We start from the raw sequence: 62,784 nt of genomic DNA on the forward strand, positions 1-62,784 counted from the left end.
TACAAGAGCTTTGTGATGAACTTCAATATGCAGGGGATGGAAAAGACCATTCCTGAGGTATATTCAATGCTGAAATCAGCAGAGGTAGAAGTCAAAAAGGAACATCAAGTGTTGATGGTGAATAAAACCACTAAGTTCAAGAAAGGCAAGTGTAAGAAGAACTTCAAGAAGGAAGGCAAGGGAGTTGCCGCGCCTGGTAAGCAAGCTGCCGGGAAGAAGCCAAAGAATGGATCCAAGCCCGAGACTGAGTGCTTTTATTGCAAGGGAAGTGGTCACTGGAAGCGGAACTGCCCCAAATACTTAGCGGACAAGAAGGCCGGCATCACGAAAGGTACATGTGATATACATGTAATTGATGTGTACCTTACCAGTACTCGTAGTAGCTCCTGGGTATTTGATACCGATGTGGTTGCTCACATTTGTAACTCAAAGCAGGAGCTGCGGAATAAGCGGAGACTGGCGAAGGACGAGGTGACGATGCGCGTCGAGAATGGTTCCAAGGTCGATGTGATCGCCGTCGGCACGCTACCTCTACATTTACCTACGGGATTAGTTTTAAACCTCAATAATTGTTATTTAGTGCCAGCTTTGAGCATGAACATTGTATCAGGATCTCGTTTAATACGAGATGGCTACTCATTTAAATCCGAGAATAATGGTTATTCTATTTATATGAGAGATATGTTTTATGGTCATGCTCCGATGGTGAATGGTTTGTTCTTAATGAATCTCGAGCGTAATGCTACACATATTCATAGTGTGAATACCAAAAGATGTAAGGTTGATAATGATAGTCCCACATACTTGTGGCACTGCCGCCTTGGTCACATAGGTGTCAAACGCATGAAGAAGCTCCATGCAGATGGACTTTTAGAGTCTCTTGATTACGAATCATTTGACACCTGCGAACCATGCCTCATGGGTAAAATGACCAAGACTCCGTTCTCAGGAACAATGGAGCGAGCAACCAACTTATTGGAAATCATACATACTGATGTGTGCGGTCCAATGAGTGTTGAGGCTCGCGGTGGCTATCGTTATGTTCTCACCCTCACTGATGACTTGAGTAGATATGGGTATGTCTACTTAATGAAACACAAGTCTGAGACCTTTGAAAAGTTCAAGGAATTTCAGAGTGAGGTTGAGAATCAACGTGACAGGAAAATCAAGTTCTTGCAATCAGATCGTGGGGGAGAATACTTGAGTCACGAATTTGGCACACACTTAAGAAAATGTGGAATAGTTTCACAACTAACGCCGCCTGGAACACCTCAGCGTAATGGTGTGTCCAAACATCGTAATCGCACTCTATTAGATATGGTGCGATCTATGATGTCTCTTACCGATTTACCGCTATCATTTTGGGGCTATGCTTTAGAGACTGCCGCATTCACTTTAAATAGGGCTCCGTCAAAATCCGTTGAGACGACACCGTATGAATTATGGTTTGGGAAGAAACTTAAGCTGTCATTTATAAAAGTTTGGGGATGCGATGCTTATGTCAAGAAACTTCAACCTGAAAAGCTCGAACCCAAGTCGAAAAAATGCATCTTCATAGGGTACCCTAAAGATACTATTGGGTATACCTTCTACCTCAGATCCGAAGGCAAGATCTTTGTTGCCAAGAATGGGTCCTTTCTAGAGAAAGAGTTTCTCTTGAAAGAAATAAGTGGGAGGAAGGTAGAACTTGATGAAGTATTACCTCTTGAACCGGTAAGTGGCGCAGCTCAAGAAAATGTTCCTGAGGTGCCTGCACTGACTAGAGAGGAAGTTGATGATGATGATCATGAAACTTCAGATCAAGTTGCTACTGAACTTCGTAGGTCCACAAGGACACGTTCCGCACCAGAGTGGTACGGCAACCCTGTCTTGGAAATCATGTTGTTATACAATGGTGAACCTTCGAACTATGAAGAAGCGATGGTGGGCCCGGATTCCGACAAATGGCTGGAAGCCATGAAATCCGAGATAGGATCCATGTATGAAAACGAAGTATGGACTTTGACTGACTTGCCCGTTGATCGGCGAGCCATAGAAAATAAATGGATCTTTAAGGAGAAGACAGACGCGGATGGTAATGTGACCATCTATAAAGCTCGGCTTGTCGCTAAGGGTTATCGACAAGTTCAAGGGGTTGACTATGATGAGACTTTCTCACCCGTAGCGAAGCTGAAGTCCGTCCGAATCATGTTAGCAATTGCCGCATTCTATGATTATGAGATATGGCAAATGGACGTCAAAACGGCATTCCTTAATGGTTTCCATAAGGAAGAATTGTATATGATGCAGCCGGAAGGTTTTGTCGATCCTAAGAATGCTGACAAGGTGTGCAAGCTCCAACGCTCGATTTATGGGCTGGTGCAAGCATCTCGGAGTTGGAACATTCGTTTTGATGAGATGATCAAAACATTTGGGTTTATGCAGACTTATGGAGAAGCCTGCATTTACAAGAAAGTGAGTGGAACTCTATAGCATTTCTCATATTGTATGTGGATGACATACTGTTGATGGGAAATGATATAGAATTCTTGGAAAGCATAAAGGCCTACTTGAACAAGTGTTTTTCAATGAATGACCTTGGAGAAGCTGCTTATATATTAGGCATCAAGATCTATAGAGATAGATCGAGACGCCTCATTGGTCTTTCACAGAGTACGTACCTTGACAAGATATTGAAGAAGTTAAAAATGGATCAGTCAAAGAAGGGGTTCTTGCCTGTATTGCAAGGTACGAGATTGAGCACGGCTCAATGCTCGACCACGGCAAAAGATAGAGAAAAGATGAGTGTCGCCCCCTATGCCTCGGCCATAGGGTCTATCATGTATGCTATGCTGTGTACCAGACCTGATGTAAACCTTGCCGTAAGTTTGGTAGGAAGGTACCAAAGTAATCCCGGCATGGAACACTGGACAGCGGTCAAGAATATCCTGAAGTACCTGAAAAGGACTAAGGAAATGTTTCTCGTTTATGGAGGTGATGAAGAGCTCGTCGTAAAGGGTTACATCGATGCTAGCTTCGACAAAGATCTGGATGACTCTAAGTCACAAACCGGATACGTGTATATTTTGGATAGTGGGGCAGTAAGCTGGTGCAGTTGCAAGAAAAGCGTTGTGGCGGGATCTACATGTGAAGCGGAGTACATGGCAGCCTCGGAGGCAGCACAAGAAGCAGTCTGGGTGAAGGAGTTCATTACCGACCTAGGAGTCATACCCAATGCGTCGGGCCCGATGACTCTCTTCTGTGACAACACTGGAGCTATTGCCCTTGCCAAGGAGCCCAGGTTTCACAGGAAGACCAGGCATATCAAGCGTCGCTTCAACTCCATTCGTGAAAGTGTTCAAAATGGAGACATAGAGATTTGTAAAGTACATACGGACGTGAATGTAGCAGATCCGTTGACTAAACCTCTCCCTAGAGCAAAACATGATCAACACCAGAACTGCATGGGTGTGCGATTCATCACAATGTAACTAGAATATTGACTCTAGTGCAAGTGGGAGACTGTTGGAAATATGCCCTAGTGGCAATAATAAAATGGTTATTATTATATTTCTTTGTTCATGATAATTGTCTATTGTTCATGCTATAATTGTGTTATCCGGAAATCGTAATACATGTGTGAATACATAGACCACAACACGTCCCTAGTGAGCCTCTAGTTGACTAGCTCGTTGATCAAAAGATAGTCATGGTTTCCTGACTATGGACATTGGATGTCAATGATAACGGGATCACATCATTAGGAGAATGATGTGATGGACAAGACCCAATCCTAAGCTTAGCTCAAAGATCGTGTAGTTCGTTTGCTGTAGCTTTTCTAAATGTCAAGTATCATTTCCTTAGACCATGAGATTGTGCAACTCCCGGATACCGTAGGAATGCCTTGGGTGTGCCAAACATCACAACGTAACTGGGTGACTATAAAGGTACATTACAGGTATCTCCGAAAGTGTCTGTTGGGTTGGCACGAATCGAGACTGGGATTTGTCACTCCGTATGACGGAGAGGTATCTCTGGGCCCACTCGGTAATGCATCATCATAATGAGCTCAATGTGATCAAGTGGTTGATCACGGGATCATGCATTACGTTACGAGTAAAGTGACTTGCCGGTAATGAGACTGAACAAGGTATTGGGATACCGACGATCGAGTCTCGGGCAAGTAACGTACCGATTGACAAAGGGAATTGTATATGGATTGATTGAATCCTCGACATCGTGGTTCATCCGATGAGATCATCATGGAGGATGTGGGAGCCAAGATGGGTATCCATATCCCGTTGTTGGTTATTGACCGGAGAGGCGTCTCGGTCATGTCTGCATGTCTCCCGAACCCGTAGGGTCTACACACTTAAGGTTCGGTGACGCTAGGGTTGTAGAGATATTAGCACACGGTAACCTGAAAGTTGTTTGGAGTCCCGGATGAGATCCCGGACGTCACGAGGAGTTCCAGAATGGTCCGGAGGTAAATATTTATATATAGGAAGTCCAGTTTCGGCCATCGGGAAGGTTTCGGGGTCACCGGTATTGTACCGGGACCACCGAAAGGGTCCCGGGGGTCCACCGGGTGGGGCCACCTATCCCGGAGGGCCCCATGGGCTGAAGTGGGAGGGGAACCAGCCCCTAGTAGGCTGGTGCGCCCCCCTTGGGCCTCCCCCTGCGCCTAGGGCTAGAAACCCTAGGGGTGGGGGCGCCACCCTTGCCTTGGGGGGCAAGGCACCCCCTTGGCCGCCCCCCCCCTAGGCACCCTATATATGGTGGGGGAGGGAAGGCAGCCTCACCCAAGCCCCTGGCCTCTCCCTCTCCCTCCCGTGACACTCCTCCGTCTCCCAGCGCTTGGCGAAGCCCTGCCGAGATGACCGTTGCTTCCACCACCACGCCGTCGTGCTGCTGGATCTTCATCAACCTCTCCTTCCCCCTTGCTGGATCAAGTTAGAGGAGACGTCTTCCCAACCGTACGTGTGTTGAACGCGGAGGTGTTGTCCGTTCGGCACTTGGTCATCGGTGATTTGAATCACGTCGAGTATGACTCCATCAACCCCGTTCTCTTGAACGCTTCCGCTCGTGATCTACAAGGGTATGTAGATGCACTTCTCTTTCCCTCGTTGCTAGATGACTCCATAGATTGATCTTGGTGATGCGTAGAATTTTTTTAAAATTCTGCTACGTTCCCCAACAAGATTACGTTATGCCCTAACCCTAACCATATCGGTCCTACCGAGTTGCATCTTAGTCCCACCGAAAATCATAACGGTCAGTAAGTTTGCTGAATCGGTCTGACCGAGTTTATCCATTCGGTCCCACCGAGTTTGGCAAATTGTGTGTAACGGTTAGATCTTGTGTGGAGGCTATATATACCCCTCCACCCACTCTTCATTCGTGGAGAGAGCCATCAGAACATACCTACACTTCCAATACACATTTTCTGAGAGAGAACCACCTACACTTGTGTTGAGGTCAAGATATTCCATTCCAAACATATGAATCTTGATCTCTAGCCTTCCCCAAGTTGCTTTCCACTCAAATCTTCTTTCCACCAAATCCAAATCATGTGAGAAAGAGTTGAGTGTTGGGGAGACTATCATTTGAAGCACAAGAGCAAGGAGTTCATCATCAACACACCATTTTTACTTCTTGGAGAGTGGTGTCTCCTAGATTGGCTAGGTGTCACTTGGGAGCCTCCGACAAGATTGTGAAGTTGAACCAAGGAGTTTGTAAGGGCAAGGAGATCGCCTACTTCGTGAAGATCTACCGCTAGTGAGGCAAGTCCTTCGTGGGCGACGGTCGTGATGGAATAGACAAGGTTGCTTCTTCGTGGACCCTTCGTGGGTGGAGCCCTCTGTGGACTCGCGCAACCGTTACCCTCCGTGGGTTGAAGTCTCCATCAACGTGGATGTATGATAGCACCACCTATCGGAACCACGACAAAAACATCCGTGTCTCCAATTGCGTTTGAATCCTCCAAACCCTTCTCTTTACATTCTTGCAAATTGCATGCTTTACTTTCCGCTGCTCATATCTCTTTTGCATGCTTGCTTGAATTGTGTGGAGATTGCTTGACTTGTGCTAAGATAGCTAAAATCTACCAAGAACTAAAATTGGGAAAAGGCTAGATTTTTATTTGGTCAAGTAGTCTAATCACCCCCCCCCCCTTTAGACATACTTTCGATCCTACAACTGGTATCAGAGCTTTGGTCTCCATTTGCTTTAATTTCCATAGCTTTTGGCGATCATAGCCTTGGTTTCACAACCTAGGAGAGTATGGCGTCTAGCGAGGGAAATTATCACCGTAGAGGTCCTTACTTTGATGGCACTAATTTTGCTAGTTGGAAGCATAAGATGAAAATGCATATTCTTGGACATAACCCCGTCGTTTGGGCTATTGTGTGTATTGGCTTGCAAGGTGAATTCTTTGACGGGAAAGAACCGAACTGTGAAGCCACCGCGGAAGAGTTAAAAATGCTGCAATACAACGCTCAAGCTTGTGATATCCTCTTCAACGGATTATACCCCAAAGAATTCAACAAAATTAGCCGTCTTGAGAATGCAAAGGAAATTTGGGATACTTTGATTGATATGCAAGAAGGTACCGACTCCGTCAAGGAATCCAAATTGGATGTGCTTCAAAGTCAACTTGACAAGTTCAAAATGAAGGATGGTGAAGGTGTTGCTGAAATGTACTCTAGGCTTGCTCTTATCACAAATGAGATTGCCGTCTTAGGGAGTGAAGAGATGACCGGTAGATTCATCATCAAGAAGATCCTAAAAGCCTTGGATGGAAAATATGATACCGTGTGCATATTGATCCAAATGATGCCCAATTACAAAGATCTCAAGCCAACGGAAGTCATCAGAAGAATTGTTGCTCATGAGATGTCACTCAAGGATAAAGAGGAACTTCACAACAAATCAAGTGGTGCTTACAAAGCCTCATGTGAAGCCCCCACATCATCGAGTGAGAAACAAACCTTCAATGAATAATTGAGCTTAATGGTGAAGAACTTCAACAAGTTCTACAAGAGTAGAAGCAAAGAGAGAAGCTCCAAGTCAAGGTCCTACAATGACAAAAGATCTTCTAGTCGAGAGCGAAACTGCTACAATTGTGGAAGTCCCAGACACTATTCCAATGAGTGTACGGCCCCCTACAAGAGAAGAGAATATTCTCCCAAGAGAAGAAGTAGAAGAGAAGAATCACCATCTAGAGAAAGAAGGAGTAGAGATGATCGTTATGAACGAAGACCCTCACGGAGAAGAAAGGATTCGGAAAGAAAGGACAAGTCATCAAGGAGCTACACAAAACGAAGACGTCAAGCTCATGTTGGTGAATGGGTATCCGGCTCCGACTCCGACAACCACTCCGAGAGAAGCTATGACTCCGACTCCGAATATACTCAAGATGAAGGTGTTGCCGGTCTAGCACTTGTGACAACCAACTCCTACGACATATTTAACTCACCAAATGAAGGAGTTGGAACATGCTTCATGGCTAAAGGCCCAAAGGTATCACACCCCGAGTATGTTGATTTCAATAGTGATGAAGATGACTTGTTAGGTGATGATGATTTACTTGTTGACAACTCTAGTGATGAATACTGTGATGAAACTTCAATTAATCATGCTAATCAAGATAAAACGAATGATAATGATAAGGAGAAGATTAAGTCTCTAACTAAAGAACTAAACACTCTTAAGTTAGCTCATGAAACTATCTTAGGAGATCATCGAGAACTTTTAAGGACTCATGAGAAATTACGCTTTGAAAAGCTCAACCTTGAGCAAGAGCATGAGTTCTTAAAAGCAATCAATGATGATCTTCGTAAGAAAAGTTCTTCTTACATTGCCAAGTGTTTACTCTTATCCACTTACATGCCTCAAGTCAAGTCTAGTAACAAGAACAAGTAAGATTCTTCCTCTAGTAGTAACAATAATCATGCTAAATCCAATATTGTTGCTTCTAGTAGTTCTCTTGATTCCACTAATGATTCTCTTAGCCAAGTTACACTTGAGCAAGAAAATAGCTTATTGAAGGGAATTATAGAGAAAGGTGTTTACAAGAGCCTTGCCGGAAGTAAGCAATTCGAGGAAATTGTACGCAAGCAAGGAAGGCACTGGAAGAATCAAGGTGTTGGTTTTGAATGAAAGTTCAATGCCAATGGAGTTGAGTGGGAAGAAGATCAATACCCCAAGACGAAGTTTGTTCCTCAACAAGAGAATTATGATCCTACTTCTTTCAAAGGGACACAAGCTCAAGATGATCTTCCACCACAAGACCACAAGCAAAAAGGCAAGGACAAGCTTCAAGAGGAAATTGATGCATTTGAAGAAGCTCCTAAGGCCTTGGTCGAGTGGGTTCCCAAGACTACTTCAAGTTCCACTTCATCAAGTACAACTACAACACCGAGGATTCCCATCAAGATGGTGTGGATCCCGAAGAAGAACTAGAGAGTTCTTGAGGGTGACTCCGCCAACATACTTCACTCTTATCATCTTGGCAAGAACAAGTGCAATCAACTTCCACATCTTGCACTAGTTTAAGGAGTCACAAACCCTCTTGTTGGTAAGACAAGGGACATGGTAACCTAAAAGCTTTCATAGACATCATCTTGTGTGTGCATCACTCTATGTCTATGGATATCCTTGTTTGTTCCTTGTGGGACTAACCCGTGTAGGTATTGAAAGTGCAACTCACTCCAATGGATAGCTTCAAATGATCTACATCAACATTGAGCATCCACATCTTCAACATCTACATGAAGTCATCATCGACAAAACCCAAGGTTAGTTCATCCCTCTTAGGGGGGATCTCACATCTAGGGGAGCTTTACTCTAAGAATTGAGCTAAAGCAACTCTAATGGTGTGAACACAACAATGCATTATGTAAAAGTGGTAACCCCACTTGTGCCTAAACGATGAGTATGACCTATGACCAAATGTTCTCATTTGACTCCTAAGTCAATATACTCATATATAGATGACCTAGTCATCGCAAATTGTTTGATAGATGCTAGAATTGGTTGTGCATGCTTTGCCACATATTTCAATTGCCATTTTATTGTGTGAGCATGTTGATTGCATATTTCACTCATTCGAGGACATCCACTTGTTGTTTTGATTGATTGTTTTTCTTTTCTTTTGCTAAGTGGATGGACAAGAATGCCTAAGAACCCTCTCTAGCTATCTATGATTTTCTTGTCTCAAACTCTATTCATGCTACATCACAAAATTTGATCAAGTCAGATTCGAACCACTCTGTGTGAGGAGCACTCGGAGTCCCCGATTCGTCATAGACTTAAACTTCCAAAACTTCTTTGTGCTTTTCGGTCTGACCGATTCCTCCATTTCGGTCATACCGAGATCACTAAGTCGATCTAGGTTTTCAATCTCAGTGCAACCAATTTGAACCTTTCGGTCACACCGAGTTTCAGTAACTGCTTGCAGTTATGAATCTCGGTGCCACCGAGTTGTTCCACTCGGTCACACCGACAGGGTCGGGCTATATATACTCACGGGCAAAATTTTGGAAATTTCCCTGAAACACCTTCGCCCGCGCATAGCTCACTCTACCTCCAGGGTCTCCGGATCGTCTTCCTCGTCGCCAGCCGCCTCCTGCCGCTGGTCTCCTCCGCTGTCAACGGGAATCATCCCCGCCGTTGCCGCCGTAGCGAGTTCATCGCCGAACTAGGGTATGAACTCGATCACTGTGCTATCCCTATCTGATTCCTAGCACATTATGTTTGCCATGAATCTTGCCACGATTGAAACGATCTTATCCAGTCAAAACACTCCGTAGATTAGAGTTGAATTGAAAATTTAGGGTTAGGTTTCCGCCGAAACCATCTCGGACCCACCGAGTTGTGGAACTCGGTACCACCGATTCGGCTCAGGCCATTGCACATGTAATTTTCGGTCTGACCGAGAATTGCAAATCGATGTGACCGAGTTCAGGACTTTGTGAAACCCTAGCAGTCTCGGTGCCACCGAACTATGACTCGGTCTGACCGAGTTCACTAGTTTAGGTTCCAACAGCTGCTTCGGTATCACCGAGTTTACAAATCGGTTGATCCGAAATGCTTTCTGTGGAAAACTAAAACTAAGTTTTTGACTCATTCTTTTGCAAAAACCTCTGCATTTTGTGATGCTCATCCACTCTATCTCATCTATATCTATTCACAGGGTCTGCCATCAGTGTTTGCAATATGTCTGATCAGAGTGACAGCTAGAAAAGGTCAGAGGAGCAGGTTCACTTGAGTGAGGGCACTAGTCCCTCTAGCAGTTCAGATGATGGTAGCAGGAGCACTCCCAACAACTTGCCCAAAGCTGCCACCAGAACAAGGAAGAAGAAAACTTCAGAGTCTGAGGATGAAGACTATGTGGCAGTTGAGGATGAGGCCACTTCCAAGAAGAAAGTGGTTAAGAAGGAATATAGCACTGCTGCTGCCACCAAGCCAGGCATGAAGCAAAAGGTTCCTGCAAAGAGAATTCCAATGTCTAAGGCCAGAGCATCTACTCAAGTCCCTTTGCGATCTGAACCCAAAGAGGCTGATGCAGAAGGGAAGAAGAGGATCAAAAATACCACTGCTAGAGTGATTGGGAGATCCTCAATCATGAGAGATTCTGAAGAGGAAGAGGAAGAAGAGGTTGCTGCACCAGCACCCAAGGCACAAAAGTTGATGGGTGATGCTATAAAGTCAGGGGAGGCAACATCAAAGCCCAAAGAAGCACCCAAAGCAGCCTCCCAGCCCAAGAGTGCACCTAAGAGGAATACCAGGGGTATACCAGCTGCTGAGAAGAACAAGGCCCCAGTGCCTGAAGTTGCTGCTGATGAAGATGATGAAGGACAAGTCCTGAGGAAGCTCAAACCCAAGATTTCAGACCACAATGATGCTCATCCTGTGGCTGAGAATATGAAGATCAGGAGAGACTCAGGACTGAGGAAATGGAGAGAGACAGACCCATATGCTACAAGAAGAAGAACTGATGTTGATTACAGGTTCCACACAAAGGAATAGCAAGATTTCTATGAGACAGTGCTGCTGGACAAGAAGCCTATAGTGTGTGAAATGAGGTGGGTCGACTGGAAGTATATCAAGGAAAATGAGGAACAATATCCTGGTGTGTTTGACAGCGTCAGTGCTTGTGGAGTTGCAGACTTTGTTGGGCAGAAACTCACAAAGTGGAATGAGGAGCTCATAATGCAATTCTACTCCACAGCACACTTCTATCTAGATGGCAGGATAGTATGGATGTCTGAAGGTACAAGGTACCACTCAACTATTGAGGAATGGGAAAATCTGATCAATGCTCCTAAGGAAGAAGAAGATGACTTGGATGTCTATGCCAAGAAGAAGATGGATCACAACTCTATGGCAAACATGTACAAGGAGATTCCTGAAGATGATCTTGAGACTCACCAGTTTGGGTCAGTAAAACACTTGCTGTCAGGGCTGCCTACAATCAATTGGATCCTTAGGCACACTCTTGCCCAAGTATGGTGATCACAGAATGATCAGAGGCCATGCAATTAACTTGCTACATATATTTGATGTGCCACAGAAGTTCAAGGTCATGAGCCTTATAGTTGAGACTATCAAGAGGACTGTAGCAGACCAGAAAAGAAGTTGTGGATATGCCCCACAAATCCAGGAGTTGATAAACTCAAAGATGGGCACAGGCACATACCTGTTGGATAAGGAACACTTGCCTATCTACCCAGACTTCGAGGACAATCAAGTTCTGATGAATGAGAATGAACCATCATCAATACAAGCTCAAGAGAAGAAGGAGAAAGCAAAGAAAGAGAAGTCTGCCAAGATGCCAACTCAAGAGGAGGCATCTGAGTACTTTTTGAAAAGCAAGCAGGACCAGCTTGGTTATTTGATAGCATCAACTCTGAGGATTGAGAAGGGGTTGGCCACCCTGACTCAAAACTAGGAGAGCTTGGAAAGAATCGTGGAGCAAAAATTCTACGATTTAGATGTCAAAGTAACTGAGATTCAGTCAGTTGTGGAGCAGCTACAAGATGATATGCAGGAGAGGAAGGGCAGAACAACCACTGATGCATTTGCCAGAGTGCCTCGAGCTCAGAGATCAACTGCAGTGCCAGTAACAGACACCAGAGCCACTTCATCTACACTAGCTACAGCTTCAGTGCCACCAGCTCCAGCACCTACCCCAGCAGCTCCATCTACTTCGACTGAAGCCTTCGTTCTTGGAGTTCTCCGGACACCACCACCTGAAGACCAAGCCTGAGAGACGTTTTGGTGCTATGCATTTCTATGAACTTTTTGGTAACTTGTTGCCAAAGGGGGAGAAACATGTATAGATCATAGGCTTCAAGAGAGAGCGTTGCTTTTTACTCTCTCTTGTCTTCTTGGTTGAACTTTGTTTGTCTTTTGATTGCTTGAGATACTATGTTATTATCTGTGAGACATTGATGATCATGTGGTTGATCATAAGCTACACTTATGCTTGTTAGATGATATTATCTTACTTATCCTTATATGATCATTCACTTTGCCTGGTGATGAGTGCGTGTATTCAATCTTTATTATTTTGAGCGCTCCACCAAGATGTATGTGACATGGAAGAGTTACCCATGATCCTAACTCATTGTGCATTTGCAGTCCAAAGCAAATCTTAAGATATGCACAAATTTAGTGGGAACTCTTGCTTTTCACATACTTCTCAAAGCGACAATATCTTTCACTCTTATTATCATTTGTCGAAGCTTTGATCTATATGTTGTCATCAATTACCAAAAACGGGGAGATTGAAAGTGCAACTATCCCTGGGTGGTTTTGGTAATTCCTAACAACATATAGCTCATTGAGCTAACATTATTCCAAGATTAATATTTCAGGAAAAGCTCAATGAATGGCATGGCATGGATGAGGAAAGTGGATCCCTCAAAATTCTAAGGACAAAAAGTTTGGCTCAAGCTTGAAGCTCAAGACTCTACATTTTATATTTTAGTGATCCAAGCCAATACTATCAAGGAGGGATGAGGTGTTGCTTAATGGCTTGCTTGCTCAAAATGCGTAGTGATATGCTCCAAAATCCTCAACTACCTTCCCACATCCACATATGACCTAAACCAAAAGTCAAACTCGGCCCCACCGATTCTTTCTATCCGGTGCCACCGAGTTTCAAATGTCATAGCCACTGCCACAAACCCTAGGCAAATCGATCTCACCGATAGGGATCTCGGTCTCACCGAGATGGGATTGTAATCTCTCGGTTTCCCTTCATAACGTTTCGGTCTTACCGAGATGAGCGATCGGTCCCACCGAGATTGCAATGTAAACTCTCTGTTTCCCTTTTGTAACACATCGGTCTCACCGAGATGAGCGAATCGATCCTACCGAGTTTACCTAACCAACTCTCTAGTTAGCTTATTACCAAAATCGGTCCTACCGAGTTTGTGTAATCGGTCACACCGAGATTACGTTATGCCCTAACCCTAACCATATTGGTCCTACCGAGTTGCGTCTCAGTCCCACCGAAAATCCTAACGGTCACTAGGTTTGCTGAATCGGTCCGGCCGAGTTTAACCATTCGGTCCCACCGAGTTTGGCAAATTGTGTGTAACGGTTAGATCTTGTGTGGAGGCTATATATACCCCTCCACCCTCTCTTCATTCGTGGAGAGAGCCATCAGAACATACCTACACTTCCAATACACATTTTCTGAGAGAGAACCACCTACACTTGTGTTGAGGTCAAGATATTCCATTCCAAACATATGAATCTTGATCTCTAGCCTTCCCCAAGTTGCTTTCCACTCAAATCTTCTTTCCACCAAATCCAAATCCTGTGAGAGAGAGTTGAGTGTTGGGGAGACTATCATTTGAAGCACAAGAGCAAGGAGTTCATAATCAACACACCATTTGTTACTTGTTGGAGAGTGGTGTCTCCTAGATTGGCTAGGTGTCACTTGGGAGCCTCCGACAAGATTGTGGAGTTGAACCAAGGAGTTTGTAAGGGCAAGGAGATCGCCTACTTCGTGAAGATCTACCGCTAGTGAGGCAAGTCCTTCATGGACGATGGCCATGATGGAATAGACAAGGTTGCTTCTTCGTAGACCCTTCGTGGGTAGAGCCCTCCATGGACTCGCGCAACCGTTACCCTCCATGGGTTGAAGTCTCCATCAACGTGGATGTACGATAGCACCACCTATCGGAACCAAGACAAAAATATCCGTGTCTCCAATTGTGTTTGAATCCTCCAAACCCTTCTTTTTACATTCTTGCAAGTTGTGTGCTTTACTTTCCGCTGCTCGTATACTCTTTTGCATGCTTGCTTGAATTGTGTGGAGATTGCTTGACTTGTGCTAAGATAGCTAAAATCTGCCAAGAACTAAAATTGGAAAAAGGCTAGATTTTTATTTGGTTAAGTAGTCTAATCACCCCCCCCCTCTAGACATACTTTCGATCCTAAACATGATCTTGCCCTTGGTCATTTTCTTGAGGATGAGGGCCTTCATGTTGTTCTTCAGAAGCGTGTGGGCCTTGGGTTGGTGATGTCTCCACTTGAGTGGAGCATTGTCCTTCTCCTTCGGCCACAAGGGGTTCCTCAATGGGTAGGATAAAAGCCAACACCCATTCTTCTTATGGCTTGAGGAGGAATTTCATCACCTACATCACAAGTGCCACTTTGCTCCACTTGGGAGCCGTTATTCTCATCAAACTCCATGTTACATGTCTCCTCAATAAGTCCCGTGGATTTATTGAAGACACGGTAAGCATGAGAGTTTGTGGCATAACCAACAAATATGCCCTCATAAGCTCTAGCCTCAAATTTAGACAACCGAACACCTTTCTTGAGAATGAAACACTTACACCCGAACATCCTAAAGTACTTGAGGTTGGGCTTGTTACCGATGAGTATCTCATATGGAGTCTTGTTCAAGCCCTTGCGGAGGTAGAGACGATTGGATGCATGACACGCGGTGTTGATGGCTTCGGCCCAAAAGTTGTACGGAGACTTGAACTTCGCCATCATGGTCCTTGCCGCATCCATCAACGTCCGGTTCTTCCTCTCCGCAACACCGTTTTGTTGAGGGGTGTAAGGTGCGGAATATTGATGCTTGATCCCCTCATCACTAAGAAACTCATCCAAGGTGTAATTCTTGAACTCGGTGTCGTTGTCACTTCTTATTGTCAAGATCTTTGCATTGTGTTGACGTTGTGCTTCGTTTGCAAAGTCAATGACGGTTTGTTGGGTCTCGCTCTTCCTCTTGAAGAAATACACCCAAGTGTTTCTTGAGTAGTCATCCACAATCACCAAGCAATACTTCCTACCCCCAAGACTATTGAAGGATGGAGGCCCAAAGAGATCCATGTGAAGGAGCTCCAAAGGCCTCTTTGAGTAAATGATAGTCGTGGGAGGGTGAGCCTTCTCATGTAGCTTTCCTTCGATACAAGCACTGCAAGCACGATCTTTAGCAAAACTAACATTCGTTAGTCCACGGACATGGTCCCCCTTGAGAAGATTTTGCAAAGATCTCATATTGACATGGGCTAGACGGTGATGCCAAAGCCATCCCACATCAACTTTAGCCATTAGGCATGTCGCGGTCTTAGTGGGTCGCTCCGAAAAGTTAATCACATATAGACCATTCTCGACATGCCCAACAAAGGCTACTTTAAGAGTCTTGCTCCACAAGAGGGCCATGGTATCGATATCAAAGAAAGTGGCAAAGCCCATGATTGCAAGTTGACGAACGGAAAGTAAATTGTATACAAGGGACTCAACAAGCATGACCTTCTTAATTGTGAGATCATGAGAGATGATCACCTTGCCAAGTCCCAATACCTTAGAGGATGAGGCGTCACCCCACTCAACATTGGTGGGCATAGATGGAATCTTGTGCACGTCCACCACCAAGTCCTTGCTTCCGGTCATATGATTTGTAGCTCCGCTATCGAGCAACCATGATCCCCCACCGGAAGCAAACACCTACAAGAGATTAATGCTTGGTTTTAGGTACCCATTTTGTAATGGGTCCTTTGATGTTAGTAACAAGGGTCTTTGGAACCCAAATAGACCATTCAATGTATTCATGAGGAGAACCAACGAATTTGGCATAGACATGCCCATCACTAGCACGGCATAACACATAGGAAGGATTAAAGTCGCCGGCTTTGATGCAAGGAGTGGCATTGCCCCTTTTGACAACGCCACCCTTCGCATTGTTCTTCTTCTTCTCCTCGGAGGCACCCTCTCCCTCCTTCACAAAGGTTTGCATGAGAGGAGGAGGTCGTTTGGTCTTGTCATTCTTCTTCTTGTTCTTGGACTCAGGCACGTACCCAACCCCTTCCTTGGCCACTACTCCCTTTTGGTTGATCAAAAGGTCGTTGAGGTTCTTCTTGCCTTGTATGCAAGTCGCAAGACCTCTATCAAGTTGCCCCTTTAGCTTAGCGTTCTCCTCAACGAGATGCACATACTCACAACACGGGTTAGTAGCATTTGCATTATCAATTAACATCATACGAGGAAAAGTGGCTTTTTCCTTGGTTAGCTTTACTTGAAGTTGATCATGAGACTCTTTGAGGCTAGCATGAGCACCCTTCAAGACCTTGTGAGCCTTGTCAAGTAGATCAAACTCCTCTTTGAGTCTAGCAAGATCAACCTCAAGTTCGGCCTTCTCGGAGTTTAGCACATGAGAAACAATGAGGACATGATCATAATCTTTCTTTAACTTAGCATGATCAACGTTGTGTGACTCCTCAAGAGCCAAACGAAGACCACACTCTTCCTCAAGAGCATTGGAAAGATCCAAAATCTCATCGGCATAGTCACGACTATGCCCTTCCATCTTAGTGATGGTATCTTCGTGAGCCTCGATCATGTCATTGGCTTCACCAAGTTGTTCCAAGAGAGCAACAAAGTGCTTCTTGGATTTTCCCTTAAGTTTGCCCATAAAGGCCTCAAACTCATTTGCCTCCACATTAGCTCCCTCAAGTTCATTAATGTTATCCGTCAGAGAAGGATGATTAATGATGGTAGTTTTGATGTTGGGGGTTACCTTATTGGTGGCTTTAGCCATGAGACACTTGGCGGTGATGCTCTCATTGGGTGAGTCGAAGAGAGACACCCGTGGAGTCGTCGCAATGGCAACGGAGGCCATGGCAACCGACTCATCACCTTCATCATCGTCATCATCCTCATTGTACTCTTCTTGTACCACCAATGCCTTGGGAGGAGTCTTCTTGGTGAAGTTGCTCTTGTTGGGGAACGACTTGGCCTTGTCCTTTCGGATGAGCTTGCCACCATTGTCTTCCCTCTTCTCATACGGGCACTCCGCAACAAAATGACTCACGTTGCCACAATTGTAGCAAGTCCTTACACGTTGCTTGCTCTTCGTGCCACTTGAGTTGTTTTTGCTAAAGTTTGGCCTCGACTTTTTCTTGCTCCAAAATTGCCTTGAAGCAAGAGCCATGTGTTCATGATACGATACTTTGTATCTTCGGGGTTGCTCTCCTCTTCTTCCTCTTCTTATTCTTCAATGGTGAGCTTGGCCTTCAATGCAAGGTTGGGCTTCTTTGCCCTTTGAGAACGAAGCACCGAATTGTCGGTGGTCTTGTCCAAAATGTTCATGGCCACAAACTCATCCAACACTTCGCTTGAGGTCAAAGTGTGGAAGTCCGGTCTTTGACGAATGATGGAGGACATGGCCTTGTGGTAGGGCATCATTGCCTTGAGGAATTTGCGCTTGATCCAATTGTCATCCGTGTCCTTGCTCCCGTGATCTCGTAGTGAGACCGCGAGTTTGTTTACTCTCCGATAAAGCTCACGAGGTTCTTCATCTTCTTTCATTGCAAACTCATCGGCCTCATCTTGCACCACTTCATAGTTGGAGCGTTGAATGCTTGTGCTTCCCCGGTAGAGAGAGACAACACAATGCCATGCGTCTTTGGCCAAGGCAAAGGGCCGAAGATGAGGTAGGTCTTCGGGTAGGATTGCATCTTGAATGATGAAGAGAGCATTCTCATTGAATTGATTATCCGCGGCTTCTCGAGGAGTGAAGTTGCTTGGATCAATGATTCTCCAAAGATTAGTGTTCACATGATTTAAATGACATTTAAAGCGGTAAACCCAAGAATCAAAGTACTCATTTTTCACAATCTTAGGGGGAGGACCGGCATGATTCAAATGAGTGGAAGGAACCGGTCCACCATAAACAAGTGGTAGTTCCACATGAGCAAAGATGCCGGTGCCATTTTTACCACTAGAAGAAGGAGCATTTTCACTACTAGCTTCCCCCTTGTCGGAGATAGCATCCGTCACCTTGTCGGTGGGATCATCCACTTTCAACGGTGCGGTGGATAGTTTAAGCCCCTCGAGGAATTTAGTAAACATGGTTTCGACCTCGGTCGTCATGGAGGTTTTCAATATGTCCAAGGCCACATTGAACTCCTCGTGAGAACCAAGGTTCCCCCATCGCCCGTAGACGAGGTCGGATTCACACTGGAGTGCTCCTCCACACCGTCTACGATATCAACCATACTCTTCGGACGGTAAAGTCCTTAATAAAGAGACGAGGCTCTGATATCAATTGAAAGGATCGATATGGTTGACTAGAGGGGGGTGAATAGGCAACTAACAATTTTTAGCTTTTCTTTAACAATTTAAACTTTGCATCAAAGTAGGTTGTCTAGATATGCAACTAGGTGAGAAACCTATATGATGCGACAAGGATAGGAACACAAGCAAGCAAGTGATATGATACAAATAAGCTTGCTCAAGTAAAGGCACGAGATAACCAAGAGTGGAGACGAGGATGTGTTGCCGAAGTTCCTTCCCTTTGAGAGAAAGTACGTCTCCGTTGGAGCGGTGTGGAGGCACAATGCTCCCCAAGAAGCCACTAGGGCCACCGTATTCTCCTCACGCCCTCACACAATGCGAGATGCCGTGATTCCACTATTGGTGCGCTTGGAGGCGGCGACCGAACCTTTACAAACAAGGTTGGGGCAATCTCCACAACTCAATTGGAGGCTCCCAACGACACCACGAAGCTTCACCACAATGGACTATGGCTCCGCGGTGACCTCAACCGTCTAGGATGCTCAAACACCCAAGAGTAACAAGATCCGCAAGGGATTAGTGGGAGGAATCAAATTTCTCTTGGTGGAAGTGTGGATCGAGGCCTTCTCAACCACTCCCGAACAAATCAACAAGTTTGATTGGCTAGGGAGTGAGATCAGGCGAAAATGGAGCTTAGAGCAACAATGGAGCTTAGGGTTGGAAGAGATGAGTCAACGGGGAAGAAGGGGGGCCCTTATATAGTGTAGGACAAAGATCCAACCGTTACCCACCTACCAGCCCGCGGCCAGTGGTACTACCGCTCCAGGCCAGCGGTACTACCGCAGGGCCGCGCGGTACTATCGCTTGCTTCCAAGCGGTACTACCACACGGTCATGCGGTACTACCGTACAGGCCCGCGGTACTGCCGCAACCCCAGTAACAGCAAGGTCGGATCTGACGCGCAGGAGCTGAGGGTGGTACTTCCACGAGCGCGGTACTACCGCGCCGCCATGCGGTACTACCGCAAGGCAGAAATCCCTTAGCCAGGGGGGAGGAAACATCCGTGCCTACTTCCGCAAAGAAACGGAAGAAGCAAAAACCCGACATAGTAGTACTGCCGAGGGCGATACTACTGCCTGACAACATAGCACGGTACTACCGCGGTGCGAAAGCGGTACTACCGTGGTAGGTGCGGATGTAAAAAATTACATCCGCCCCTACTACCGCGAAGGAGCGGTACTAGCCTGGTGGGCAGTGGTAGTGCAGCTCTAGGGGAGCGGTACTACCATGGGCACCTGCGGTACTACCGCGCCACTGCACGGTAGTACCACTAGTGCCTACGGTACTACCGCTCTCCTGGGAGCAGTACTACCGCGACCCAACTCAGCAGCCAGAACCAGGGAGGCGAGACAGCGGAGGAAGCTCCAAGGGAAAGGAGGGGACAAGAAAGAGACGTGTACGTGATGATTCCACCCAAACCTTTCCGACACGGACCCCCTCTTAATAGTACGGCTTTCCTACGACTCAAATCCACCAAAAAGAAACGTAGAAAAGACGCCGTCTTCAACAGTCTTTGAGGGGCACCCAACCGTCTTGTGCCTAGCGATGAAATGTCTGGGATACTCAAGGCACACGATTAGTCCGCAAACGTGTTGTCATCAATCACCAAAACACCTTAGGGATAAATATGCCCTTACAGAATGTTTTTAATGGGCTACACGGTTGGATGGGAAACCTCCAATACAATGGGCGTGGCGTGTGTGCCTAGCTTATAGATTGGGCATTGCTGGCTTAGCGACGTCAAGGTTGGTCGACCACGGGACACTGACAGAGTTTGGGGGCATGCAGTGGGGACAAACGACATTGCCAATTCAATATGATGAGAAAAATCGGAAGACCTTGCTCGAGAGTAATTAAGCGTTGTATTCAGCAAATGACACAAACACCGACATGACAATATTTGCATCAAGATTACACAACATGATTCCAACTTAAAACTAGGCCCCTACTAGACATATTCAGCTAGCTAATATGAACACCACTCAAACTATTGACATCAGGGCTGCCAGCACTAGCACATGGACCAACATGTTGATCATAGCAGCCACGAGGTTGAGCCTGGCCAAGTCCTACACCAGGCATGTGTTTCCATGGGAATGGGGTGCTACCTTACTCTTGTTGGTGACAATGTCTGGATTCATCGAGTTGGATTGCGGAGCAGGGAGTTGGGGGTGAGGCCGGTCACCAACAGTCCATCACCATGAAGGAGATTTTTCGCATATGTCTCCTGCCACCAGTGACTGGCTGCCACTCATAGAAATTGCACTTCCTGACCAGCAGATTAGGGTTAATGATTAGCGCCGCATGATGTATGGAAGAACTTAAATCACAATGTCATCTGTAGAATCTTCCCCCAGCCCTAGATCCATTGATGTTGCACACAAACAAGAGCATCTTGTCGCTGCAAAATGGGCATGGAATCATCAAGAGTGTTTCATGAACCTTGCGCAACTGAAATCATGAAGGGAAAGACGCCATGAAGAGATTGAGCTCAGTTGCTTGGTGGGCTCGGGGCGACGAAAGCAACAGGTTGGACCGTCGTCTTGGGAGGGGGCATTGAGATGGCTAGCCAGATGGCTTACAATATACACCTCTGGCTGCAGATGTCTTAGTTAGTAAATGAAGGTATAGATGTGTGCTAAACCGCACAGGAGCGCCTTCCTCCACCTGGATCAAAGTCGTGTAGACGTCCAGCCAAACAATAATTGATAGTCAGTGGTGGGGTAGTCTAATGTTCCAAAATTTGGAGAGTGCCATGAATATGTTTGAGAATACAAGGAAGGGCGCATATCACGAGAGGAATGAATGGTACAAATATTAGGAGCATTTGGACCCTAGAGCCTAAACAAATTTCCGGTTCATACTCATCCTCCTCCTCCCCTTAACCTCCTCCTCCTTGTGACAAGATAAATGCTTGATGACATTCTACATTATGTGAAAAGTGCAAAAACCATGTGTTGTGCCATAAGAACTACATCCTAACCACATTCCCCGCCGCAACATATTTGTCTGTATGTACAGTTCTTGGATGATTTTGATTATGTGCTAATAGAAATGTTCCAAAAGGCCATCTGAAAGACGCATATATTTCACTATATAAATACAAGTACCACAAATAACAGTTTGTATGAATTGATTGAACCAAACGGATACACTGCACGGCTTATGTTCATGGTTGGTTCCAAAAGTAGAATCAAAAGTAACCACATCACCAAAATGAACATAGTCAATTACTATTTTTGCATCAATTTATTTTTTTGTGGTTTATTATTGGCCAATTGTATAGCATATTGGAACGATAGGTTCTCAGCAATTTTATCCTAAAATTATTTCAACATACTCCTGGCTTCACCATACATTAGTTCCCTTTGGGGTTTGGTACATAGGTAATGGTTGTAGCACACTAGTGTGCAGCTTTTAGACCAATGCACGAATCATCTGCAATTTCGATCTCAAAAGCTTCAATTTCTGATATCTTTTAATGTGATGGCATAAGGTCAAATATTTCTTGCAACTGCATGATGCATGATGTGGTTGTTCTCCAGAACAAGATCAGTTACTTCATAATTCAGTTGAGCCTCCATTTCTCCTTTCGGAGCGATGTTCTATCATGTATTGTTTGTTTGCATCTCCCACGCGTAATGGTAGTACCATCTCTGCTAAGGTTGTGTTTGATTTGGCTTTGGTTTGGCTTGCTCTGCTTATAAGCCAAAAGCTAACCAAACTGCATAAGCACTAAACATGCTTTTGTGTAATCTGGTTGCTCATCTAGTTCGATATATATTATGGTGAAAACTCATATAATATGTTACTTTGACTTACATTTCCCTTTTATATTGAATCTTAATCTAGTAAAAAAAACATAACAACTAGAGTCATGGTAAAACCTTGGTGTTCAAAATATGACCGTAATAATTCTCTTTTGGCGAAGAGCGCGTACATCTATTAATTAAACCAAGGTATGAACAATCTTGGAAAATAAAAAATAACTTTTTTTAGAAACACATGTAAGTTTATTCATAGTCATAACAATTACAGGTACACTGATTTGGACCTAAGATCCAAAAAATACAAAGTAACTATTATGACAAAGAATTGCAATGATATCTCTTGAAAACACCTTCTCCGAGGTATCAATCTCTGCTCGAAGAAATAATTCAAAGATTTTGGTAAAGAGGCTGCAATTGGATTGGAGCAACGGTGTTGTCACTTCTTTTTACCCGCACGAACATTGCTAATAATGATTTTTGAAAGCGCCTTGAGTCGCCCGTCCAACAAGATGGGAAGTCTTAATCGATGAACGTACTTGGGCCAGGGATGATTCCCTAAAGTGCAGGCCGTCGAATCACTATATCTTGAATTCAGACTCACTGAAGGGGCGAGCGAGCTGGGCTGTCCCACGAGCGCGGGAGGCTTTGGCCTCTTTTCCTTGTTTTTTTATGTTTTATGTTTTCTTTTTTGCTTTTATTTTGTACTTGTTTATATACTTTAAAGTATATAAGAATTTAGAATGAATAATAAAAAGAAACAATGAAAAATAAAAAATAAACTAAAGTGAAAATAAAATGAAAAAGTGAAGAAACAAATGAAAAAACCTTGAGAAGAAATAAAAATAAAAGAAAACAAAAAATAACAGAGGAAAACCAGCTTGACTCGCTTCAAGTAAGAAAAAAACAGAAATAAAACAGACCGTGTCGCCTCAAGTATAACGCGCCATAAATTTCACTATGGTGTCGATTAAAGGTTTCACCTTCACAAAGAATCAGACCAACAAAAAAAGCTTGACACAGCAACATAATCAGATCTACGAAGACAGAAAACTCTCTAACCTTGTGGCACTGTCAAAAAAAGAGAGAATTTATTCTCATAAAACTATATTGTCTATGTTCTTCATCAACGTATAAAAAGAATTAACTGTAGTGCCAATCGTGGTCTTCTACTCGACTGGGCCCGATGGTGCAGCGCCGCAATCCACCCCAACTCTGGAAAAAGACACATTTGTGCAATTTAAGTACTCCTCCGTTTTTTTAAATATAAATTATTTTAGAAATTTCAATATAAACTACATACTGATGTATGTAGACCTATTTTAGAGTGTGGGTCCACTTATTTTGTTTTGTATGTAGTTCATATAAAATCTATAAAAAAGGACTTATATTTAGGAACGGAGGTTTGGCTGTTTGACCGTAACAATGTATTATTGCCCGCAAAAGAAAACAATGCGCTATTAATATTTGAGATTTAAAAAGTTAATATTTGAGATTTTCTTACGCTATTTCCATTTTGACACTACCTAGTACTCCACGATGCATATCTGAAAAGAATTGTTTTTCACATTACAGTTGTTTTGAGACGTTGCCGGTCCCTCAGTCCCGGACCGGACCTGCACCTCCTCTCCAGAGGGCCGCCGCTGCCGTCTCTCTTCCGGCCACCAGATCGCCGTCCGCCGCCGAGCTGGGGTCAAGGAAAGCGACCCGAGGGGAGGTCGCAGCTGCGGGGTGGAGAGGATCTGCGTCGAGGTCGAGGGGAGGTTGCGACGGCGCTCCACTTCCACTTAGGAAATGCGCGGCGGCGTTGTCGCTGTCGCCGTGCTCGGTGCCGGCCTCAGTGCCACAATCGGCAGGGCGATGGCGGTTCTGCTCCGTCTCGCTTCACCAGGCGGGAAGGCGCCATGGTCGGAGCTCCCGCCGGAGCAGCTGGCCCTCGTGCTCTCCCGCCTTCCCTCCCACACCGACCGCGTCCGCCTCCGCGCCGTCCGCCGGGCTTGGCGCTCCGCCGCGCGCCTGCATCCGCTGCCCCCGCCGCTCCCGTGGCTCTTCCTCCGCGGCGACACCTTCGTCACCCTCCCCGACGGCGCGCGCCACCGGGGAAAGATCGTGACCATGCCACAGTAGGGAACGGCGACGATGCCGTCGGACACCACCACCTTCCTGATCCAGTTGTAGCTGCGGCAGCCGAGGTCGATCTTGAGGCTGCTGCTGCTGATGTGCAGAGGCGTGATCTCACTCTCCCCGGAGGAAGAAGGGTTCGTCGTCAGGTAGCAGCTGCCGTCGCGGTCCACGAGGAAGAACATGCGGCCCGTGGCAGTGGGGGCACGCAAGACGATTTCGTGGCGGTCGAGGGGCATGCGGTGGAGCGCGCCCTCGGGGAGGGCGAGGAAGGTGTCGGCGCGGACGAAGAGCCACGCGAACGGCGAGGGCGGCGGCTGCAGGCGCGCGGCCGAGCGCCACGGCCGGCAGACGGCGCGGAGGCTGGCGCGGTCGGCGTAGGAGGGAAGGCGCACCATTTTGCTGGTGAGAGGGCTTTGGACGCGCACTCTGGCTTTGGTGCGGAAAGACTGAGAGAAAACAACGGTGGGCGTTCATGCGCGTGTTGGCAGAGAGACCCGCATCGTGTTAACAAGCTGAATTTCCTCCAATTAAAACGTTTTCAATCAGGCGGTTGATCATAAAACCGTTCATGATCAAAACTGTTTAGATCATAAAACTTTCTAATGTGCATGTTACTCTCTCTCAGAAAAGAGATATAAAACCGTTTAAATCACTACTTATTTCTTTGAAGAGGAAATACTTGAAAAAAAAACGTTTTACTTTTGCTTCATGTTCATCTCCTTCCTCATGTCTCTACATTTTTAATCTGAACGAACTCTTCTTGCTTCTACGTCCACACTGTTGTTTGATCTTCTCACATCCGATGCTTTCAATTCCCTTCGCATTCACATAATTTCTTTCTTCGGTGCTTCACCTACTGTGTGTCCACTACCAATACGGGATATTCCCGAGCAGAGTTTGATGGATTAAAGTTACAACTCGACAGATAATTTCTTTTTTCTACTCTTTCTGTCATGCTAATTTGTTACTTACTCGGCTACACCTTTCATATCTTCTATCTGTCATTTTATCCGTGCAGATTTGCGGATTTCAGACCATCTGATGCAAACTCTTGCTTATCATTTGTTTTGTCTCACGTATGTGCGGACGATTTAGATGTTACTGAACTTCACTCATCACATGATTCTGGATCCACAACTGCGGAACATGATTTTGTTTCGCAACAAACTTATTTTTACAGATATACAAATTCATATTCATTAATCTGTTACTTCTCTCGATTCATTGACCGTGATCATGTGGTTTATTCGGAATAAAACCATCAACATACTAGGTGATTCTGAAATCTCTTTCTTCCATACTAATTGTTTATCTTTTTCATCGTCAAGTTACGTTATCTGAAACTTGTTGCACTTAAGTTTCATTCATGCTTCTTAACCTAGTCTTGACGTAATTGTGTACTGTAGTTATCATAATCTTATGCATTCTGGACTGACTGCTGATTGTGATACTAATTCTGGCCTAAACAAAATGCCTTTGCTCTCTAATATGAGTATGCCTGCTAATGCAACTTCCTCTGATGTACCTCTGTCAGCCAGGAACGAATATAATAAATTGTCTGAACATTTTTCTCGGCACACCTTTCTATTCCAGTCATCTCTACAAATGTTGATCACCCAATTCCGTTCTTCTAACATTTTTTGCTTTCTTTCTCACATATTTTTCCTTACTTTTTTCAGATGTCAACATCTGCTCACAACCCATAGAAGATCAACATAAGAAGGAACCCGACCCTACTGATACAGCTTACTACAACAGATTGTCAGAACAGTTCAAACAGTACATACTTTCCTGGGACTTGTCTTATACGTATCTTCCTTTTGTACTCTCCTTCTATAACGGCTGTTTCTATTATTTACTAGTATTTGTCTTACCTTTATTTCAGATGGCACAACAATCTTAATTTTACCGACGGCTCATTCGATTCACTTGTTGTTATGTCCGATGTTCCACTTTCCCAGATATTCCTCAGTTTCACTCTATGCCTTCACCACAACCACCTAAATCAGTGGATACTCATGCCTCGGACGATTCTACTATATGTAATCAGCACCTGCCATCTTGTGTGCCAACAAATGAACAAAATGAGGCCGATTCGAGCTAACGTGCACCGACAACTCATATGTAAATCCTCTACCTTCCTACAAATTTACTGTCACAAGTTTATCGATCTTTGCCTCTATATTACTAATTTTAATATTCTTTACCAAGTCATATGACAAGTCTATTCTAGATGTTCAACCTGCAAACACTTTCCGCTTTTGTGCTCTCCAAAAATAATTATATGCATATTCAACACGGACAACAGAAACTATTATGTGCCCATCTATTGGAACATGTCTCAATACTATCACCGAGGATACGATTTCTACAATTTACAGCTGGGAGATGGGCTTCGACATTTGGTATGGAAAGAGTTGGAAGGATGTTAAGAAAATTCAAGCAATGCATGAACTCAATTGCCTATGTGGAGTATGTCTCAATTCATTACTTATATATTTGCAACTTTTTTTGTTATGTTCTATGCATGTAATGTTTTTTTTTTGCAGGTATGCCTCGTCAGAAAAACAGTAAATCCATAAGATCTGAATGCCTTTCCATGATTCGATTGACCCTTTGCAATGACAATCTATGGTAAATCCTTGAGCTTCGGTCTAAATATAACCATCCATTATCAACAACTGATTCTGAAAAGATGCATTGGAAATCCCGTCGTCATATTGATATATACCTTCAAGAATTAATAACCAATATGAGAGAAAACAATGTTTACATATCGAAGGTGTGCATGTTTCTTGATACTTTCTTTGGCAGGATGGAAAACATTCCTTTTACTAAGCGGAGTTTAAAAAATTTAAGTGGTCTTGTCAATAAAGAACTTGCTAATGATTATATAAAAACACATTTGATGTTTTCGATGAGATATGTTCTGAAGATCTTGATTTTTTTCTACCGAGATCAGGTTGAATTACAAAGTAGAATTGAAACATTACACTGGACGAATGGTCGTAGTCGATATAAATATAAATACTTTGGAGATGTTATCACGTTTGATACAACTTACTGAACAAATGTATGTGTCATGCCTTTTGGTCTGTTTGTTGGTGTCAACAACCATTTTCAAAGTATCATGCTTGGAGGTGCTTTCATGTGTCATGAAGCAGGAGAGACTTTTGAATGGGTTTTCTCTGAGTTCCTATCACTTATGGATAAGAAGCATCCCGTCAACATACCAACAGATTCATTTCAGGCTTGTTACGTTTATGTCCTTCTATTTCATAATTATAGGATTACAATATAATGGCAAGAGATTTTCAATACACAAAGAGCCTTTTTGAAGCCCCGCGAGCATGCCGGCCTCGTCCATGACGCTGTCGCGTTGTAGGCAGAGTCTGGTACCAGCGGCATAGCAGAAGACGACGGCGTGCTCGGTGATGTGGTTGGTGCACACGAACGATGGTAGACCTAGCTGATCCCCTAAACATAAAATAATGGAGTAAAAAGAAAATGTAAAAATGATGAACAAAGATTCGATTTTGAACAAACTTCCACCGGAACATAGTCTAGTCTAAAACCAAATTCGACGGATAATTTACATTTACATCCACTGAAATACAATCTAGTTTAAACACAAAGTTAAACCTTACTAACCGGACTTTACGAGGGCCAACCAGTACACCATAGATATCCCACCGCCCATAGCATCTAGCCCTGTGCCGTCGTCGCCGGAGTCCAGGAAGATCCTTCGCTATTCTTCAACGTTGAAGTCGTCGCCACTGTTGCCTCCGCTTCACCGTTGTTGCCTCCTCCGTTGTCTTCCTCTTCGCTTGAGAGGATGATGACCTCCGCTCTGTCGATCGGGCGCTCCTCGTATAGGCGATGCTCCACCAGCCGGCAGCAGGGCGCCATGTCGTTTGTGTGGCTCTTTGTCCGCGCCGACACCTTCCTCGCTTCGGTGAAGAAGGAACGATGAAGGTGGCATGTATTCGGCTAACTCTAGTGTTTGTAGGCATCATTAAATGGTTTACGAATATAATTTTTATCGTCTTTTGTGTTCTTTATACCGTCGCGATGTTGGAGGAATAGATAGTAGAAAGTTTTCAAGAAAAATGGCTAGTTGGGTGGTGTCCTGGCGTTTGGAACGGTTATTATGGGAAGTCTCAGGTTGTAGATGTTGCGAGGATGTGTTTGTTGGATCCGGCTTGCCTGCTCCCTCCTCATGCTCCTATCCGTGCTCCCACTTCATCCTACGGCTATCTTTTTTTCTTTTTCCTTTCTAATCTAATCATTCTCTCCTCCCTCCTTATTTTAAAAAGGTAGGACCGAATCTTATTTTGTTTCAATCAAATCAAGTCATGTACACGGGAGCACGAACGGGTGCACGCGTGGGGAGCAGGCAGATCTCGTCTTGTTATTGTTGGCCGTATGGTGCCTTAGAATGGCGGGCTTGCTCGTACACGATGTTTATCCACAGCAGACACTGCGCGTTTGCCACGTGGTACGAGAGAGACACCAACAACGAAATGAGTGCGGTTTGGACCTGGGAGAGGGAGTCTTGTGTCTCGTCGCTTGCGCCTTGTGCTGGACACCACCGCCCGGCGCAGCTCCCGAGACAGCGACCGCCTTGCTCGTCTCCTCTCGCTCTCCGTCCAAGCACACTAGTCAGAGCGAACACGTCACACGGCCCACTCAAGCCTGTCTCATTCGACCATGGACGTGCCCACGCCGGCGTGCTCGCCGTCCTCGTCGGCGCAGCCTCCGCCGTCGTCGTCAGGTTTGTCTCTCGCCGCCTGCGTTGGATTCATTCACCATCCGTTTCTTTGCTTTTTTTTACTTGGTGTATACTTGGTGTGAGAGATACAGGCGTCGATGTGGCCGTTGACGCGGGGAAAGACGACGAACGGCGGCGGCTGCTCCTCGATGCCGCCATCGACGGCAACCTCGACCTCCTCGCCAGTACGCCCCGAAACGCCTTCAACGAAGCTTGTATTATTACTACTGTAATAAATCGACTAACAATCCATCTGATATTGGGACGTCCAGGGATGGCGCTGGAGCTGCTGCCGCCGGCGCCCAGCGCCACTGGCGCGGACGCCACCGCCGGCGTCTGGTCGACGTGCGGCAGGGCGCTGCACCTGGCCGCGACCAACGGCAGGACCGACGTCTGCCGCTACCTCGTCCAGGACCTCGGCATCCCCGTCGACGCCCTCTCCGACGAGCGCGAGACGCCGCTGCTCCTGGCGGCCACCTTCGGCCACACCGCCACGGCCGCCTGGCTCCTGGAGCGCGGCGCCAGCCCGCGCGCCCCGGACGTCGACGGCGAGACCCCCCTCCACTGGGCCGCCTACAACGGTACGTACGCACGCACGGTCCTCGCCGGCCGACGCCACCTCACTCTGCTCCGCGCTCCTGTTGCTTGCTCGCGTCGAGAGAGGCAGCGCCGCCGTGGCCATGGCCATGCCGTGCCGAGCGGGCACCGGTGCGCGTGCGCGACTGACATACTGGCGCGCCCTCCGTGATGCAGGGGATCGCGACCTGGCGATGCTGCTCCTGTGCAAGGGCGCCGACGTGGGCGCGGCGAACCCCCGGGGCACGGCGCTCCACGTCGCCGCCATGCGGGGGTGCCCGCAAGTCATCCGCGTCCTGCTGCGCCACGGCGCCGATGTATGTGCGGCCGTTCCTATGGTGCGTGCATTTTGTTCATGGCTGACCAGCTTGCGATTTTGCAGCCCAACAAGTTCGCCAGCCGTGTCTTCACGCCCTTGGTCTCGTCGCTTCTTGGTGGCTCCGTGGAATGCATGAAGCTGCTCATTGAGGTGCTACATTGCATTATCTTCTGCTAATTGATCTCTAAGTTCGTGTTGATTGCACAAATCATACTACCAGTTGTTTGCGATGTCGCGGTAACGGTTTTTTGTAAGTGGCACTTGCAATGCTTGGATTGCTGGAGTTCCATAGAATTTCCGCATGCATTGCGCCTATCGAATTCCCTTGTTCTAAACTGAGACTGTTCTGGAAATGTTAACTATAGGGTGGGGCTAATGTTCACGCCGGTGGATTCAGCGGAGCGACCCCTCTGTTGTTAGCGTGCAGCCGCCGTGGCAACATCGGATTTGTCAAGTGCTTGTTGAAGGCTGGAGCAGATCCGAACATTCCTGACGAAGTGAGCATACTGAGTTTTATCCTTATGCCTGAACAAGAATGTTCCCCAGAAAACTCATGGTTTCTGTACTCTGTAACAGCTTGGTAGGTTGCCGATAGAAATCGCCGCGGTCCAAGGTGGAAAAAAACTAGTTCAACTTCTGTTTCCTGTGACTCGATGCCCTCCAAACATGTCTGGCTGGAGTGTTGCTGGCATCATGAGTTATGTGAATTCTGCTGCTTACAAGGAGCGGGTACGTCTTATTGATGTTAGTTACCAGTAGATACTAGCACTATTTACCAGCTCATCAACCCTTGCGGAGGGTCTTGTTTTAATCAGTTTCCATGCACTTGAAATGTAGCTAATTTAGTACTCCCTCTGTCCCAAAATTCTTGTCTTACATTTGTCTAAATACGGATGTATAAGTCACATTTTAGTATTAGATACATCCGTATCTAGAAAAATCTAAGACAAGAATTTTGGGAAGGAGTGAGTACTAATTGGCTTTGCTCGTATCAACACAACACTCCATGGTTATCTGGTAATTGGTTGCCGTAAAACTACTTTCTCGGTTTATAGGTGAGAAAGGATTCTTGTAAGAGGAAAGCTGAACTAAAACTAGAAGGGAACAAGGCCTACGAAATCAAGGACTACGACACGGCTATACTTATGTACAACATGGTAATTTCTTTTTTTGCTGTTGATTTTGTATGCACATGTTCAACATGATAGTATGTACAACATGGTAACAATTTTTTTTTTTCACATTTAGGCACTGAAGTTCGATGATCCAAACGACATAGACGCCTCCATATATGCAAACAAGAGTCTCTGCTGGCTGCGCCTTGGTGTCGGCGACGAGGCGCTTTCGGACGCCCAGGCCTGCATCAGGTTATGGCCTGACTGGGGGAAAGGCTACTACCGCCAAGGAGAGGCCTTCCGTTTCCTGCAGGTGATCATCGCACTGCTGTTTGCGCTTCCCTTGTGTGCTTCAGAGGTTCAGATTCAGCCATCCAATACCCACCCATCGGTCGGCCGATCCGCTCAACTAACTATTGGGTGCCGGCCTGATTTGATTCACCCTTGTTCTTTCTTGGCTCATCAACATGGCATCTAATCTGCGCTTGTGTTAGGACTACGCCAGCGCTTACGCCGCGTTTGTCAAGGCATCGGAGCTTGATCCGCAGAACCCTAAGATCGCCAACGCCCTCCGGTAATCCATTTCTGCACTTGCATCCATCGCCATCGAACAAATTGAAACTTGCGTTACAAGCGTCCTCTGCAGGGATCTCTTGGAGCGCACGAAGGGCGCCTCGGTTTCGCGGCGCCTGGAGGAAGGGGTGCAAGGAAGAAGCCAGGTTCTGTCTGGGCCGTGTGATCAAACAGTCCGAGGGCAGGGCTCATTTGTGCAGGCGCTAGGTAGAGGTCAGCCACTATCCAGTGGCCAGTAGGAAAACGGTGGAGCGGTGTGGCGGGAGTCTGATGCTGTATAGTTGTGTTTCTGGCGGGCTTTGTGGTTTGGTTTTGCGCGCCTGTTGTTGTTTAACGCGTCGTATAGCACGTCGCCTTCCCCCCAATGTGATGATCCCCCACCCTGCATAGTACCTTTTGAAACGGGCCTCGCCTTTCCCAACGTCATCATCGCACTATGCTTATGAAGGCTCTATGCTTATCGGGCCGGATAGCGGCCCAAGCCTGCTGCCACGGCCCTGCTGGAAATGTGCGCTCAGCAGCCATGAGAGAGCCTTTGTGAACAAAGAATGTCTACTGGGTAGTAGGGGTGAAAAAGCTGGAGCTCCTCCAGGAAAAAAACTGCTGAAAAAGAAACTGAGACACATGTGACGCAGCACGAAAGGCGTGGGGCTTTGTACCGCAAGGGCTCACATGCGCACAGTAGCCGCCCTGGCCTTCTTCTGCTGCCACAGTCTTCCATGCAGCCACTGGGCCTGGCTCCTCGCTCGGTCCAGTTCATCATCAGGGAAGGGGGGTTGCATTCCTACTACCGGCGGCCTCGTTGCTGCTGCTGCTGCTGCGTACGCACTCCTACTGGTATTGGTAATTGGTATGGTAGGCTTGCGTTTGGAGGCGAGCGTACGGGGGCATGTTTGTTCCGCCATCCCCATTCCCCACACGACAAAGATGCTCTCGCTCGCTTCTCGGGGCTCCCATGGCCGGCTTCACCGAGTTCGGAGTCCAGAGTCTAGGCTCCGCTTCTGCCTCGACACCACAAAACTCCATCTCTCGACCTGTTATGAGAGTAGTCTCTCTCATCCTCACTGTAGCAGTAGTTATGGTGGGTGATTAGGCATTTTAGGCGCGCAGCAAATCATGCGGATTGGCGAGCCAAAGTACACGCATAATGCATCTGCATTCATATCATAGGCTAGGCTGCCTGGATACACATAGCCGGCGTGACAGCAGGCAGCATCGCGCGTACTGCGTACATGCATGCCATTGTCGCGTCCCACCGGCCGCGGCATTTTCTCCGCGCCGGGCCATTGCTGGTTGCTGTAGCAGTAGTTGGAGCATCTACCTCCGGACTCGATAAACCCGACCCATATACGTCCGCGGACGCGTCCTCATATTTTTTCTCATGGCATTCACATATCTTAAACTCATGCAAATCCATGCGCCTCGATCATAAATGACAGTGTGACATAAATAAAAAATGTTGGTACAAATCATAGATAATGTCAGGTGCTCCGTAAAATTATTGAATAGTTGTGTGTCCACATGATGATCTCGAAGATTCTGATGCGTGTGCAGAAAGTTCATGAGTTGAGCCGCATCTTAATTTTCCAGGATTTCAACTTGTTCTTCAGGTGCTTCAAAATCATTTTGTTTGGGCTACTCCGTCACCCTCGTTCTCGACAATCATATCGTGCAAAATAACACAAATACACAATATGTCATCAGTTACCAGAAAGTTTCTGATTTTCACATCATTGCAGCGCTCCGCACAATTCCTCAACAAGCTTGAAGCACACCAAGTGCCCTCTGCACATCCTTCCTAGCCGCTTCATGCATTGTTGTAAAGTGGCTCTGTTTATTGCCATGCGGTTTGGAGATGGTCTTCACAAACACCGCCTACTGAGGATAGATATTATCGGCAAGATAGTATCCCATTTTGTTGTCTCGGTCATTGACGATGTAGTTGCACCGCAGTGATTCCTCATTGCAAAGTCTCCTGAACACCCGAGATCGTTGAAGCACATTGATGTCGTTGTGAGAACCCGACATTTCAAAGAAAGCATGCCAAATCAATAAGTCATGTGGTGTCGCCGCTTCTAGTATGATGATGTCCTCTCTGGTTTGACCTTAATACATTTCCCGCAAACCTTTAGGGCAGTTCTTTCATTGCCAATGCATGTAATCAATTAATCCGAGCATTCCTAGAAACCCCCTTGCCTCTTCAATAGCCAACAACTTCTTCGTGTCCTGCGCATTCGGTTCTCTGAGATACTCAGGTCCAAACCTCCACCACGGCATGGGCAAACTTGACAGTAATCTTCAAGCACGTGCTCTCCCGCATCCTGACCCATCTCACCAACGGCGTCTGTAGTAGTACCAAGTGCAAGCATCCTCAGAGCAGTCGTGCATTTCTGCTTGGCAGAGAAAAAGAGTTGTCCGCAGCAATCTCTTGTGAGCTTGAAGTAGTCGTCGTCTGTCTCCACTCCCTCCACAATGCGCAAAAACAATGGTTTTCGCATGCGAAAACGGCGATGAAACCACGGATCATCCGGAAAGTAGGATTGAGAGCAAAGTAGTCCTTGTGCAATAGCTTTGCTCCAGACACCCTATCTCGGTTGATCACTCTTCTCCCTTTGATTGAGCACTTGAAGTTGAGAATATGATCCACTTGCCGGTCCATTTTCTCTTGCATGCTCATGAGCTTGATCATGTCCACTTTGAAGAACTCATCTTGAATCATTTGATCAAGCTCCGTCGGTCCATACTGCTCGTGCGACGAAGCATTGGAATCCATCGTTTTCCTCAATAAAATCACAAAATATCCTATCGAACAACGCGTCGAGCACATCAAGCGCAAGACGGAGCCAGAGAGTTGCCGGGCGCGTACCGGGGTGGCGTCTGGGCCGGCTACGAGGACGGGAGAGAGGACTACTCTGCCGGAGCTAGCAGCACAGAGGCTAGAAACGGTTGCGGAGCGTGTGCGGCGGCGCAGCTGCGAGACGAACGGCGTGAAGGAGGACGAAGGAAAGAGATATCAAATGGATCCGACAGGTCTTAAGGTTGATTTTGATGCAATTTACGGTGGGATCGAGCTATCAGGTCCGACGTGACGGGCGTGCCGGCCCATGCGTATGAGACGAGTTTGGGGCACCAAATCATGCTCTGCTCTTATGGTGGGATGATTAGGCGCGCAACAAATCATGCGGATTTTTGAATGTTGATAGCAACGTCTACCAAATTCATTGATTAGTGAGAGGAAACGATCGAGCTACAAGCGTACACAGGGTGAGTAGACGGCGAGCAAGCTCGACCAAAAGCCGAAAGCAAAAGCAAAGAAGAAAGAAACCGTGATTAACCGGGGTTAACAGGAAGAAAGAAATCAGCCCGGGTCAAAAGGAATGCCTGCTCCTGCCATGTTCCAAAGCTGTATCTCCTCTCTTGCTTTCTCGATGGAGCGCTCCCTGCCCAAGTATTCTTGCTGAAAAATACGTCTATTCCTTTCGCGCCATATCTTCCATGCCATAAGTTGTATGATGGACAAGGTCCCTTTCTTCCTGTCTTCTCGTGCCCTGCCATGACATGCTATTAGCCATGCTTTGATGGAGACCAAACCATCCCATGATGCCGGCAGTAGCGCCGGTGCGTATGCGAGTTGAGCGATCTTCTCCCAGGCATATCTCGACCAGGGACATTCCAGTAGCAAGTGTGTTGGGGTTTCAAGATTCCTTTCGCAGAGAAGGCAGAAATAGTTGTTCTCCCATCCTCGACGCAGCAGCGCATCCGCGGTTAAGATTTTGCCCAGCATGGCTGTCCATAGAAAGAAGCGGCATTTACCCGGGGCCCATCCTTTCCAAATGAGATTGTGCCCCTCAGGTGTCACCGAGCCTTCAAATTGAAGCAGATAGGCGGACCTGGCGGAATATTCGCGGTTTGAGGTGAACCTCCATGCAATCTCATCTGGCTGGTTAGGCAGTAGCACCACCTCGTCCAATTTTTCCGCCAGGTTAGATAGCTCCTGTAGCATATCTTCGGTCAGCCCATGAGCAAGATCGCTCAGCCATGTCTGCTCTGTGAGTGCGTCATGCACCGTTCGGTTTTTCCTTGCCGATATTGCAAATAGGGCCGGTGCTAGGATTTTTGGGCACTCCCCGTGTAACCAACGATCTTGCCAGAAGCGGGCCTTCCACCCGTCGCCGAGTTTGAGCTCCGTTGCCATGGCAAACAACATGCATTCTTTTTCGTCGCACGGTAGTGGAGACCGTGCCCAAGGGCGGGGCGGGTCCTGCCATGCCATCCACAACCATCTAAGTCGGAGCGCCGTACCAAATTTCCGTAGGTCCAAAACCCCTAGACCGCCAAGGTTTTTGGGACGGCAAATTTGAGCCCATCCCACTCTGCATTTGCCGCCGCTACACGTGCCCTCTCCACTCCACAACCAGCAGCGACATAATTGTATGAGACGCTTTAGGACCCAAGCAGGCAGCTTGTGCACCGTCATCATGTATATGGCCAATGCGGTAAGTCCAGATTTGAGAAGGATGAGGCGTCCGCTCTTGTCCATCAGCCCGCCCTTCCATGTAGCAGTTTTGTTTCCAAATTTGGTCAGGAACGGGTCAAAATCTACCTTTGTTAGATTTCTTAGGGAGAGTGGCATTCCCAGATAGGTTACCAGGAAAGACTTGCATGGGATGCGAAGGGGTGCCAGGACAAGTGCTAAGTTGATTATTGCACATCTAATTGGCAAAGCCATGCTCTTATCCGCATTTACTTTGAGACCTGAGACTTGGCCGAAGCAATGGAGAAGCAGGTGGACCATTCGGGCATCTTTTACATTGGGGTTCATGAACATGGCGACATCGTCCGCATAGAAGGAGCAACACATTAGAGGAGATCGACCAGGTAGCTTGGTGAGTAGGCCACGCGTTGTCACGAGGCTCAGCATCCTTTGTAGCGGATCCATGGCCAAGATGAACAGGAACGGGGAAAGCGAATCACCCTGCCTTAGCCCTTGTCGGTGATGTATGGCGTCAGTGAGCTGCCCATTCATAATCACCCGTGACGTGGATGTCCGGAGCAACATGGCAATCCTCTCGCGCCGACGCGTGCCAAAGCCTCGCGCCTCGAGCATGTCCAGGATGTAGGGCCAGGAAAGGGAGTCGAAGGCCTTCGCGATATCCAACTTTAGCAGGATTGTAGGCTGCTTCGCTTTGTGTAACTTTTTAATCGTGCTTTGTATGTACAGGAAATTCTCCTGTATGCTCCGTTTTTTTATGAAAGCACTTTGACAATGGTCAACTAGGTTGTCTAGTTTAGGAGCTAATCTGGTAGCAAGAATCTGGGTGAAGATCTTGATGAGACTGTGTAATAGCGAGATTGGTCGGAAGTCTTTGAGCGAGTCAGCCCCTTGCTTCTTGGGTATAAGGACTAAGATAGCAGTGTTTATGCGATGCAAGCCCCTGACTGTCCATGTGATAGAGTTGGTTCAGCGCCTCAAACAGATCGGCCTTGATTGTATCCCAACACGATTTGAAGAAACCCCCTGAGTAACCATCCGGCGTGACACAAATCATGCGGATTGATGAGCCGAAGTACACGCATATAATGCATCTGCATTCATATCAGCAGGCAGCATCGCGCGTACCGCGTACATGCCATGCCATTGTCCCGTCCCACCGGCGCCGCGGAATTTTCTCCGCGCCGGGCCCAAGCATAATGGCAAGTACCATACGAATTGTATGCTATTCAAGCAGGCCTACGTATGAGCAGCTGGTGGCCCTGTGGTACACGCGAATCTTGTACATTCCCCTACTCTCTCTTTGGAGCGCACCGGCGTACCCCCCGGATTCTGTAGAGGACAGTGGAACGGGTTGTGGCCCCGCGGGTACAGACGCAACGCCTTCAACGAAGTGGGCAATAAAAGCTTATCTTAGAACGGTTTTGTGAGGTAGAAATATGTAAAAACGTCCAAGAAACAAGATTGAAATGCCACGGCGTGTTGGGTGTTTAGAGCAACTTCAATGGGGCGATCCAAACGAACACGGATTTTGTTCGTTTTTTGTCCTTTTAGGTCGTCTGTCCGTCTAGCGGGCATGGGGTGGACAAATGCGGCTGATGGATTCACCCAATGCGCATCACATAAAACACGGACAACAAACGAGATCCCCTTCTCTGCTTCCTCTCCCGTGCGTGTCGACGGCACCTCCACCCTCTGCTCCAGCCGTTGCCGGCTGCTTCCTCTCCCGTGCGATGTGGCAGAATGAACATTTTTCTCGTCATAAGAGGTCCGCATCGCTGATGGCCAACTTCAGGAAGGTTCTTTCTGACTGTAATCTTTTTGATTTGGGCTTTCATGGTGTTCCTTGGACATATAATAACAAGCAAGACGGCAACAAAAATGTCAAGGTGAGACTGGATCGTGCGGTGGCTTGCCCCCAATGGTCTTTCTTATTCCCAGAGTGCAAGATTTCTCATATTATTAGTTCAAGGTCAGATCATTGTCCTCTGCTCATTCAATTGATGGGTTTTCCTCGTTCGGGTAAAGTAATTAAACAATTGAAGTATGAAGCCTACTGGGAAAGGGAGGGTATGGTCTTTGAGGATCAGATTAAAGCTTCCTGGAATGAAGGTACGTATGTTCAGGATCTGAAGGATGTGGCCAGCAATTTGAGTAGTGTGCTTGGTAAATTGCATGCCTGGAGTAGGAAGTACATTGGATATATTCCCAAGAAACTTGAGCAGGCTAGGAAGAGACTTGATGTACTCTATAAAAGGAGTAATCACGATGATATGCTGGAAAGAAAAAGAATTCTCAAGGACATGGATGAGCTTCTTTTTAAAGAAGAGATATATGGAAACAAAGATCTCGGATTGATAAAATTAAATGGGGGGATAGGAATACAAAATTCTTTCGATCAAAGGCTTCCTGGAGGTCCAAAAAGAATAATATCTCTAGGCTGAGGAGGAACGATGGTACAGTTACTGAGAATGTGGATGAAATACAGGAAATCGCTAATTCCTTTTTTAAGCATTTGTACACCTGCAATGGTATGGTTGATCCTTCTCTTATTATTCCGCTTGTCAATCCAATTGTTACTGATGAGATGAATGATGATTTATGTAAGCCGTTCTCGGATCAAGAAATCAGTGACGCCCTTTTTCAAATTGGACCCCTTAAAGCTCCAGGTCCAGATGGCTTTCCTGCAAGGTTTTTTCAGCGGAATTGGGAATTGCTCAAAGAAGATATTATTCGTGCAGTAAAAAGGTTCTTTGACACTGGGGTCATGCCGGAGGGTGTAAATGATACGGTTATTGTTCTAATTCCTAAGGTGAAGAACCCCCAGTCGATTAAAGAGTTCCGGCCTATCAGTCTGTGCAATGTTATTTATAAAATTATTTCTAAATGCCTCGTCAACAGATTGAGACCGCTTCTTGATGGTATGATCTCTCCATCCCAAAGTGCTTTTATCCCTGGGAGACTAATCTCTGATAATGCGCTTATAGCCTTTGAATGTATGCATTCTTTGAGCACGCTTAAGGACGGCCGGGGTGAATTTTGTGCTTATAAATTGGATATGGCAAAGGCGTATGACAGGGTCGACTGGCATTTTTTGAAGAGCATGTTGGGGGCATTGGGATTCGCTCCGGGGTGGATAAAATGGATTATGGCTTGTGTTACATCAGTCAAGTTTTCTGTTCTCTTCAATGGCCAACTGTTGGAATCATTCTCCCCGTCCTGTGGTATTAGACAAGGGGATCCTCTATCTCCGTATTTATTCTTGTTTGTGGCGGAGGCGCTATCTCTGTTGCTTCAGGATGCATGTTCTAGAGGTGCTCTTCTGGACTTCAAGGTTAATAGGAATGCCCCGGGTGTTTCCCATCTTATATTTGCTGATGATTGCCTATTATTTTTCAAGGGGACTATTGATCAAGCGTTGGTAATTAAAAATGTTATTGCCTCTTATGAAAAGGGCACTGGTCAGTTATTGAGCCCAGATAAGTGTTCTATTATGTTTGGGAAGAACTGCAGTATGGAATGTCAAGTGGCTGTTATGGTAATCTTGTGCATCACCGCTGAGGGTTTTGAGGACAAATATCTTGGACTGCCGGTGCCTCAAGGGAGAATGAAGGCGGGTAAATTTCAATCTACCAAAGAAATAGCTCTCAAAATTCTTTCGGATTGGATCGAAAAATATGCGTCTTGTGGGGCGAAGGAAACTTTGATTAAATCTGTCTTGCAGGCCCTTCCGGTGTATGCTATGGGCATCTTTAAATTTTCGGCGTCACTTTGTGAGGAATTATCGCAGATTATTAGGAATTTTTGGTGGGGTGATGAGGAGGATAGGAGGAGAACTCATTGGCTGGCTTGGGATAAATTGACTAGGCCCAAGGGTGAGGGAGGCATGGGATTTCGCGACCTCAGATTATTTAATCAAGCTCTCCTAGCTAAGCAGGCCTGGAGGTTGGTGGTTAACCCTGAATCCTTGTGCGCCAAGGTGATCAAGGCAAAATATTACCTCCTTGATACTGTTTTTCCACAATCGACATCTCTCTCTTGGCAAGGTATTGTGCATGGGTTGGATCTGCTAAAATCAGGAGTAATTTGGAGAGTGTCTGATGGGTCTAATATTAATATCTGGAGAGATAACTGGCTCCCTAGAACCTCTGGGCTTAAAGTTACTGCAAGGAAGAACAAGACCAGAATTAAATGGGTATCTGAATTGATCTTGAGTGGTCCTAGGAGATGGGATGAGGATTTGGTCAAGCATTTGTTTTACCCGCATGATGCGGAGGAGATCCTTAGTTTGCGCATTCAATCAGTAGGGGATGGTGACTTTGTTGCTTGGCATTTTGAGAGGAATGGGTTGTTCTTGGTTAAAAGTGTGTACAAGCTTGCGCTCAATCTTAAGGAAAAAGAAGAAGATGAGGGGCAACATAGTAGGGCTATGAGGGGGGAGAGAAAAATTTGGGATTTGATCTGGAGAGCCAATGTTCCTCAGAAAATTCGTATTTTTGCGTGGCGGGTAGCTATCAATAGCTTGGCTGTCCAGGTTAACAGAGTGGTGCATCACCAAGCTACGATTAGTACTTGCTCAATTTGTGGAGTGGAAGATGAAAGTACGTTTCATGTGCTTGTCGACTGTCCAAAGGCTTATGCTTTGCGTATGGCCATGAGGGACACTTGGGAATTACCTGTGGAGGAGGTGTTCAGGTATACTGGGTGTGATTGGTTTCTTATCCTTCTGGATCAATTGAGTCCTCTGATGCGTGACAGAATTATCTTCATCTTTTGGAGAGCCTGGCATTTGAGAAATGATTTGATTTTTGGTAAGGGGAAGGAATCTGTCACAGGCTCTGCTAGTTTTGTGGATAATTACTGGTCGTCGTTTGTTGCTTGCCATTCCTATCCACTGGTGGACTCGGAGAATAAAGGAAAAGGTATCGCTCCTGGTCTAAAATCTGTTCCTAATACCTTGGGAACTCAGGTGGCTTGGCAACCCCCTCCTTCGGATTATATCAAGATAAATGTCAACGCAAGCTTTGTGGAGAGCATTAGAGCTGCAAGTGTGGGTGTGGTGGCTAGGGACTCCTCTGGAAATGTCATTGTCTCCTCTTGGGATTTCATTGGATGTTGTAAAAACACGGAGGAAGCGGAACTTCGGGCTTGCATTGCTGGTCTCTATATAGGTATTACGCTCCATAATCCTATAATTTTAGAGACTGACTGTGTGCTTGTTGCTACGTCTCTTGCAAAGGAAAGTTTTGACCGGTCAACGCTATTTGATTTGAAGAAGGAAGCAATGAGTATCTCCAAGATGCTACCTATGGTCAAAATTTCAAAGATTAACCGGTCAGCCAATGTGGTGGCTCATCTTATTGCTAAGTATAGTTTTGATAATAGGTCAGACGGTATTCTTGTTAATGATGTTCCGGCCTGTGTGATGAATTTTGTAATGAGTGATTGTAATAACTCTGTTGGTTAATTAATATATGAGGACCTGACAAAAAAAATTATTGGCGTGTTTGATAGGCTTCATACAAGCCAACCAGACAAAATGGACTGTTTGGTTGCCTAGGTCACATCAAAATGTTGGTCCGCAGAAACCTTAAAGCACCTTTGGGCCTGGCTTGGGGTAACGACCGAATCAGCTGTTTTTCCACAGCCAGGATCGAGCGATGCATCTCGTGGAGGTAGGCTCGAGATGTCGCTTTTGTTTCCTGAAGTGCTAACATAATTACCCTCACCACTCTCTCTCTCTCCCCTCTCTTCACTCTCCCCAGTCTCACAACGATGGCAGTGAGCGGCGGAGTGAAGAACTGTAAGTCGATCATCGGCGTCGATCACTGACTTCACCATCGCACTGGCAAGAGTTCGGCAATGGCGGTAAGCCCTTTTTCCTCTCTTTCGATTTCTGCATTCGATTCGTGCATTATATTCGAGCTCTAGGGATTGGATTGAACGTGGGAGGCTCGAAAGGGGATTGACACCACATCTGGATTTAGGTAGTACCGATGGATTTCAGGGTTCACACGAGGATTTTTTTAGTACAAAGGGGCTGGGGGATGGGGTAGATCAACCTTACAAGCACCGATACATCATAGCAGCGGCACCCTGGAGGCACTTGGAGGACTATACCCTTGTCGTTGTCCACCTCCAGCTTGACCACATTTACCACCATCTCTTCCTCATCGTCACCGTCTAGAACACAGGCATTATATGGTTGTCTGGCGTCGGCACCCTGACCACCAGCTCCACCACTTCATGGTCATCCTCTTAGCGCCACCGCGACGGCTGGTTGGGTGTGAGGAGGACTGGCAAGCTTGTACTTTTCCCATCTGGCTCGCTGATCACTGGACTCAACCTATCCATCCCCCAGCGCAGTATGTCCACTGACATAGCGCCTTTCACTGGGTCATGTAGCATCGTCTTCAACTCCTCCTTCGCCGCCTTCAACACCATGTTGTCTGCCTCTTTATGCATCGCCTCAATGTCGGTGAACTGAGAGCACACCTCCATGATCTTGGCGAATTTGGTGCGGTCACCGAGTGAGCAGCCAAGGAAGAAAGGGGTTGGGGATGAGGTTCATGGCGATGGAGAGGTGGTGAGACATAACTGTGGACGAGGATAGAAGACACAGACGAGGAACTTTGGCTATTTCCATGAAGAGGCCGGGGAAGGTCATCCTTGCAGCAAAGCTGGAGGGCTTGCTGACGCCACTGGACTTCACCAAGCATTTCCCTGCCATCCCTCAGGAGTTTTGGTTTAGAGGAATTTCATAGGAATTCTAGAGGATAGGATTCTTATAGGTTTTTTTTTCCTTTAGAGCCCTTTGGTTCATAGGAATGGATTCCTATTCCTACATAGGATTGGTTCCTATCCTCCACATTTCATAGGAAAATAAAAAAAAGTCTAGACTCAATGGAAAAATGACATCTTGATTCCTATTCCTACTCATAGATTTGAGATACATGTCATCTCATTTCCTACAAGATTCCTATTTCTATGATAATCCTATCCTATGAATCAAAAGAAGCCTTAAGCTCAAGAGCAACAGTGGCTGCACCTCACGAGTAGTGATGTAATTTTAAAATCTTGGCAATTAAAAAAGGACACACCGTGAAGAGTCCAATAAACAAGACCTGGAGCTGGACGGACGAGTGTGTGAGGGATAACAGGCTGGCTCGCTAGCTACTCGAGTAGGGTAGAGTGCGGAGAGAGAGGGACGGGACAAGAGAAATAAAAGGCTCGGTCGCATGTGAGTCGAGTCGGCGGTGCAGTGCGTGTCGTCGGTTCCTTGTTGTTCCCCTCGGGCTCCTTTCTTTTATCCTCCCCCGTCATTCCGTTTTATAATCCAGTTCATCATCAGTCAGTACAAGAGCAACTCACCGCCGCGCAGAGGCCCGTGCCTGACTGCTTCCTACACCGGTTTGTGACAAACATGCGCTGCTCCGTTTTGTTACTAGAGTTGGCCAATGCGACAAGAGCAACGATTCCAATCTACGTAGGAGTACTCCGGCGGGGCATTGTTTTTTGCTCAACTCTGTACTGGAGTCAGTGGCAGTAGCACAATTTGGTGTGTGCTGGTAATTTGTTTGCATGCGTCGTTGTGACTTGTGAGTACTAGTAGTAGATTCAATGTTAATTTCGTAGACAGACGCAACTCAATAAAAATAAAAATAAAAATAAAAATGCAGAGAGACAGAGGGAGAGGATTGTGACCGGGGTCATCATCTCGGCTGCATTATTGGGCCATCTGCCGTCTCCGGTACGCAAAGCCACTCCACTTTCCTTGGAATTTTTTTCATTAGTTTAGCTTTCTCGGACAGAATTATTGTATGAATGCAGGGTATAGTTGTTGGTATAAAGAAGGACTGGACGAGCAAATCCGGAGGAACAAAAATGCGTGCTGCTGTTTTCGTTGCTGCTGGGTGCTGACAGTGACGCTGTCTGTCTATGTACACCAACAATTATACTACTCTCCAGCTGGTGGAGAGGGGAGAATACACATGCACACACCGAAGTGGAAATGGGTGGGAGCAGGGGCCGAAAGCCTGGGGACGGCCGTGGGTCGCACGCCGGTGGCATGCGCGTCCGTCCGTGTCGGGCGCGTACACGCTCCGCACAGCCACAGTCCGTCCTGGGTCCTTTTGGCGGTCGATAGGGTGCGGTGTGGCAGGTGCCTGTTGCCTGTTGGCGTCTGCGTCTGCCCCCACTCCACTCCACCAGCCCAGCACCAACCTCCATTCGCTTCCCTTGCTGCGCGCTAGTACTAGTAGATTAGATAGGCGGGCGGGCGGGATTGATTTTGATTGATCGCCTTCCTTCTCCTTCCGGCGGCCGAGCGGGCTCCCTTCTGCTCTGCTGCCGCGGCGCGGAGGCGGGGGAATTCCGGTGTGGTTCGGTCTTCGTCTCCGTCGCCGCCGTCGTCTTGTCCGGGGCGAATCTGCGGGCTGCGGAGGGGATGGAGACGTGGGCGCGGTGGCGGTGGTGGGTGGTGGCCGCCGCCGGCGTGCTCTGCGCGGTCCTGCCGCCGCCGGCCGCCGCCACGCTCTCTCCCACCGGCATCAACTACGAAGGTAACCATCTTATCGATCTTGCTTCTTCCCCCGAGTTTCTCTCAAGTGAAAAAAGTGTTTTCCGGCGCAACAAGATTCAGCCAAATTGGCAAAGGATTTCCGGTTTCCCTTCTTGGCAACCCCCAATTTGGAGAAGCGCACCAATGCCGGCGCTTCCGTTGCTTCCTCGCCATAACTGATGTTTGCTGCCATGTCTCAAAAAAAAAAAGTTGTTTGCTGCTGGGATTTGGTTAAGCTGAGCCTGAATCTTGTTGGGTCGCAGTGGTGGCGCTCATGGCCATCAAGACGGAGCTGCAGGACCACTACAACGTGCTCGACAACTGGGACATCAACTCCGTCGACCCCTGCAGCTGGAGGATGGTCACCTGCTCCTCCGACGGCTACGTCTCCGCGCTGTACGCCCCGCTCTTTGCCCCTCCTCCGGTCTATCTCCGGTGAGCGTCACCAGACTAATCTTCTCAGGTTTATCTGTGCTCGCAGTGGTCTGCCCAGCCAACGCCTGTCCGGAAAACTGTCGCCGGGCATCGGGAACCTCACCAGGCTGCAATCTGTGTAAGCGGCTCATTGCTAGTAAAATTTATTACTGTTTCTTTGAAAATGTATTGCTCTAGGTTCCAGAAAAATGAAAGATTGCAAGTGTTCGTGTTTACTGTTTCTGGACAGGCTATTGCAGAACAACGCGATTTCCGGCACTATTCCCAGCACCATAGGCAGGCTGGGGATGCTCCAGACGCTCGACATGTCAGACAATCATCTCACCGGGAGCATCCCGACTTCACTCGGCGATCTCAAGAACCTCAACTATCTGTGAGATTTCTTGACCCGGTTATTGAATTTCTCTGCCTCTTTCCTCTGTGTACACAGCAATTCACTCCTTGTCCTCTTGTTCCTGCCAGGAAATTGAATAACAACAGTTTATCTGGAGTCTTACCTGAATCACTGGCCACCATTAATGGCCTCGCACTTGTGTATGTCCTGTGAATCCCTTAGTTATTCTTGTTTCCCTCTTTCCTCTGTGTACTGCAACAAGCAGCTCTAATAATTGGCCTGTTTCGCAGAGACCTCTCGTTTAACAACCTGAGCGGTCCCGTGCCAAAGATTTCTGCAAGAACTTTCAGGTGAGTCGTTCAGCTTATGCCCGATCACCTGGCTAATTCAATTCCTACCTGAACACCCTCCGTGCATGCTCTACACTATTATTGCTCATGCTCTCATTTCTTCTTTCCTTTATTGTCGCTTGTTTGTACAGCATTGCTGGGAATTCAATGATCTGTGGCGTCAAGTCTGGAGACAATTGCTCGTCCGTGTCGCTGGACCCGCTTTCTTATCCACCAGATGACCTTAAGAGTGAGAATTTTTTTCTTTTTTCTTTTACCTTTGAGAAATATACATCAATAGCATAAAAATGGTATTGTTTTATCCCCTCTGCTCTGCTCATATTCGTTTCCTTTTCTTCAGTTCAGCCACAACAAGCCATGTCAAGAAGTCACCGAATTGCTATCATCTGTGGAGCAACTGTGGGTTCTGTAGCGTTTGTCGCTATTGTGGTCAGTATGCTTCTTTGGTGGAGGCATAGGCGTAATCAGCAGATATTTTTTGATGTAAATGGTAATGCTCTTTTCGATGTTGGGCTTGTTCATAGTAACACTGTCTGGATTTAAACTTCAAAAAATAGACATCTTTGTTGCGTCAAAGATTGAAGAATCTTGTTTCTTTAGTTTTGAGCTATATGTTTCATATTTTCCTGTTTCGTAGCAAATTAATTTTGACAAAGAGAGATATAAAAATGCTCTTGGTTCATTTGACTTACTTACCTTTGGTCAAAGCTGAATGGTTAACATTGGACTAATCTTCAGTTATTTAATTTCCACACCGTGTTAAATTCAAATAAACACGGGATACCACATAATCCATTTTGTGGATTTCTGTAGCTTCTAGTGATAACATAGGCAATCAATCTGTTACAGTTCATTAGGACAGCCACTACCAATTCAGAATTTTATACTTGGTTGCTTACATGCCTAGGTGCCCCTTGTTACAAAAACCTTTGCTGCAGTTCTGCCCAGTTACTTTTGATACATTGATTTGCCTTGCAACAAACATGAGATCTCTCATTTTACAAATATACTACTTGATCTGGTAGTTATAACATGCTTACAGTTTGGGTCCATGCTTTCCTGTCTGGCATGTTATGCTGTTTTAGTTCCATACTATGGTACCTGATACTGATACCTCCTCTTAGCTACAGATCAATATGACCCAGAAGTATGCTTGGGCCATCTGAAAAAGTACACCTTCAAGGAGCTTCGAGCATCTACCAAAAATTTCAACTCAAAAAACATATTAGGTGAAGGTGGCTATGGAATAGTATACAAGGGTTTCTTACGTGATGGTTCGATTGTTGCTGTTAAAAGATTGAAAGACTACAATGCTGTTGGTGGGGAAGTTCAATTTCAAACTGAAGTTGAAGTCATAAGCTTAGCTGTTCATCGGAATCTCCTACGACTCATTGGATTCTGCACTACAGAGTGCGAGAGATTACTTGTCTATCCTTATATGCCAAATGGAAGTGTTGCTTCTCAATTGCGTGGTTAGTCTCTTTCCCCATGCACTTAAGAACCTTTTAAGTAATTAGCATTACTTGTGCAGATTCATTAATGGCCTGTTTAATTTCTGCTTTCCTTTGCCATGCATTAGGCTCATTTCAGATTTACAGTCTAGCATGGATCCATGTTGGCGTATTGTTTCAGTCAACTCAGACTGCCACCAAATGCTCAACTTGAAAAGCTGACACTTGTTAGCGTTCAGGACAAGAGATCCTCAACATGTTCACCTATAGCATGTCATATAGTAGTCTTATCTGCTTTTAGTGAAAGTTATACTACAATCTTGAAAGCATTAATTAGGCTCATACACAGTCTACCAGCCATTTGTGGTTTTGAGTTTTGACCCACCTACCTTTCACCACATATCATCCTGGGTAGATTCGTCCTTCTGTCTCGCCATCAAACAAAGCTCGGCTATGGTGATTGCTCCTGTTGGAAGTACACTGCTTGTGCTGATAGAAGTAGTTCCATCAATTAATTCAAATGATACTCATGCTCTCTGACTCCCTCTATTTACTTAACTCTTTATTGACATTTCACAGTGCACCATATTTTGGAATATGAACTGAGCTATCCACAACATGACATGTCTAGATTTACTATTGATGAAATGAATTAATCCCTCCGATTCATATTACTTGTCGCTCACTTAGTACAAAATAAAAAAAGAGCCATCTTATGACAGCTTTCCATTTATACTATTCAGTTTGCAAGCAAACTAACCTTCTCTTCAGTAAACCTAAACTTTCCTGCATTTCTTTTCCAGAGCATATAAATGGCAAGCCAGCTCTAGATTGGTCGAGGAGAAAGATGATAGCACTGGGTACAGCGAGAGGGCTGCTTTATTTGCATGAGCAGTGTGATCCAAAAATAATCCATCGTGATGTAAAAGCCTCCAATGTGCTTCTTGATGAATATTTTGAAGCAATTGTGGGTGATTTCGGACTGGCAAAACTGTTGGATCACCAGGAGACCCATGTTACCACTGCAGTGCGTGGTACCGTGGGACACATAGCTCCAGAGTATTTGTCAACTGGGCAGTCATCGGAGAAGACAGATGTGTTTGGGTTTGGGGTCCTGTTGGTTGAGTTGATCACTGGCCAGAAAGCATTAGATTTCGGAAGACTGGCAAATCAGAAGGGCGGAGTGCTTGATTTGGTAAGCATGTTATATCGTGTCCTTTCGGTGCAATGGTCTCAAGTTCACTTTATTACTTTATGTGAAAAGACCGCTTTCTCCTTTCCATTCGAGTTTCTTCGATTCTCGCCTTTAGTTTGGTCTCTTCAGAGCTTTTCGACAACTATGTATGTCGCTTTTAGCTCCTTTCTCGCCTTTTACATTGAGTACACTTGAGATGCTGAAGCATATTTTCATAGTAGAAAACAGAAGCTGCAAAAATGATGCCATCCCTGTTAGTTTATATGGCATTCATTTCTGTTAATCGTTTATCATAGTGTCAGCATATTAACTACTCCCTCCGTAAACTGATATAAGATCTTTTAGATCACTACTTTAGTTTACAGAGGAAGTAACTATTAACCATCAGTTACCACCTTCTGTTTAGAGTTCAGACTTGAGACCACTTGTCAAAAAAAGTATTCAAGGGTGGTCTCTTTTCTTAGTGGTGTATACATTTTGAAGGATGCCAATACAAAGAAATATTTCTTGCCGGACCACCTAGGTCTCTTTCTTTGTGTTCTTTGTAAGGGTGTCGATACGAAGAGATATTTCACGGGCAGAAATCGGCCTTATTTCTGATTCTTGCATGTGGTGGTTCCAGGTAAAGAAGCTCCATCAGGAGAAGCAGCTGAACATGATGGTGGACAAAGACCTGGGCAGCAACTACGACAGGGTGGAGCTGGAGGAGATGGTGCAGGTGGCCCTGCTGTGCACGCAGTACTACCCGTCCCACCGCCCCAGGATGTCGGAGGTGATCCGGATGCTGGAAGGCGACGGGCTCGCGGAGAAATGGGAGGCGTCGCAGAACGTGGACACGCCCAAGTCCGTCTCGTCGGAGCTCCTGCCCCTGAAGTTCACCGATTTCGCGGGGGCGGACGAGTCCTCGGTCGGCCTCGAGGCCATGGAGCTCTCCGGACCAAGGTGACCGGCGATCCATTTGATCGCGTAGATGCTTGCTGTTGCCTGGATGGTCGCATTCGACTAGGAGACGGGGCAAAGGAGAGGTGACATTTTTTTTGATGTCGGATAGGGTAAGGGTAGGTGGTGGCATTCATTTGTATATACGGGCATGGTATCGTGTATTTGTGTGAGCTGAGGTCGCCCCTTCGTTGCTGCTCATGTACATGTAGGCTAAGAGAGAAGAGAAGAGAAGAGATGGGATGAGTTGAGTAAATATACAGTAGAAAGGAAAATTTTCCATTAGTCAGATATATCCTATGTCTTTCCTCTTGTTTGTCAGGCCTTGCATATGGTGGTTATCTTACTACTCTGTTTGAAAGCTCTTCATCTTTTACGTCTCAAGTTTCGCTGGAATCCCATACGCATTTTGGTTCTAGAAAACTTTGAAGCCATCAGAGACCGAACCCTGACGCGGCATTTCTAAAACTGACGGAATGGTTGAGAGGCAGAGACGGACATTCTTTCTTCCTCCTGTTTTGCCTTGCAATGCACAAGGAAGGTGCTGCACTGTCTGTAAAACTAGGTGATTTCCTCACGCGTTGCTGCCGGATTTTAAAGATTAATTTTGAATAATTTTTGTATGAATGAAATGACCTAAATCAAAAGCTATTATTTCAGAGGTAACTATGTGTGAACGGAGAGTATGCATGTACAATGAATCATTAGAAATGAAACAATTAAATTGGGGAATGTATGTGCTACAAAATCACATTTGATGACGTGAATGGTTGCATGTTGAGAGAATTAGCGTTAGTGGGGATCAACTATTTAGACATTATAGATAGAGTAGGATTTTCTATCATAGCTTGCCACAAAATTAGTTAAAGTTTTCAACGGTGTAGAAGTTCCAAAAATCCTCAAAAAGATCCTGAAACAACACATCTGTAACATAACATGATCCAACGGGCGATTGAAAAAAAAATACAGCTTTATGTGTTCTAGACAAAAAAAAAACAAGTAGTTCAATATATGTTTATGTCGACGTGAGCTAAAATGCTTGTTTTCACAATCCCTCCGTTGGATCATCTTATTACATTAGGGAGATGCTCCACTATTTATTTCATATTTTTTTGATAACTTCTAAATCGTTAGAGCATCTCCAACAGGCGCCGAATGCGGCGCACGCAAAAAACAGCTTTAGCGCGCGCCCATCACCTGGTTTGGCGCGGCGTGCAGCGACCGCTCCAGCAGCCGCACTAAAATGCAGCGCGCACGCCGCTCCAGCAGCGCACAAAAAATGCAGCGCGCGCTCATTCTACAAACTAGAAATGTAGGCATTGGAAGCATAAAAACTAAATAGATTGCATAGATTTTAAAAGATACAAAGGTATTTTACATCAAAAACATAAATTACATAATAATAAAAAGACAAACAATAAAAAAGAGATAGATTGCATAAAAAAAACTACTCTAAGTCGCTATCATCATCACCGTTATCATCCTCGGCGGTGTCGTCCGAGGTATCTAGCCACATGTCCAGCCATCGATCATCGTTCAGCGTGAAGAACGACTGCCCACCTGCTGCAACGAGATCGGACTATGCATTCGTCAATGCTTTCTGCCGACTCCTGTCCAACCGCTCCTCGCGGCGCCTTCGCGTGTCCTCCTCGCGGCGCCTTGCCCAGTAGACCTGCTCGCAGGCGACGTCCTCCGGGTGACGCCGGCGCCACTCCGCCATGACCCGCTCGTCCTCCTGGGCGACGAGGAGGCGGCGCTGCCGCTCGGCGTGCTCAGCACGGTCTTGCGCCATGTTCAGACGAGGCGGCGGGGCGACGTCGAGCGCCTGCTGGAGCGAGTACACATCTTGGAAGTTCATCTGGCCGCGCGGCCGGCCTAGGCGCCACGCCGCCGCGTCGTACGCGCGGGCGGTCTCACGCGCCGCCCCATAGGGGCCGAGGCCGAGCCGGAGATCGCCGGAGCGTATCTCCGAGTAGTAGCCGCCGTTGGGGCGCAGGCGGACGCCGCGGTAGCCGGACGCTCCTCAATGGCGCGGCGGCATGGCGGCGCGTCGGTGGCGGGGCGCTGGAGCGGTGGAGGCGCGTCGGTGGCGGGGCGCTGGAGCGGTGGAGGCGCGTCGGTGACGGGGCGCTGGAGCGGCGCGTGGCGGAGAGGGAGAGGAAGAGGAGAAGAGGAGGCGTGGAGAAGGCGCGTAGCGCGCGCCGCACTTTATAGGCGCGCCGAAAGCGGTGCGCAAAAAATGGCGCGCGAGCTGGCGCCTTTTCGCGCGCGCGCAAACAGTTCCCGCGCGCGCGAATTTTCCGCCGCCGGTGGAGCGCGGCAAAACGCCCCGCGCGCGCTAAAAGCTGGGTTTAAAAGCTTAGCAAGACTAAATAAATTCTGGAACCAGGTGTCTGCGATGTTACTGTGCGCACTGTTTCATGTTTAGGCCGTCTCTGTGCGTTTTTGCTAGCACAGTAAAGTTTTGAACTGTTGTGCTAGGTTGCTGATGCCTGATGGAATCATGCATGCATGCATGGATGGGCAGCACCCCAGGTGTGGTGAGTAAGCAGTACCTCCGGCTGTGGGGCCTTGCATGCAGCCGGAGCCCGGAGCGGCTGTGAGCAAGCAGTACCTCCGGCTGTGACTGTGAGGGTAGCAGGCGGCTAGGCTAGTCGATGGCGGAAAAGCTTCGGACAGTGTGATGGAACTGATCGATGGCGGGTTGCCGATTCAACTGGAGTGTCCCTTAAAGCGGCCTCTGCTGCTCCGGCCCCTCGTCGTCGCTCGCAACCAACCACTGGGCGCGGGTGCGGGTGCGGGTGCGGGTGCGGGCTAGCGCCACTAGCACTCCAGCAGACGATCGATCGTGTCGCATGTATCGCGTCAACTGTGCTCTGACACTGTTCGCGGCCTTTCCTCCTTCTGCCGTGCCTTTGCTTGTCGCCGGACTGTCGGTCGCCCGGCTGCACTGATCACCCGGCCTCGCCTGAGCGCGCATGCGTGAGACACACGGCGGATGGCCGGATGCGGCCGTCTTCGTTTCGCCGGTCGATCGAGCATCGGAGACGGCGGATTGGTCCTTGAATTCGCCGGTGAAGCGCTCGGTGCAGGCAGAGGCGGCGGCGCCACCGGCCGGCGAAGCGCGGGGCGCGGCGCGGCAGCGTGCATCATGGGTGCCGGATGGACGCGCTGGGTGCTGTGGAGAGCGCGCACTGATTGCGCCTTTTTGTCCGCGCTCCGGTCTCGCGTCAAATCTCGCTCGCTCGTCCACGGTTCGGTTCCCCCGTGCCGTCCCCTCACCCCGGTTCGTTGGCCGTCCCGCTCCCGCCCATCCATCATTGCCCATGGATCATTGCGCTGCACGCACCACCCAAGCTAGCCATACTCGTATCATCCCACACGCCACGCCATTGCCTGCCTGCCTGCCTACACGCGCGCACCCCTCCAGCTCCAGGGACGACGACGGTCGCCACTCTACTTCGACACCTCTCCTCCCGTCGCCTCCCTTTCTTCCACCCATCCCGTCAAACGCAGCCTCGATCACCACCGTTATCTCCTCCCCTCGCCCCCTGTCTCGTCCATCACTCGTTCCTTCCTAGCTAGCAGCTAGCCACCTTTTCCCAGGTGAACCAGGAGGCATGGGTGGCGGCGTCGTCAGGTGCTGCGTCAAGATCCTCGCGCTGCTCTCGCTCGTCCCGCTCGCGCTCAGGGCCGGCTCCCTCCTCGGCCACGTCGTCGCGCCTCCGCCCTCATCGGCCCGGCCTGCAGCCGCCGCCAGGAGCGCGAGCGTCGTCGTCTCCCGTTCGGCGCACGGCAAGACGCCGGAGGGTGCTGCTCTGGCCGCCGCGAGGCCACGGAGCGGCGCCGGCGGAGGCGTGTTCGGCGACGACAAGAGGATGGCGCCGTCGGGGTCCAACCCGCTGCACAACCGAAGATGAGCCGTCGCCGCTCCTCCTCGCTCGCTCGCTCGCCGATGCATGTATGAATTCGACGATGTTCTCTGCTCTGCTCTGCTATTGCCTCGGTAGTAGCTGCTTCTTCGTATGATTGATTGCACTTGCACGTGATGGTGTATACTACAACACATATAGTACTACAATATATACGTATTACTTCTTCAGGTTGGTTGCATGTCTGTACATTTGTAGCTGCACATGTATTGTTTCTGCTGTGTTATCTATGTGTTCTACGGAGAATCCTTCATTCGCAGCTCTGAAGCTGTCGAAAATCTCCTTCTCATTTCCTACAAGGAGCCAAATTGTTCTCTGGATCTTCAAACAAGAAGTGCTCATTTCTCGCAACTAATCGAGTTCTCCTCTCTACTCTCACAATGGGGACTGCTCTGCCATCGATCCCATGGTCACACTCACACCACACGATAGGGACTTGTTGTGTGCAAGGAACAAATTAACGGCTTTTGTTTTTCTTCATAAAATGAGCACGCCAGCATAAGCCTGTATATAATTACCATAACCAATTCCACGATACCACATAGTAGTACATACTAGGAACAAACTAATCGACAGGTAAATCAAAAATCACACTGGGCGTGATCAGAAATACTATAGTTAGTTGAGTGACACAATAGTTTAGTTAGTTTCAAGTGTTTCCCTTTCTGCTGTTGTCTCTTGCGCTGTGCTGAGAAGAAACGGAATGAAAGCCAATGATATCAAGGGGGAAACATCCGAAGACCCTGACTGACATTCTCCGTGCCTGTCCTACCTTACAATCATGGTGTCCTAGAATCAGCCATCCATCCACTGCCGAAAGTGCGCCGCAAGCAATCCAAATACTCCAACCAAAGGAAAACAGAAACACCCAACAGTAATTGTTTCACAAGACAACACTAATTCTGCAGCCTCTACTGATGAATGCCACGCATCAGTTTATTCTCTTCGTTCGGGAACCAGACAAAGGCAGGCAGCAGTGCTGGAGCTGCAGTACATATTCCACAGTGACACGAGGAAGAAGAGAGCTGAGCTAGCTAGCTAGCTAAACAAAGCAAACCAAACCGCTATCAACTCTGCTACTGATGATCTATGGAAGCACGGACTGAAAATACCTCTCCTAGTAGGTAGGTGAAACTACTACTCCTTGGCTCCGGCCGGCTCGTCGACGACGACGGAGATCCTGCCCTCGTCGAGCAGGGCGTAGAACTCGCGGGTGCGCCGCTGGTTGCTCCAGTGGTGCAGCTTCCACAGGTACCCCGCGAAGAGCCCCAGGCTCATCCCGTACACGATCTCCCTCACCACGCTCGGCGGCCGCCGACCCTTCATTCTCGCCCCCGCCGCCGACGCAGCGTGCGTCGCCACCCTGTGCGCCCTCGTAGACATGGCAGAGTTACCTCCTCCTCTTCTGCTCCTGTACTGCGTAGTCGCTTTGATACAGAGCAGAAAGCACGGTTTCAGAGTAGGATGGCTATGGCCAAGAGGAACCGAGCGAGACAGCGCGCGGCATGCGGCGGAGGCGCCGTGTCGGCAAGAGGTGGCGGGCGCCACGCGTGCGGTGCGCTCCCTCCAAGCGGCGCCGTCACATGCCACCTCCTAGTCCGCGCATAGGGCGCTGGATGCGGAGCACACGCTGGATGCGTTTAAACGGAGTGAGTACTGGGGAGCCCCTAATGCGACGCTCTTTTGCGTCAAAAATGGCGTTGTTTCGCACGCCGTTGTGTGCTTCGCTAGCGTTTACTTTTCCCGATTCGCTGTTTCTCCACGTATGAATTGGCACACAAAAGCAAGAAAGTAGTTTGAAAACATTGAAAAAAGTGTTGAAAGATTAGTTTCAATAGAGAAATGTTTATGTTCCCTTTTTTCAATTATGCACAACAGGAAACAAAAAGAATGAAGAAAATGTTGAATTTCAATAGAGAACTATTTATGTTCCAGCTTCCAATTATGCACGGCAAGAAACAAACGGAATTTCCTCTAGCTCAAAGAACTCTACTAAAGCTGTCAAACAGAATTTCGTCTGTAGAAAAAAATAGGCTAGAGCAAATGTTGATTTTCTCATAACTACTATTCATGCATAAAAATATTTTCCGTGTTCTTCTGCATTATACAATTTCCTTCTCACTCATGTGTAAACTTGCAGAAACATTTGAATTAGAGTAGGAAGCATATTCTTTCTTAGTTCTGATAAAGCACAAAAATAGCATTAAATTTCTGAACTTTTTTGAATTTTAGAAAATATTCTTGGATTCAAATATGTTTTTGAAATTCAAATTTTGTTCAAGACATTAAAAAATGTTCTAGGAATCAAATTTTGATCTGAAGATTCAAAAAATGTTCTTGGATTCAAAAGAATATTGGAATTCAAAATTTGTTCAAGATATTTCAAATATGTTCTAGGATTCAAATCTCTACTCCTAATGGACGAGTTGGTGAATCGTCTCCGCGGTTTATTTTCGCTGTCTTTTTTTCGTCTCTCCTCCCACCACCCCCTCCCATCCTGGTCCGCGATTTATTTTCGCTGGTTTTTTTTTCATCTCTCCTCCCACCACCCCCTCCCACCCTGGTACATCGGTTTATTTTTCTCTCCACTCATTATTACAACCAGAACTTTCCTAACGTATAACAAATCACGGACCTGACTTCCTTAAATTATGCAAATCAATCAATTCCTTTTATTGGTTCAATTTGTCTTAGGAAACAAATAACAGATTTTCGGGAAACAAATAATACATTTTAATCTAACTTCCTTAAATTATGCAAATCAATCGATTCCTTTTATTGGTTCAATTTGTCTTAGAAAACAAATAACAGATTTTCAGGAAACAAATAATACATTTTAATCTAACTTCCTTAAATTATGCAAATCAATCGATTCCTTTTATTGGTTCAATTTGTCTTAGGAAACAAATAACAGATTTTCAGAAAACAAATAATACATTTTAATCTAACTTCTTTAAATTGTGCAAATCAATCGATTCCTTTTATTGGTTCAATTTGTCTTAGGAAACAAATAACAGATTTTCAGGAAACAAATAATACATTTTAATCTAACTTTCTTAAATTATGCAAATGAATCGGTTCCTTTTATTGGTTCAATTTGTCTTAGGAAACAAATAACAGATTTTCAGGAAACAAATAACACATTTTAATCTAACTTTCCTAACTTATCTAAATCAATCGATTTCTCTTATTAGTGAAATTTGTTTTAGAAAACAAATAGCAGACACGTCACAACTTTCCTCCCAATAAATAGTTTCCTAACATTTGCAAACTTTCCTAATCAGACACGTCACAAAATGGGCAGGTACTGATATCACGTTACCAAACAATAAAACCCCATTTGCATAGAAATCAGTTCAAAAATCCTAACTTTCCTAAATTTTTACCTTTCCTTGATAACAACCAATATTTTCTATGTTTTCCACCTATTGAAGGAAATCAGCCCTCCATCGATATTAGCATTTTTTTGAACTGAGATCTTCGGGTTATGATTTTTTTTTGCGATTCTTTCCAATTGTGACCTCTCCTTCCACTCCGGCTCCTTCTCGCATAAACACATCCACCACAGCCAGGTGACACTGCCCCAGACCTCCCGCCACCTCCTCCTTGTACTCCATTAACAATCCCTCCGCCACATTTGTCCACGGCGGTGTCGAGGGCATGGCGCAGCAGCGTACCAACGGTAAAGCAGCGCATAGCAGCAGGAAGCAACACGCAGCAGGCGAGGCGAGCGGTCGACGGTGGAGGGCAGAGATGCGGTCGGCGTGCCTGAGGGGCGGTCGGCAGAAGATGGCCATGACTGGAGGCAGCGCGAGGCAGGGGCGCGACAGCGGGGCGAGCAAAGGGATAAGCGGCAACAGACGGGGCGAGCGCAGCCAGCGAGAGTGTAGCACGCGGCCAGGGTGTGTGTCGCGCGGGGCACAGTGGTGCGGTGGCTGCGGCGGGCGCGACCGATGCGGTGTAGCACGGGCGTGGGCATGGAGAGGGAGTGGCCCCGAGGGCGCGAAAGAAGAGCGGTAGGCTCGGGCATGGGCGTGCATAGAAGCGGGCATGTGCCACGGGGTCAATCCGAGGAGCTCGGTGGCTACCCTGCAATGGCCATGGCGGATGGCGGTTCTCGGCCACGGCAAAATACCTAACGAGAGCAAACAAGAGAGGAAACAGGGGAAAGGAAAGAGGAGATCATGGCGGTGTCAATGGCGCCCTAAGGGAAGACATGGGAGCTCGGGGCGGCGCGGATCGAATGGCAATGTCGCGGTGGCCCAAGGTTGAGGAAGACGGCAATGACGTCGATGCGGGGGTGCTGGACTTGATCTCGTTGGCGCAGATGAAGTAGCGAAGGCGTTCGGAACTCCTCGACAAGCTCCTAGCCCGCAGGGAGGGCAGTGGCCATGTGGACGGGGTCGGTCATGATGGCCGTGGCGTCTAACTTCGTCCAGATCGACAGGATCGAGCGAGCGAGGAGGAGAAGTGGATTTGGGAGGGGGCGTCGAGGAGGAGTGAGGCCATGGGGCAGGGAAGGAAGGGTGTCACCCTTATCCATTCCCCTTCGATGCCAGCGAGGTGGTCGGGCGGGAGCCCGACTCTGTAGCGACGCGGCTCGGGGAACAGGAGAAGACGACCGCGCGGGGACTGGACCGCTGAGCCGGTTCGGTGGCAAGGCCCGGGGGGCAGGGCGAATCCCCTTTTACATCGTTCTTTTGGTTTTTCAATGTATGCTAATCTGTTTCTCCTTTTTAACACTCTTTTGTATTTATTCTTATCAATTAAATGATCTCTACTCCTAATGTCTCAGTTGGTAGTCTCCGTTCCGGGTTTATTTTCGTTCCACCTCCCGAGTGAGGGAGAGGGGGAGAGAGAGTGAGGAAGAGGGAGGGAGAGGGTGTGTGTGAGAGAGAGAATTTGATGGTAAAAAAGGTCATCAATGTCACTTAATATGTATGAGAATATTAAATGTAATATTAACATAATTGATATTGAACTTTTAAAATTAATGTGGCCCCATTGCAACGCACGGGCGTTCTTCTAGTTTTGATCTAAAGATTCAAAAAATGTTTTTGGAATTTAAAATTTGTTCAAGACACTCAAAAACTATTCTAGGAATAAAAAATTGAACTAAATATTCAAAAACGTTCTTCGATTCAAAATTTGATCTTTTATTAAAAAGGTTTTCCGAATTCAAAATCTATTCTTGGAACTAAAATCATGTTCGAAGATTCAAAAAATATCCAAGGCTTTCAAAGAATGTTTAAGAATTAAAAAAGTTTTTAAGATTAAAAAAAGGTTCTTGAAACTGTTCTTGGGATTTAAGAAAAATCAAGACATTCAAAGAATGTTCTAGGATTCAATTTTTTTTCTAAGATTCAAAAAATGTTCTAAGGCTAAAAAGGTCTTGGAATTAAAATAATGTTCTAAGATTTGATAAATATTCAAGACATTTAAAAATGTTCTTGAAATTTTAATATTATCTCATACTGTTAAACAAAGGTTATATGATCGAAATTTGTACATGGTATAATATTTAAAAAATGTTATGATCTATGTCCAGTCCAAACACATTTTATTCTGGCCTATGTTCTTTGCATTTAAATATTATTCGAGGATGGAGGCTTGTCGTATGTTACTCACGAGTTTCCTAAGATTATGTCCGGTCCAAACATATTTTGGGTCCGAAGCAAATTTACGACGTGTTTGGTTCACCTCAGGTAACGTATTTAGCTTTGTAATTGGACTACATTGTATTAGGTGGTGTATTGAGTGACCGCATGATTTGTTTGGTTCAACAAACGGATATTTTCTCAATACAATGTAGCACCATGGTTCTCATGTTAAAGAAAAAAGATTCAAGGGACGGATCTGGGAGGAGAGAGAGAGATCCGGCGCTGCTTCTAGTGACAAGGGAGGGAGAGGCCTGGCGTTCCCACTCCGCCGGCGACGGGGAGGACTCATGGTGGAGACGAGGCGAGGCGGTGAAGGGGAGGGCTCATGGTGGAGACGACGCGAGGCGGTGGCAAGTGGAGAAAAGAAAAGTGGGTCGAGCATTTTCCGTAACCACTCAATACGTCGCGTTTTGGGCTTTACGAAGCGTTGTATCTGATTACAGGGTGTTGGAAACCGGCACCGACAAACCAGACGCTAGTAAGGTTTTCGCTAAACACTGTAATTGAAAGATGGTAGAAAAGTTATGAACCAAATGCGTCGTTAAATAATTATTTTTGTACTGAACTTTTATACATTTTTAAAATATATGCCATACTACACTTTAATGAGTATATTTCTTGTTAGTTGTTAAACATAGTTAACTACACGACAATGTTGCCAAATTTTGTTTACATTGTTTGTTGTTATACATTCATAATATATATCATCAAAAGTTTTGGCTTCAACTGAATTTAAATATGTGTAACAAAATATTTTTAAATTATTATTTACAAGTGCATAAATTATACTATGTACGCATATATACTTGTGTGTGATATTGTAGTGCCATTAAATACCATGGTAGAGATCTGTGCAATGCAACCTATCTCATAATATAATGGTAGAGATATTTTGAAAGTAGTCGAGTTCCAAGAGATGGAGTCTTCTTCATTGGGCAAAAGAGTGATGTTTTACAGCTGACACTACATGTAGAACAACCGTCGTAACTGACTCCATTAGTCATATGGTGAAAACCTTTCATCCACGGGTGCCACGGCGCGCGCCCGTCAGGAGGGATGAGCATCATCAGCTGGAACTGCCGGGGCCTCGGGCAGCCCCGGACAGTTCAGGAGCTTGTGTGCCTTGTGAACACACACAAGCCCAAGATCGTCTTTCTCTTTGAAACTAGGCAATGCAAGCAAAAGGTAAAGGGAATAAAATGGAGGATAGGCCTCAAACACCGCTTGACCCATGATGGTAAGGGCAAGGATGCGGGCATTGCTTTGTATTGGGACGATTCAATAAAAATAAAGGTTTTGTCGTATGGGTTGAGGTACTTTGATGTGTTAGTTTGTGAACCCAATTTTCCCAAGTGGCGATGTACTTTTGTCTATGGTGAACCAAGAGGTCAGGACATGCATCATATGTGGAAACTCTTGAGTGAAATTGCCCCGTGAGCAAAAGAGCCATGGATGATGGTGGGAGACTTTAATGAAACAATGTGGCAACACGAACACTTCTCGCATGCTAAAAGATCAGAGAGGAACATGGCAAATTTCAGGGACTTGTTGGCTTGGTGTAATCTACATGACTTGGGATACTTTGGTCCGGACTGGACTTACAACAACAAGCAAGAAGGTGCCAGGAATGTTAAAGCTCGGTTAGACAGGGCTGTGGAAACTACAGATTGGTCTGAGTTATTCCTAGATTGAAGCGTCACTCACATCAGCTCCACACGCTCTGACCACTTTCCAGTGTGGGTACAGTTCAGGAAAAGGGTGAGTAACAACAATGGTAAGAGGCCATTCAGGTATGAATTCATGTGGGAAAGGGAGCCTAACCTACAGGAAGTAGTTAAAGAGTGTTTGGCTGAGAAGGGGGAGGCCGTGAACCTACAGGAGGTAACATCAAAACTTGGTGGTATGCAAGCATCTCTAAAGAAATGGAGTAATAAGAGTTTTGGGTCAGTACTGAGGAAGTCAAAGCAGATAAGTGCAAAGATTAACATGGCATTGATGGGTGCATGTAATAGAGAATCTGAAAGTAAAGTGAAGAAGCTCTCGGCAGAATTGGATGAACTCCTCCTTAGAGAGGATATTATGTGGAAACAAAGATCAAGAATATCTTGGTTGAGAGAGGGAGATAAAAATACAAAATATTTCCACCGAAAGGCAACATGGAGGCAGAAAAAGAACACCATTAATAAGCTAAAAATGATGCTGGTGAATGGGTAGAAAGAGGAGACGAACTGAAACAGATGGCATCCGGTTTTTTCATGAACTCAGTAGAGCCGGAGATTTTACTTAAATTTATTACCGGGAGGGTAACAATGGAAATGAACGACACTTTAGTGCAGGAATTCTCGGACAAAGAAATTGCAGATGCATTGTTTCAAATTGGCCCATGTAAGGCCCTTGGCCCGGACGGTTTCCCGGCACAATTCTTTCAAAAAACTAGAATGTCCTTAAGGAGGATATTGTGAGGGCAGTAAAGGAGTTCTTTGAAACGGGGATCATGCCGGATGGGGTAAACGATACGGTGATCTGCTTGATACCCAAGGGGAGGAACACCCAAACATTGAAGGATTACCGACCCATTATCCTCTGTAATGTAGTTTACAAAGTGGTATCAAAATGTTTGGTCAACCATTTACGCCCTTTCCTTGAGGATATCATCTCGGAGACACAGAGTGTGTTCATTCCTGGAAGGATGATTACGGATAATGCCATCATAGCCTTCGAGTGCTTCCACAAGATACAACATAGCAAGAATGAAAACAACAATCATTGTGCCTACAAACTAGATTTGGCAAAGGCATATGATAGAGTGGACTAGAAATTCCTTGAAGGGGTTCTACGGAAGCTAGGCTTTGCAGATAGGTGGGTCAGCTGGATCATGAGCTATGTGAAATCAGTGAGGTATGCAGTAAAATGGAATGGTGAGATTTTGGATTTCTTTAGACCATCATGAGGCTTAAGATAAGGCGATCCCCTGAGCCCCTATCTGTTCCTACTGGTGGCTGATTGCTTGACCTATGCTCTCCACAGTGAGGTGATATGTGGGAAGTTGACACCCATCAAAATAGCAAGAGGAAGTCCTGGGGTCTCAAACTTATTGTTCACAAACGATAGCCTGCTATTTTTAAGGCCACGGTCCAGGAGGCTATAGCCATTAGAGAGGTGCTTGAGTGCTTCCAAAAAGGATCCGGTCAACTACTTAGCCCCCAGAAATGCTCACTGTTGTTTAGTGAAGCATGCCCGGATGGAGTGCAGGTAGAAATAAAAAATGCCCTTGGAGTACTAGCATCTTCTTTCGAAAGCAAATATTTGGGCCTCCCAACCCCAGAAGGGAGAATGAAAGAGGAATGGTTTCAGCCCATTATGGAGAGATTCTCTAAGAGATGCTCAGACTGGTGCGAGAGATATATGTCACAAGCAGCAAAAGAAGTGCATATCGAATCTGTGGCTCAAGCTCTTGCCACCTATCCCATGGGTGTGTTCAAGATGACTAAGGGCTTCTGTGAAAAGTATGAGAAGCTGATTCATGACTTCTGGTGGGGCGATGAAGAAGGACATCGAAAAGTTCACTGGATGGCCTGGAAAGATATGGTCAAACCGAAAAATGCG

The 62,784-nt window shown here is 46.5% G+C and overlaps 4 protein-coding genes across 5 annotated transcripts; 3 read left to right on the forward strand and 1 right to left on the reverse strand.

The window, feature by feature from the left end:
• Positions 1-29,069: 29,069 nt before the first annotated feature.
• Positions 29,070-32,248, forward strand: LOC119267077 (poly [ADP-ribose] polymerase tankyrase-1-like). The gene is made up of 11 exons (XM_037548386.1): positions 29,070-29,250; positions 29,340-29,432; positions 29,520-29,828; positions 30,001-30,140; positions 30,206-30,292; positions 30,508-30,639; positions 30,719-30,871; positions 31,198-31,299; positions 31,391-31,570; positions 31,752-31,831; positions 31,904-32,248. The coding sequence occupies exons 1-11, from the start codon at positions 29,187-29,189 to the stop codon at positions 32,067-32,069; spliced, it is 1,506 nt and encodes a 501-aa protein (XP_037404283.1). The 5' UTR covers positions 29,070-29,186; the 3' UTR covers positions 32,070-32,248.
• Positions 32,249-44,485: 12,237 nt separating this feature from the next.
• LOC119267078 (protein NSP-INTERACTING KINASE 3-like) lies at positions 44,486-49,907 on the forward strand. Of its 2 annotated transcripts, none has more exons than XM_037548388.1 (11): positions 44,486-44,883; positions 45,146-45,278; positions 45,364-45,435; positions 45,547-45,690; positions 45,780-45,851; positions 45,942-46,001; positions 46,133-46,230; positions 46,342-46,491; positions 47,132-47,473; positions 48,256-48,647; positions 49,270-49,907. In XM_037548388.1, the coding sequence occupies exons 1-11, from the start codon at positions 44,769-44,771 to the stop codon at positions 49,591-49,593; spliced, it is 1,902 nt and encodes a 633-aa protein (XP_037404285.1). In that variant the 5' UTR covers positions 44,486-44,768; the 3' UTR covers positions 49,594-49,907. The 2 variants fall into 2 exon arrangements, with proteins under 2 accessions (XP_037404285.1, XP_037404284.1); XM_037548387.1 differs by having other exon boundaries at positions 44,487-44,883; positions 47,126-47,473.
• Positions 49,908-52,954: 3,047 nt separating this feature from the next.
• Positions 52,955-53,790, forward strand: LOC119271208. Its single transcript, XM_037553121.1, has one exon. It carries the CDS (start codon positions 53,207-53,209, stop codon positions 53,504-53,506), a length of 300 nt encoding a protein of 99 aa, XP_037409018.1. The 5' UTR covers positions 52,955-53,206; the 3' UTR covers positions 53,507-53,790.
• A 629-nt stretch (positions 53,791-54,419) lies between these two features.
• Positions 54,420-55,005, reverse strand: LOC119271209 (putative cytochrome c oxidase subunit 5C-4). Its single transcript, XM_037553122.1, has one exon. The coding sequence runs from the start codon at positions 54,899-54,901 to the stop codon at positions 54,656-54,658; it is 246 nt and encodes an 81-aa protein (XP_037409019.1). The 5' UTR covers positions 54,902-55,005; the 3' UTR covers positions 54,420-54,655.
• Between the last annotated feature and the right edge of the window lie 7,779 nt (positions 55,006-62,784).

Source organism: Triticum dicoccoides, chromosome 3A (genome assembly GCF_002162155.2).
Source record: "Triticum dicoccoides isolate Atlit2015 ecotype Zavitan chromosome 3A, WEW_v2.0, whole genome shotgun sequence".
NCBI classification, from domain to species: Eukaryota; Viridiplantae; Streptophyta; class Magnoliopsida; order Poales; family Poaceae; genus Triticum; species Triticum dicoccoides.

Excerpts from the sequence above, each read along its gene's own strand:
- LOC119267077 (XM_037548386.1), top strand. The coding sequence starts at position 29,187 with ATGGACGTGCCCACGCCGGCGTGCTCGCCGTCCTCGTCGGCGCAGCCT. Across the intron at positions 29,829-30,000 it reads CCACTGGGCCGCCTACAACG|GGGATCGCGACCTGGCGATG; the intron begins GTACGTACGCAC and ends TCCGTGATGCAG. Across the intron at positions 31,571-31,751 it reads AGGCCTTCCGTTTCCTGCAG|GACTACGCCAGCGCTTACGC; the intron begins GTGATCATCGCA and ends CGCTTGTGTTAG.
- LOC119267078 (XM_037548387.1), top strand. The coding sequence starts at position 44,769 with ATGGAGACGTGGGCGCGGTGGCGGTGGTGGGTGGTGGCCGCCGCCGGC. Across the intron at positions 45,691-45,779 it reads CTCAAGAACCTCAACTATCT|GAAATTGAATAACAACAGTT; the intron begins GTGAGATTTCTT and ends TGTTCCTGCCAG. Across the intron at positions 46,231-46,341 it reads TCCACCAGATGACCTTAAGA|TTCAGCCACAACAAGCCATG; the intron begins GTGAGAATTTTT and ends CCTTTTCTTCAG.
- LOC119271208 (XM_037553121.1), top strand. The coding sequence starts at position 53,207 with ATGGGTGGCGGCGTCGTCAGGTGCTGCGTCAAGATCCTCGCGCTGCTC.
- LOC119271209 (XM_037553122.1), bottom strand. The coding sequence starts at position 54,901 with ATGTCTACGAGGGCGCACAGGGTGGCGACGCACGCTGCGTCGGCGGCG.